We start from the raw sequence: 68,090 nt of genomic DNA, 5'->3' as shown, positions 1-68,090 counted from the left end.
AGTAAAGCTGACTTTTTAAGAACAACAAAGATTTCATTTTCCTTATAGTTTCTCAATGGGTACAAGGTTTTTACGACTCCATTTACAAATTCCTTGTCTCATGTTAAACTTACTATACTATAATAATGTTAATATCATCTGCCATATGAATAGCGAGACCTCAAACAATTTGAGTATAATCCTACATTAGATGAAAATATTTGTTTCCCTGCAAAACAATAATACATTTTACATGCTGCTGCCTACTGGCTTAATCTGATTTTCCCTTGATTTTTAAAATTCTTTTGAGTTTTATTTACGTAGGCAAATATTGGTCCTTTTATCATATATACAAAGGCTTAAAGATACTAAGTATTTATAAATCAAATAAACTTTGCCTTAAAAAAATGTAAACAAATGGAAACATTATTCTCCTCTCCCTTAAGGAGTAAGGGCAAAGAGCCTTATCACAATAACAAACAACCCAAAACCCAGTAGGTTGGCAACTATTATCTCTACAATGTTGGCACATTGTAAAGATAGCAACCATTGCCACCATCACTATACTGCTAACAACACAGGGGGAAAAAAGAAGAACTTAGAAAGAAGCAAGTGATCATGTCTTGATTTGTCTCGAAAACCACTTCTTACAAAATCTGGAAAGGCACCAAAGGGAAATAGTTAGGTACAAATATCAGTGTCCTATTTGTGAAGCACTTTCATGTTCATGATGAAATTCTAAAGTTAGAAACTCAAGAACAGCAGCACAAAAAGTATGTTCACAATTAGACAAGAAGAACATTATTAATGGATTTCCTGTATTCTTACCTGGTGCAATTGCTCATACTGTAGGCTTGGTTCCTTTGACCTCCCAAATGAATTGCCTTGGACTGCCTGCCCTGCTCTACCCACAGCTGTGTCCATAAGTTTGGGAGCATGTGGCCGAGTTCCTGGCAGCCGCATGCTTGGAAGTGAATGAAAAGGAGGAGTTCCTCTGAATGGAGGTCGAATAGGATCCATTGGTTGGCTGTAGAGGACATTGGTGTTGATCCTATTTTGGTTAGTCACCTGTCCACAAATTAAAGATACAAAGATTCCTAACTCATTTTAACCCTTTAAAACAAGTCCATAAGAATATAAGAAATGTCACAATTTCCCCAAACTCCTCCCCAATTCCATGCTGCCTGTCATTTTTCTAAGAGTGGCTCCAAAATCATTTTGGAGCAGAATATCAGTTAATAAACAAGCACTTATTAAAAACTTATTTTAGTGAGGTAGTTGGTTAAGTATCTGGAATACAAACACAGGGATGGAAGATGGTAGGGAGAGAGATAATGTCCAATGAAGCTAGACAGGTTGGTGCTGAATTGTGAAGGGTTTTAAAAGCTAAATAGAGAAGTTTGTATTTCATCTTAGAGGCAAAGGAAGCTATTTGAGTTTTCTGAGCTCCAGAATGTAAGAGTCCCTTCTATAGGAATATTTTATCCTGTCCATTAAGTCTTCATAACAATCAGCAATCTCATTTCTCATCCCCACCTCCAAATCTTCAACTTCCCTTATTAGCCCCCTTTCTACTTCAAACATTCTCAGTTTCTCCATCCTTAAAAATGTTCACTACACTCAATCTTTCCCTTAAGCTATCATCCTATATCTTTCTTCCTTTTCTTAGCCAAACACTTTGAAAAAGTTGTCTATGCTCTCTGTTCCCTTTCCCTGTCCTCTCACTCCTAACCCTAACCCTAACCCCCTTGCAGTCTAGTTTCCAACATTATTACTCAATTGAAATGGTTCAATGATCTAGAAAAAATAACAAAATTCACATGGAACAATAAAAAGTCGAGAATATCAAGGGAATTAATGAAAAAAAATCAAATGAAGGTGGCCTAGCTGTACCTAATCTAAAATTATATTATAAAGCAGCAGTCACCAAAACCATTTGGTATTAGCTAAGAAATAGATTGGTTGATCAGTGGAAAAGGTTAGGTTCACAAGACGGAATAATCAACTATAGCAATCTAGTGTTTGACAAACCCAAAGATCCTAACTTTTGGGATAAGAATTCATTATTTGATAAAAACTGCTGGGATAACTGGAAATTAGTATGGCAGAAATTAGGCATGGACCCACAATTAACACCATATACCAAGATAAGATCAAAATGGGTCCATGACCTAGGCATAAAGAACGAGATTATAAATAAACTAGAGGAACATAGGATAGTTTATCTCTCAGACTTGTAGAGGAGAAAGAAATTTGTGAGCAAAGATGAACTAGAGACCATTACTGATCACAAAATAGAAAAGTTTGATTATATCAAATTTAAAAACCTTTGAACAAACAAAACCAATGCAAACAAGATTAGAAGGGAAGCAACAAACTGGGAAAACATCTTCACAGTTGAAGGTTCTGATAAAGGCCTCATTTCCAAAATATATAGAGAACTGACTCTAATTTATAAGAAATCAAGCCATTCTCCAATTTGATAAATGGTCAAAGGATATAAACAGACAATTTTCAGATGATGAAATTGAAACTATTATCACTCATATGAAACAGTGTTCCAAATCACTATTGATCAGAGAAATGCAAATTAAGACAACTCTGAGATACCACTACACACCTGTCAGATTGGCTAAGATGACAGGAAAAAATAATGATGAATGTTGGAGGGGATACGGGAAAACTGGGACACTGATGCATTGTTGGTGGAGTTGTGAACGAATCCAACCATTCTGGAGAGCAAACTAGAATTATGCCCAAAAAGTTATCAAACTGTGCATATCCTTTGATCCAGCAGTGTTTCTATTGGGCTTATATCCCAAAGAAATATTAAAGAAGGGAAAGGGACCTATATGTGCCAAAATGTTTGTGGCAGCCCTGTTTGTAGTGGCTAGAAACTGGAAAATGAATGGATGCCCATCAATTGGAAAATGGCTGGGTAAATTGTGGTATATGAATGTTATGGAATATTATTGTTCTGTAAGAAATGACCAGCAGGATGAATACAGAGAGGTTTGGTGAGACTTACATGAACTGATGCTAAGTGAAATGAGCAGAACCAGGAGATCATTATATACCTCAACAATGATATTATATGAGGATGTATTCTGATGGAAGTGGATTTCTTTGACAAAGAGACCTAACTCAGTTTCAATTGATAAATGATGGACAGAAGCAGCTACATCCAAAGAAACAACACTGGGAAATGGATGTGAACTATTTGCATTTTTGTTTTTCTTCCCGGGTTATTTATACCTTCTGAATCCAATTCTCCCTGTGCAATAAGAGAACCGTTCGGTTCTGCAAACATATATTGTATTTAGGATATACTGCAACATATTTAACATATATAGGACTGCCTGCTATCTAGGGGTGGGGGTGGAGGGAGGGAGGGGAAAAATCAGAACAGAAGCAAGTGCAAGGGATAATGTAAAAAAATTACCCTGGCATGGATTCTGTCAATAAAAAGTTATTATAAAATAAAATAAAAATATAAAATTAAAAAAAAATTGAAATGGTTCTTTTTCAAGTTACCAACCATCTCTTAATTGTCAGCACTGTTGCTCTTTATTCAGTCCTCATCCTTCTTGACTCAGCTGACTTCTTAATTTATTCAACACTATTGAGCACCATCTCCTCAGGAGCATTCTTATCTCTCTGATTTTTCATTACACTGCTCTCTCCTCTTTCTCCTCTACTTCCATTGTTGATTCATCATCCATATCATGCCCCCTGCTAGAAAATCTTCCCCAAGGTTTTCTCCTGTCCCTCCTTTTTTCCTTTCACAAAATTTCTACAAAGCCTCAAAAAACAGTATTATTCAAAAAATCCTCTGTTAACAAACTGCTTCAACATTGAATCTAGTACTTGTTATTCATGAAAAAGTCTTGCAAAATATAATAAGGGTCTGTAGTTTGGGAAGAGTTTGAAAAAGCTTAAAAAATTCAGATTCCCATATTTTAAGAAAAGAAAAAAAAAAGAGAGAAGTAAGAACATAAGTAGTAAATAATTTGAACTTAAAAAGACAAAGCAATTTGCTGATTTCAGATTCCTGATACTCCTACTTTTTTTACTCCTAAGTATCAGCTACATGACACTAATAAATATGGTTAAGTTGGTAAAATATATAGGTGAAGCTAAAGAGAATTTTTAAATCCCTTAACAGAAGCCCACTCTTAAGTTATTTTCCCTGACATTTCTAACAACTGGGTTATTTATCTTTCCAGATGTAAATATCTCTTGTTATTCAGTTATGTCTCACTCTTTGTGGCCCAATTTTCTTTTGTTTTGTTTTTTTTTTTTTTTGGCAAAGACTCTAGCAAAGTTTTGCTATTTCCTTTTCCGGCTCATTTTATAGATGAGGAAATTGAGGCAACCAGGGTTAATTGATTTGCCCAAGGTCACAATGCTAATAAGTGTCCAAAGTCAGTTTTGAATTCTGGAAGATGAGCTTTCCTGATTCCAGATTGAATACTTTATCTCTACTTCACCACCTAGCTGTCCCAATATTAATTCTGGGCCTTTCTTTTATCTCAATACTTGCTACTTCCCACCCTAATTTCCCAATCCAAACATATCAAAGTGCAGTTCAAATTCACCCAATTCTTTAAAGGCTCACAGCCAGTCAGAACTATTACTAGGAAGATAGGACAAGTATCTATATTTTACAGATGAGAAAACAGGCTTTGAAAGATTACATGTTCTGCCCACCACAGAACTAGGGTTGGGATGTAAACCTAGATGTCCTTCTGACTACAAGCAAAATGCTCTTTTCATAGTTTAATAAGAATATAGTAAGAAAAAAAAATCTAAACAGCACTAAAAAGTTATTAAAAAATAAGTTCCATACATGCCATAGTATTTCATGTTACTACTATTAAACACACTCATATGAGTTAAAACATCATCTCCTGAAAGACCCTATTAAAAGTGTACAAGAAGCACATAATGGAATCTAATGAGACTTTAACTGATTGGTAGTCACCTAGCAAAGAACATGGTCCTGTGGAAATAAAGCACAGAACAAGTCAATGATTACAATTTCTGTTGTTTATGGGGGGTAGGTGAGGGCAAGAAAAGAAGAAAAAACATGAAGCCCAATAATAACCTGAGGATAGGTATCTGATCTTGGGGTAGGTATAGGGAAAATAAGAGGGACAACAGGGAACCTGGATAACTAAGAATGTGACAAATAGGAGGAATATTGGATAGATAAGTGATTAAAAGATATCAACAGTTCCCCTCAAATTGCAAACTTATTAACCATGTTAAAAAGTAGGGTAGCGTTTAGAACTGTGATTTTACTAGGGTAAGAACTCTTAGGTGGACAAAGTCTTCCCAATACAGGTGGGCCACCTCAATAACTTAAAGACTCTCTCAACATGAGTCAAGAGGCAGTACTAGAATTCAGGTTTTCTGCAATTTTCCAAGACCAGCTCTCTAATTAGTATACCACAATGCCTATCAAACTATCTGAAAGATTCTACCAATCAATTAATAAGCAAAATGTAAATTGAAATAAATCAGATTTCAAATGTCACACCCAATAAAATGACAAAGATGGGAATATTCAATGTTTGAGGAACTATAGGAAAAATCGTGATGCTGTGAATTAGTCCAACCATTCAAGAAAGCAATTATGTAATTATATTAATATAACTAAAATGACCATGCTTGAGAATACTGCTTATAGATGTATAATCCAAGAATGTCAAAGATAGAAATATTCCAGACACCAAAATGCTTATCATAGCAGCACTTTGTGTAGTGGCAAAGAAATGATAACAAAATATATATTCCTCAGGCTGGGAATGGCTGAAGAATCTATGGCATATTGCTTCAAGAGAATTCTATCATGCTTTAATGACTTATGACTAGGAAGGATTCTTAGAAATAAGAAGGCTTACATGAAATGATTCATACTGAAACAGCAGTAGGAAAGCAATAGTAAAACAATTAGTAATAAGGACAATAATAATGTAAGTAGAAAGAAGAGAAAAAAAACATCCTAAACATCATTTAATTATAATGATCAAGGCTGAGCGTAGGACATAGGAAGAACATTAAGATTAATTTGAATAAAAAATGTGCCTCCTTTTCTTTGCAGAGGGATACTATAGGTGGTGAAATTAGCTCAGTGTCAAGCTTGGTTGTGTTGCTTAGTTTCTCTTTTTTATTCTTTGTTACAAGAAATGGCTCACTGGGCAGGGGAGAGAGGAGAGTAATATTTGGAAATGGATTTGTTGTAAAAAACAAAAGACAGCAATAAAAATCTGGTGGGGTTTTTTTAAGTTCCCTAAAACAAACATTTATTTCCCAATTTTGACTTGGGCACAATCTTGCAAGAAAGCCTTTCAGATCCCTCAAAATTCCAGCTGTATTGAGCTTTGGATGATGTACATTTAAAAGTTTGGTTTGAAGACTCGGGGATTGAAATCCCTATTCCCCTTAGGCTACTTGTTCCTGTAGGAATCTGAGCAAATCAAAATCAAGGCTCTGAAGTTTGTACCTAAATTTCCTGATCTGTATAAGGAGCAAGAGGAAGTGGATGTAGTCTTGTAGCTCAAATATTTCTGAAGGAAGGCCCTATCCCAGGATTAGGTAAATCTCTTTCCCCTCCTCAAATCCTTGGTTTCCTCATCTGTAAAATGAGGTTGGTGGAAATTATTTCGAAGGCCCCTCCCCTCCCCCAACTCTCAAACTAAGGTCCTCTCTCGGATCTTGGTCAACAAGCTAACCGCTCCTGACCCGGGCTCAGGTCATGCCCTTCCCCGGGGGTCAGTGCCCCTCCTTTTGTCCCCCAGTCCTGTCTTCTCTTCGGCTTCTTTCCCTCAACCACCTCCATTCCCCTCACAGTCTTCTAGTCCTCGGGTCGCCCCCAGCAGGAACTCTTTCACCCCTTCGAAGCCCCTCTTTCTCTGGCTCTCATAGGTAGAGGGGAATGGGTGGGGGAGGGGAAGGCAGAAAAGGGGCCACGGGGATCGGAGCGGGAGACGGGAAGTCGCGTGACTCAGAGGTACATCGGCGGATGGGGTCTTCATGCTGGCGAGGAGATGGAGGAAGAAGGCCAGGGAGTCCCCCCCACCCCAAATCACCACGTGCTCGTGGAGGGATTCAATCCCCTCCCCCCCTCCCTTTTCTCTTCCCTCTTTCCCTCCTTCCCCCCCCCCTCCCCGCGTCCCAGTCCCGGGTGTCACCATCACCTCCCACACCTGCTGAGCTTCGCCAACACAAGCCGGATTCCCGGGGCCCTTAACTGGGCCGGGTAATGGCTAACCTGTACGGTAGAGAGCTTCGTGCTTCGAGCTCCCCACCGGCTCTCACTCCTTTTACCGAAGGAGCCGCTCCTCCTCCCACTCCACCCTCGACCCCTCCTTCTCTTTTCCTGAGCTAACGTTTGCAATCAGGACGCTAAATCCATTCATTGGTTTTGAGGCATGCCACTCACTTCTGCCGAGCCTCTCATTGGTTCCTCTTGGGGGGGGAAGAATGGGGGGAAAGCTATCTTTCTTTCCCACCTATCCCAGCGAGTTACCTGGGTTAGACCAAAAGGGTGTGAAGGCAGGGAAAAGATTTAGGGTTTGATTATAACTTTGAAACTCAGTACAGACTACAACACTTACATGTAATAGCTTTCGAAAACATAAACTCCTTTGTTGGAGGTGTCAGCAAAAGTCGCCCAAATATTGTTTAAGCTTCGCAGGCGTTTGTAAAAGTTGGTTAGCCCCGTCGGTAGGGGCGGGTGAGGTCGAGGAAATGGCCAAGAAGAGAGAGGGTCGTTGCAGAGAGTGTTAATAACCTGCAGAGGACTGAGTATGAGTGCTATGGTGGTGAGTGATGTGGGATTATGCGGCTCTTCCTCCCTGGCAAATAGAACCCATACCATTACAAGGCAACTCATAAACCCAATTTTATTGTAAGATTAAGGGCTCTTTAGTTATTAAAATCTTTCCTCCTTCTACATCCTGTAGCTCTCAGATTAATCCTGGCTGAGTCCTGGTTTTGGATTTAGGAGACCTGGATTAGAAATCTCGCTTTGACAACCATTCATTCCTTCAGTTGTCAACTCTTCATGCGTGAAACAGTAATATCATTATCTGCTACAAGAGTGGCTGCAAAGATTAAATGAAGTTAGGAAGAAAGTATAAATTTATTCCGGCATTCAAGGCTTTCTACAATCTGGGCAGCTTTTCAGCTTTCTCGATGGGTATTCCCCTTTTATATATTCTTTGTTCAGACAAACTCCATTATGACCTCTAAGTTTCATGCTTTCACTCATACTGTTCTTCCCCTCTCCCCCCCTTTAAATCAATTCTCCCACTCCGGATTTCTTTTTTTTCCTTCCATATAGGCCTAATTCTACAGCTAACTCCTCTTAAATCCTTCTGATCCTATCACTATTCATCCCTGTACTGCATCAACTGGAAATGATCTTTTCCTATTCCTCATTACACTCTGTCTGGACTCCTTCAGAATCATAGAATTTTAGCAAATGTCCAGTGTCATAATGCTTTTCCAATTCCAAACTACTTCTGGCTTGAATTTTGTTATGAGTTACTGTGCCCTTCTACCCCCACCTTTGGATTATCTCCCCCTGAATCCAGGAAAATTGAGGTGTTTCTTTTAATTCTAGCGTCACAAAGTGTTTTCTGAGGATTAAGAAGATACTACACAGGGGATCAAGTTGTAAGAATGTTACAGTAACGATGTACAAGTTTCCTGGGGCAAGACACATTTTCAGAAATGTGAGAGCCATATATTAGAGACAGCATCTGTCACATCATTATAACTAGGAAGTTTGGAATCTCAGGCAAGCTAGGCTGAGGGTAGGGAGTGGGCATGGTAGTGCCCTGTGAGTCCTCTTTCAACTTACCAAGCTTCACTTTCATTGTGCCATTCAAGTGGCTTTAATGGTAGACTACTTGCAGTTAGCACTTATAAAGAGATAAGCCTATTAGTCAGATGATAAAGACTTTATGAGAGGAAGCAGTGTAGCAGGTGGAGGAATAAGGAAGTGGTAGGAGTAGCCATGGACTTCTCCCTCAATACTGGGATATGATGAGAACCTGTGGCAGGTCCAGCAGAAGGATATTAGAAAAAGGGGTGGTGACACAAGACCTGCCTGGCAGAGAGGAGAATTTTGCACTTTGGTTGCAGAGGTGAGCACTATGATGCATAGGGACTATAAACCAAGATCTCTTGATGCTTTAAATTTCAGCATTGTGGGTCAATTGGATTGACTGAATTATAGCCTTCCTACCGCAATTACACCTCTGGCCTGAGCATCTATACCTTTGAATCTCCACTGTAGCAAAGAATTGAAAATAAAAATAAAGTCTTTCTATTCTGGCTAATTATTGCCTTGAAAAGATGGAAAATGAGAAAACAGAAGAGTAGAGTGGGTAGAAAGGATACATGGCAAGAGGTTTCAAAAATGAAAGCCAGAGAGGAAAACGGAATTGTGGAGGGAAATAAAGTTAAAAGAGAAAATGTCAAAAGGGAACTGGATATGAATAGAAGATATCTAGCTATATTTTTCCCAGTGTAGCATAACATTCTGCATATAGTATGCAAGTGATATATGTTGGAATGAATTAGAAAGAAAACTGCACTGACAGAATAGAAAACATCTCTGAGAAAAAGAAAAAAGGTAAGAAAACTATAGTGAAACAAAAAACATAAAAGTAGGATAGAAAAGTGCACAGTTAGATTCAAGTCAACTAAGTGTTTCTCAGCAAAGGGAAGATTAGAGAAGAAAGGAAGAAAAATAAAAAGTTAAAAATCAAGAAAAATGTAATCATTATTCTAAGATGGCAAATTAAGTTCTTCAGCACAATCTAAATTTTCAGCTGTCAGACAAGAACATACCACAAGGAAGTACCAAAAGTCTTAACTAATTTTGAGCTTCAATGGCTTATAATTCTAAGACTTTTAGGACACCTTGATTAAATTATATATAGTTAATCATCATAATACTAGCATTTATATAACATCCACTATGTGCCAGGCATTATGCAAAGTACCTAGTCCCATCATCATGGAATGAGAATATTGGGAAAAAATTCAAGAGTAATGATTCTTTTATGCCCCAAGGGCAATCAAATTGTGCATATCCTTTGATCCAGCAATACTAGGTCTGTATCCCAAAGAAATACACACATACACACACACACACACACACACACACACACACACACACACACACAAGCTACATGAGAAAAATATTTATAGCAGTTCTTTTTTGTGGTGGCAAATAATTGGAAATTGAGAAAATGCCCATCAGTTGGGGAATGGCTGAACAAGTTGTGGTATATGAATGTAACGAAATACTGTTTGCTATAAGAAATGATGTGCAGGCAGATTTCAGAAAACCCTGCAAAGATTTATATGAACTCATGGTGGGTGAAGTGCGTGGAAGTAGGAGAACAGTATGCACAATAACAGCAACATTTTTCAATGATCAACTATAACTGAATTATTTTTTCTCACCAATACAATGATTCAAGACAATTTCAAAAGATTCATGGTGGAAAATTATCCATGAGAGAAAGCACTCTGCATGCAGGTCTAAGCATACTATTTTCACATTCTTTTTAGTTTTTAGGAATATTTTTGGTGGTTCCCCCCCCCCTTTTGTTCTGTATCTTCTTTCACAATATGATAAATGTGGAAATAAATATGTTTAACATGATTGCACATAATTTATAGCTATATCATATTGTTTGCTTTCTAGAAGAGGGAAAAGAAGAGACAAATTTGGAACTCAAAATCTTATTTTTAAAAACGAATGTTGAAAATTATCATTATGTGTAATTAGACAAAATAAAATACTGTTTACAAAAAAAAAAAGGAGAGATTGGTAATCTTTTTGTGTGTATCATGGACCCCTTAGTAATCTGGTAAAGCCTATGAACATCTTCTCTAAATAATGTTTGAATGAATAAAGCATAAAATACAAATACATATGATTATAAATGGAACCAATTTTATCAAACTAGTTTTCAAAATATTTTTCACAAAACAAGTTTATAAAGGCCAGGTTAAGAATCTATGTAGTAGAGTTTACAAATATGTGCTCAGAATCTGTTGATTATTTTTACCCCTTACATTTCACAGGGCAAGCTAAGCAAATAGGGTGCCAGGCTCAAAGTGAGGAAGACCCAACTACAAATTTGGCCTTATGCAATTACTAGCTTTGTGACCCTGGTCAAATCCTAAGGGACCTCTTTGCTTCAGTTTCTTTATCTGGAAAATAAGGATAATAATAGCACCTACCTGTCAGTATTTTTGTAAGGATCATATTATTGCACAGTATTTAACACAGTGCCTGATATATAGTAAGGCACTGTGTTAAGTATTGTGCAATTATATGATATATATAACTACAAAATGTTAGTTATTTGTTGGAATCCTTACTAACTGCTAAGTAATTAGAGTTGATCTAATCTTACAAGAAGTTGTTTTGGCCAGAACCTGAAACAAGGTACTAAGTAGAACTAATCAAGACAAGGCTTGTGTTCCCACCTTTACTCATTGGAGTCCACAAGTATGCTAGCTTCACAAAGTACACTTTCTAACTTCAAGAGAGTCCACACCTTAAAGCTCTCTGGCCCAAAGAGCTTCAAGGGAGGTATGAACTCATTGAACTCCAATGAGTAAAGGTGTGAACACAAGCCTTGTATTAATTAGTTCTACTTAGTACCTTGTTTCAGGTTCTGCCCAAAACATCTTCTTGTAAGATTAGATCAACTCTAATTAGTTAACAGTTAGTAAGGATTCCAACAGTTATTATTATCATAGTTGAACATAGAACATGTTTATTTTCTTCTTTGATAAAATGGAAAAGCTGAGGTACATAATAAGTAACTGCCCAAAATCACAGAGCAAATCAGAGTTAAAACTAGAAAATAGATCCCAAATCCACTAAATCCACACTGAATATTTCTGGACTCTTGGCCCTGCTATTAAGAAGTTATCTCAGGGAGACCTCAGAAGCTATCTAATCCAACCCCATCTCATTTTAGAGAGGGAAGCTAACTGGTATAGCACCTAGAGCAAAGATCCTAAAAGATGGAAGTCTTTCTGATATATACTGCTTTCGTAACCATGGTCAAGTGACTTACCTGCTTCCTGCCTTGGTTTCCTTAACTGGGGATCATAATAGCCCTTATCTCACATGTCATTATGAGGATCAAATAAATTAATAATTATAAATTGCTTAGCAGAATAGTAATTATCAAGATAGTAAATTAGAAGAAGCAACCTCCCAACATTCCCTTCCAAACAACTTTAAAATAACTCCTCAAATAAAATTTTGGAGTGGCAGAGCCAAGAAAAGGTCGGGGTGACACATTTTTCTGGCCTAACACAACTTAGGAGATCTGGAGGAGAGGTCTATGTCACTCAAATGAATGCCAGCCCAGAGCTGGACAATAGCACCAGTAATGGGCTTTGAAAGCTGCTGCCGCAGCAACAAATTCAGGAACTCTCTGCCCAGAAATATTAAGTAGATTAGAAAACTGGTTAGAAATAGATTACAGGTGAACCTTTGCAGGTACTAGGTGTAGCTGACATTGATTGCAACTTTATTTGTCCAAAGCAATAATGGATTACAGTTCCAGGGTGGAGAAGAACACTTGTGTTTGGTCACAAGGAAGCAGGAAATCTGGTCAAAATTCCAGTGCCAAAAGGAATACTAGCATTTTCACCTTCTGAGAAGCTTTTTTTGATTTTTCATGTACAGACCAAAATGCAGCTCAGGAGGGCACCACAAACTTGCAGACCCCCAGAACTAGCTCTGAAAACAGCAGTGCAGAAAAAGCCTAAAGCTTGGGATGGTGTTTCCCCATATCTAGGTAAGCAAAGTCCAACTTTAACAAAAAAGATCAATATCAAGAAGTAGGCTGAACATGATCAAAAAGCAAAAAATTTAATCACAAAAAGCTATTATGGTGGCAAAGAAAATCAAGACATAAAATTAGAAGCAGACATGAAAATATTTATAACCAAAGCCTCAAAGAAAAATGCTAACTGGACCCAAACTCAACAAGAATTCCTGGAAATTTTAAAGAAAGCTATAAATGTAGTAACGAAAAAATTGGGAAACATAATGAGAGTGATATAAGAAAATTATGAAAAAAATAGTTTGGTAAAAGAAGTACAAAAAATACTGAAGAAAATAATATCTTAATAGAATTGGCCTAATGGTAAAAGAGGCACAAAAATTCACTGAAGAAAAAGACCCTTTAAAAATCAAAATAGGCTAAGTGGGAAAAGAGGTACAAAAGCTTCCTAAAAAAATAATTCATTAAAAATTAGAGACAAAGTAAGAAGGTAAAAAAAATGTAAAATATCTCACTAGAAAAACTGACCTAGGAAAGGGACCCATATGTGCAAAAATGTTTGTGGCAGCAAGAAACTGGAAACTGAGGATGGATGAATAAGTTATGGTATATGAATGTTGTGGAATATTATTGTTTCATAAGAAATGATCAGCAGGATGATTTCAGAGAGGCCTGGAGAGACTTACCTGAACTGATACTAAGTAAATGAGCAGAACCAGGAGATCATTGTATCCCGCTGGATGTGGCTCTTTCCAACAATGAGGTGATTCAGACCAGTTCCAATGATCTTGTAATGAAGAGAGCCTTCTACACCTAGAGAGAGAACTGTGGGAACTGAGTGTAGATCACAACATGGCATTTTTACTCTTTTTATTGTTGTTTGTTTGCATTTTATTTTCTTATTCATTTTCTTTACTTTTTCATCTGATTTTTCTTGTGCAACAAAATAATTGTATAAATACATATGCATATATTGGATTTAATATATATTTTTTACCATATTTAATATATATTGGATTGTCTGGGTGAGGGGGTGTGGGAAGGGGGGGAAATTGGAACACAAAGTTTTGCAAAGGTCGATGTTGAAAAATTGTCCATACATATGTTTTGAAAATAAAAAGCTTTAATAAAAAAAATAAACAATTGTCAAAAAAGAAAGAAAGAAAAACTGACCTAGGAACAGATCAAGGAGAAATTATTTATGAATTATTGAACTATCAGAAATCCATGATTTAAAAAAGAGTTTAGACATATTTTAAGAAATTATCAAGGAAAACTGCCCAATATCCTAGGAACCAGAGGTTAAAAAATCAATCACCTCCTGAAAGGATCCCAGAATGAAAACTCCCAGAAATATGATAGCTAAATTCCAGAGCTTCCAGGTCAAGAAGAAAATACTGCAAACAACTAAAAAGAAACAATTCAAATATGGAACCACAGCCAGTATCACAGAAGATTTAATTGATTCCAGATTAAAGGAGTGGAGGACTTGAATATGATATTCTGGAAGATAAAGGAGCTAAGATAACAACCAAGAATAATCCTGAAAAAAAAATGAATATATCCTTTAAGGGGGGAGGCAGGAGTGGATATTTAATGAAATAGAGCACTTTCAAGCATTTAAAAAATAGAACTGCAAAGAAAATTTTATACTCAAACATAAGACTCAAGAGAAGCATGAAAAGATCTTTTCTTTTCTTTTCTTTTTTTTTTTGCTGAGACAATTGGGATTAAGTGACTTGCCCAGGGTCACACAGCTAGGAAGCATTCCACGTCCGAGGTCAGATTTGAACTCAGGTCTTCTGACTTCAAGGCTGGTACTCTATCCACTGCACCATCTAGCTGACCCAAGAAGCATGAAAAGGTAAACAAGAAAGCAATATGACAAAAAAGACTCTAAAAGGTTAAGCTGTTTACATTCCTATAGGAAATGATTCATGTAATTTCCAAGAATTTTGTCATTATTTGGATAGTTTAAAAGTTACATAGTTACATAATTACATAGAGAATTACATAGACAGAAGGTATGGGTGTGAGTTGATTATATTGGAATGATGTCCAAAAAATTAGAGGTGAGAAAGAGGGATGTATTGGGAAAAGGGAAAAGAGAGAGATAGAATGGAGAAAATTTTGTCACATGACAGAGGCAAGGAAGAGGTTTCACAGTGGAGAGGGAAGAATATCTGCATATATATGTATGTACGTATGTATGCATGTGCATATCTGTAGAGGGCCAGAACTCTGAAAAGGTATACTTAAGCCTCCGTATGATTGATGAGATGATTCTCTAGCTATAAGTACATACTTAGTGTGATACTTAATGTGATATAATGATGTAATGTTCTACAGCTGACGCATGCTCAGTATGGTATAATGATGTAATCGTACTGAAGTATTTAAGGGTTGATGGAGGGACACAGAAGCCTCTCAGCCACAGACACAAGAGATGATGCCAGATTCCAGACTCCATCTTTGTTTTTTTGTTTGTTTGTTTGTTTTTGTTTTTTGCTGAGGCAAATGGGATTAAGTGACTTGCCCAGGGTCACACAGCTAGTAAGTGTTAAGTGTGTGAAGTCAGATTTGAACTCAGGTCCTTCTGACTTCAGGGCTAGTGCTCTATTCACTGCACCACCTAGCTGCCCCCAGACTCCATCTTTGACCAGCCACAGGGCCCCCCTGCCTCCTTCACTCCTCCACTAAGACCAAGGATTCAGGCTAATCCCGAGGTCCTCCAGAAAGCTAGTTCAGACTTTACATGTATCTATACTCATTCAGTTATATATTGAAATCTATTTTACCCACTAGTAATAGAAGGGAAAGGGGAATAAGACAAAGTGTGTGAGAATGATAAAAAGGAGAGCCAATTAAAAGAGGCAGTGGTTAGAAGCAAAACAACTTTTGAGGAGGGACAGGATAAAAAGAAAGAAGAATAAATGGGAAAAAATGAGCTGGAGAGGAAAACAGAACAATCATAACTGTGAATGTGAAAGCAATGAGCACACTATAAAACCAAATGGATTAGAAACAAGAATCTAACAATGTTATTTATAGGAGAGACACTTGAAACAGAAGGATAGCCAGAGTTAAGATAAAGGACTGGAATAGAACTGAATATGTTTTAGTTGAAGTGAAAAAGGCAAGGGAATAATCATGATCTCAGACAAAGCAAAAGCAAAAATGAACCCAAATAAGAAGGATAATTAAGAAAACTATTTTTTACTAAATGTTATCATAGACAATGAAGTAATAAAAAATATAGCAAGTTTCTCTGCTAAAGGCCTCATTTTTCAAATAGGTAAGAAATTATAAACAAATTTATAAAAAACAAAATTATAGTTCATTTCCCAATTAATAAATTGATAAAAGGATATGAACAAGCAGTTTTCAGAAGAAGAAATCAAAGTTCTCTATAGTCCATATGGAAAAAAATTCTCTAGCTCACTGTTGATTAGAGAAATGCACATTAAAACAACTCTAAGGTATCATCTCACCCCTATCAGAAACAATAAATGCTGGCAGAAATGAGGGAAAAGATATACTAATCAACTGTTAAATAGTGAACTGATCCAACCAATTTGCAGAACAATTTGGAACAAAGAACTGTAAAACTTCATATCCTTTGATGTAGTAATATCATATTAGTACTATATCTAAAAGTGATCAAAGAAAAGGGAAAAGAACTTAAATAGGCACAAATATTTTTATTAGCTGTTTATTAATAAAACATAAAATATGTTTTATTAGCTGTGTTTAACAAACACAAATATGTTTATTAGCTAGGTGGCAAAGAATTGGAAATTGAGGGAATGCTCTTCAATTAGGAAATAACTGAACAAGTTGTGGTATATAATTGTGATGAAGTACTATTGTTCTATAAGAAATTATGAGGGGTACATGGTAAATCATATATGAACTGAAGCAAAGTGAAACATTAAGAATTGGAACATCACTGTACATAGTAACAGCAATGTTGCAACTATGATAGACTTTGCTACTCTGAAAAATACAATAATCCTTGACAATTCCAAAGGACTTATTGTAAAAAAAAAAAATGCTATCCACTTCTAGAGAGAAATAATAAATGGAATGCAAATTAAAGTATAATTTTATCACTTCAAGTTTTTTTTTAATATGACTAATATTTGAAATGTTTTGCAAGATTTCATATGTACAATTACCTGATATCATATTGCTTGCTTTTTTAATGGATAGGAGAGATGGAAGAGGAAAGGAAAGAATTTGGAAGTCAAAATTTTTAAAGTAAAGAATGTTAAAAATGAATAATAAAATTAAGAAAACTCAAAAGTACAGGGGAATGGCATTAAATGTTGATTCATTACAGATCTTGTGTCCAATTTAAAGCAACATCATTGTTCTTGTTTTAAGAGAAGCCAGGAACTCCCAAGTGACCAGGAGAATAAAAGTTAAAAACTCTATCCACCAAAGTTCTGTCCTATGTCCTCTTCTCGTTTCACTTGTACACAAGTGAACCTGTGTGTGTGTGTGTGTGTGTGTGTGTGTGTGTGTGTGTGTATGTATGTAATAGATTTACCTCTTGGGAAGTCTGGTAAAAAGCCTATCACTTCCCTGATGTTATGGTCTTGTCACAGTCCTCTTTGAGAACAAGGGACAAACAATCCCTGTGAGTAGGAGTGGAAGGTGCCTCACTGGGAATCCAACTGGAACTGGCCAGTTGGGCAACCCAAGTTCTTTTCTTTTTCTTCTTTCCCTCTGTCCACATAGTATATTATACCTTTACCTGCAGGTGCTCTGCTGAAAGGAATATAATTTTGATCGCTGAAACCTCCCAAGCTATTTTAGGGTTTAAGGGCTAGCAACGTGCCCTAAGTCCAAATTAGTCTGGCTCTCATCGACCAACAATAGGTTTCAGATCAAGCCCCACTTAGCCAACATTTAGGCCAATATAGGCCCAGAGGAAATGTAAAAAATTGTTTGTTTTGACCAGAAAGCGAATTTTGTTGTTTTGCTTCATTGTATCTTGATTTCCTATAAAGTCATTAGCTTCTATTTGCTCAATTCTAATTTTTAAAGAATTATTTTCCTCAGCGAGCTTTTGTATATCCTTTCCCAACTGGCCAATTTTGCTTTTTAAGGCATTCTTTTCCTCTAGCTTTTTGTATTTCCTTTTCCACCATTCTCAATTCTCTTCCCAATTTTTTCCTCTATCTCTCTTGATTTTCAAAATCCCTTTTAAGCTTTTCCATGGCAAGAGCCCAATTCTTATTTTTCTTGGAGGTTTTGGATGTAGGAGTTTTGACTTTGTTATCTTCTGAGTATATTTTGATGGTCTTTGCCACCATAGTAATTTTTAATGGTCAGAAATCTTTTCTGTTGTCTGCTCATTTTTCTTGTCTACTAGACTAGTCTAGTTCTACTCAGTTTTTAACTCTTTGTTAAACTAGGGCTCTGTTTCCAGGGTGGAGAGTCCATCAGGAGTTTTCTGCAACTGTTTTCAGAGATCCTTCCAGGGTCCTTACAAGCCCTCTTTTCTGCCTTGGAATTGTTAAGAGTGTCTCTGCCCCATTGTAGCTGTAAGATCAAGTGTGCTAAAGCAAGAGCGAGTCCTGCTGGTGCCAGGACTGTGGTTGGGGGTCTATGAGAATGCCTGGAAGCTATATTACTTCTCTTGGTGATCTCATCAAATTCCAATGGAAAAAAAAAAAAGGAAAAAAAAAAGTGAAATGTGTCATTGGAAAAACAATTGACCTGGAAAATAGATCCAGAAGAGATAATTTAAAAATTATTGGTCTATCTAAAAGTCAAGATAAAAAAGCGCCTGGACATCATCTTTCAAGAAATTGTCAAGGAAAACTATACTGATATTCTAGAACTGGAGAATAAAATAGACATTGAAAGAATCCACCAATCACTTCCTGAAAGAGATCTTCCAGATGAGTGAAATGAAATCTCCCAGAAATATTACAAACAAATTCTGGAACTCCAAGATCAAGAAAAAATATTGCAAGCATCCAGAAATAATTCAAGTATAATGAGCTACAATAAGGATAACACAAGATTTAGCAATTTCTAGAATTATTAAAGGGCTTATAACATGATATTCTGGAGAGCAGTGGAGCTATTATAATAAAAAATCATCCATTCAGGTGCAAGAATGTTTGTGGAAGCCCTCTTTGTAGCAGCCAGAAACTGGAAACTGAGTGGATGCCCATCAATTGGAGAAAGGCTGAATACATTTTGATATATGAATATTATGGAATATTATTTTTCTATAAGAAAGGACCAACAGATTGATTTCAGAAAGGCTTGGAGAGACTTACATGAACTGATGCTGAGTGAAATGAGCAGGACCAGGAGATCATTATCTATTTCAACAACAATGTAACAACATATAATAATATGATGATCAATTCTGATGGACATGGCCCTTTTCAACAATGAGATGAATCAAATCAGTTCCAATAGAGCAGTAATGAATTGAACCAGCTACACCCAGTGAAAGAACTCTGGGAGATGATAATGAACCATTACATAGAATTCCCAATCCCTCTATTTTTGTTCGCCTACATTTTTGATTTCCTTCACAGGTTAATTGTACATTATTTCAAAGTCTGATTCTTCTTGTGCAGCAAAATAACTGTATGGACATGTATACATATATTGTATTTAACTTATACTTTAAAATATTTAACATGTATTGGTCTACCTGCCATCTGGGGGAGAGAATGAGGGGAATAAGGGGAAAAAGTGGAACAAGTGCAGTTGTCAATGCTGAAAAATTACCCATGTATATATTTTGTAAATAAAAAGCTATAATGAAAAAAAAAATCCATTCAGCAAAACTGAGGATATTCTTTCGGGGGGAAAAAGTGGTCATTCAATGAAATAGAGGATTTTCAAACATTCATGATGAAAAGACCACAGCTGAATGGAAAATTTGATTTTCAAATACAGAACAAATACAAATAGAGAAATATAAAAAGGTAATCATGAAAGTGATATCATAAGGGACTTAATTAGGCTTATCTATTTATATGCCTACATGGGAAGATACTGGTAACTCATCAGAACTTTCTCATTACTATGGAAGTTTGTAGAAATATATATAGAGGGCACAAGTATGAGTTGAATATGAAGGGATATTATCTTTAAAAAAATAATGAAATTAAAGGCTGAGAGAAAAATGTAATGGGAGAAAGGGAAAAGTGAAATGGTGTAAATTATCTAACATAAAAAAAGAGGCAAGGAAAAATTTTTACAGTAGAGGGGAAGAGCAGGAGAGGGTGAGTGAGTGAACCTTACTGGCTCAAAAAGGAAATAACATACACACTCAATATGGATATAGAAATCTATTTTATCTTACAGGAAAATAGGAGGAGAATGGGATATGGAAGATGATGAAGAGAGGACATATCAGGGAAGGGAATGGTCAGTAGCAAAACACTTTTGAGGACAAGTAGGTGAAAGGAGAGAATAGAATGGGGGGAAATATAGCTGTATAATAATTGTAAAAAGAATTTTGAAGCAAGTTTCTCTGATAAGGCCTTATTTTTCAAACATAGTGGGAAGTGGGTCAAATTTATAAAAAATTAAGTTATGCCCCAATTGATAAATGATCAAAAAATATGCTCTATGCCCAAAAAACTATAAATTTATGCATATTCTTTGGCCTAACAAACAGCACCATTACTAGATATGAGATTACCAAAAGAGATTTAAAGGAAAAGGACCTATATGTATGAAAATGTTAGTAGCTATTTTCTCAGGGGAAAAAATTTGGAAATTGAGGGGATGTCAATCAATTGGGGAATGGCTGAATAAATTGTGATATGTGATAGTCATGAAAAACTATTGGTATGTGGGAAATGAGCAGGATGCTCTCAGAAAAAAACCTGGAAAGTCCTCCAAGTACTCAAGCAAAGTGAAATGTACTATATACAAGGTTATAGCAATGTTCTGGGATGACCAACTATAAAATGACTGCTATTTTCAGCAGTATAGTGATCTATGACTACTCTAAAGAACGTATGATGAAAAATCCTATCCATACCCAGAGAAGAAACTGATTATGTTTGAATATAGATTGAAACATACTTTCTTCAATTTGGAACTATACTCAAGAAATTATCAAACTGAACACCAGCCCTGAAGTCAGGAGGACCCGAGTTCAAATCTGTCCTTGGACACTTAACGTTTCCTAGCTTTGTGATCCTGGGCAAGTCACTTAACCCCAACTGCCTCAACAACAACAACAACAAAAGAAATTATCAAACTGTGCACACATTTTAATCCAACAGTGCTTCTATGCAGCCTATATCCCAAAGAGATCTTAAAGGAAGAAAAGGGACCCACATGTACAAAAATGTTTGTGGCAATCCTCTTTGTAGTGGCAAGGAACTGAAAACTGAGTGGATGCTCATCAGTTTGCGAATGGCTGAAATAAAGCATGGTATATGGCTGATTTTAGAGAGATTTGGAGAGACTTAACAGGAACTGATGCTAAGTGAAATGAGCAGAACCAGGAGATCATTGTACATGGCAACAAGAAAATTGTACAATGATCAATTCTGATGGATGAGGCTCTTTGCAACAATGAGATGATTCAGGCCAGTTTCAATGCTCTTCTGATGAAAAGAGCCATCTACACCCAGAAAGAGGAGTGTGGGAACACTCTTTTTGTTGTTCACTTGCATTTTGTTTTCTTATTCATTTTCTTTACTTTTTTATCTGATTTTTCTTGTGCAGCAAGATAACTATCAATGTTTACACATATTGGATTTAACATATATTTTAACATGTATAATATATATTGGATTGCTTGCTATCTGGGGGACGGGATGGGGGAAGGAGAGGAAAATTTGGAACATAAGGCTTTGCAAGGATCAATGGTGAAAAAATTATCCATGCATATGTTTTGAAAATAAGCTTTAATAAAAAAGAAAAAAAGAAACATACTCTCTTTTTAAAAACTGTTTTCTTGAGCGTTTTTCTTAATTAGGATGGAAGATTTGTTTTGTCTTTCATAACATGAAATGTTTTATATAACTTCACAAGTAGTTTATTAACAGGAGTTGGGGTGGGAATAAGGGAGAGAATCTAGAACTCAAAAATTTTCAAAAACAAATGTTAAAAAATTGTTTTAAATGTAACTGAGAAAATATTAGATATTTTTTAAAAATTCAATGAATTATGCTCTCTATGTAAATGATTCCCTGATCTATATATTCAGCCTTCTTCTCTCAGCTGAGCTAGTCATCCCATCTCCACTTTGAAATGAACACCCTGTAGGCATTCTTCCCCTTTCCAGAAACTTCCAAATTACAGTTCAGAGTACCAACCCTCCATTCACCTAGTTTACAACTGTGGTGTGGTACTTGAATTCTCACTCTTCCTTACTCCACAGATCTGATCTATTGCCAAATCTTGTCATTTCTATCCTCACACTATCTCATGCCCTTTTTCTCCAATCTCAAATATTACAGATCTTTATCACCCTGCTCCTGTATTGTTATAGCTAACTGGTCTCCTTGCCTCCCTTTTCCTACATTGAGCTAATCACAATATCCCTCCTTTGCTCAATGAGCTTTAATGGACTCCTATTTCCAAAACAAACAAAAATAGCATCTTGCTTGGCATTGAAAACTCCTTATATAATGACTCTTTTCTGTTTTCAGTCTTATTATACCTTACCTCCAAGTACTTAAAGATCTAGCTATACTGACCTATTTGCAGTTCCTCAAACATCTTTTTCTGTCTTTGCAAAGCCTGTCCCCCCTGCCTAGAACACTTTACCCCCTTTTCTGTGCCTTTTGGGTTTCCTGGGTTCCTTCCTTTGAAGGTCAAAGCATATTTTCTTTAAGAGGCCTTCCCTGGTTTTCCTAGCTGCTAAACATCTTCCCCTTTCAGAGAGCCTTACATCAAAGAATGTCGTAGGGCCAATGGGCAGAAGTTGCAAATGTAAGCTTGACAGAAGGAAAAACAAATTGTACTTAATGGATTGTCTGACGACAATAGAAGACAATTGAGCTGAATGTTCAAATTACCAGAGATCAGAACTCATATATGGGCTGGACTCAACAGCTTCTAAAGGACTCTCAATCCTCACAGGTCAAGATATGTGATTATTATTCCTATTTCATGGATGAGGAAACCAAGTTTCAGGTTCTGACTTCCTCATTCTATAAAATGGCAGAACAAGAGCTCGTGTTCTGCACTCAGGATGTCAAGAACAATTAATGTTTTCTCCTTTACACCATGCTGTTTCCTATAGCAATGGTGTTAAACTCAAGTACAAAGCAGGTCACTAATTCCTACATAAGCCCTGTAGGCCACATTTAGTTTTAAAAGGTAATGTTATCCATGTCTTATTGTATCTTTATTTTGTGAACAATTTATTATATTTTAATCTAGTTCTATTGTACCACCTCTGGCCTATAGCACAGAGCTCAACCTTTTATCTTTGGTACCTTTCCCCATTTATTTTATGTTCTCTATTACTGATATTTGCTATATATTTGTGTGCAGGTGGATACTATGACAGGTGTTAAGTGAAATAATATTTACAAAAGATCTTGCTTCACAGAGATCTCTTCCTGGAGATGCTCCCCATAGAAAAGCTAAATGACCCCTTTCCTTATGATCTCTAGGATTTTCTATCTGTGTTTGCTATTAAACTCTGATATTATCCATCTATATACACTGATTCCTCATAGTTTTATGGATAAAGATCTAGTTACAAAGTAGATGTGGCAATCTGTTTTTGTGTAGTTTTCAAATAAAAATCTTGGCTGTGTTCACTTCACTTTACAAATTCCCTTCCCTTTGTATTTGAACTTGTAATGTTTTTATAAACTATATATACAAAGCTGCAATTAAATCCATACAGACTTTTATTCCATTAAATGCATGAAAGCAAGTGAGTCAAGATATTTGATCCAGATGCTCAGACTGGAAGGCAATCTTGCTTTCCCTCTTCTTTACCCTTGATGACATCTAATTTGTGGCTCAGGAGAATAGAGAGAACAGACTGATGCAGGAAGACTGATTTATCGTGACTCAAAACTTAAGATACACTGAAGGGAGCATGCTGAGCCATTTGACAAAAGATATAACTCTCACATTCCCACTTAGGAGTTTTAAAGGGTCAGGACCAGTGATGGCAAATCCTGGTGGGTACTTAACACCTTTGAATTTGGGTTTAAAATATCTTATTCTTCATCAAAAAGAGATCACTGAGTTTATCATTGAAAACCTTTGGCACAAAAAGTCATCAACAGTTCTCAAAGAGCAGCTGATAACAGCTGGCGTTTATGCAGTACTTATATTATCTCATTTTATCCTCTTAACAACCCTGGGAGGTAGATGCTGTAATTATCCCCATTTTACAGAGAAGGAAACTGAGGTTGAAAGAGGATCAATATCTTGCACAAGGTCACTTGGCTGATGTTAGGTTGGTTTTGAACTCAGGTCTTCCTGATTCCAGCTCAGTGTTCTGCTCACTGGGCCACCAACTGCTTGAAAACAAGAGCAATAATTGCGACCCAGAGAATTAGGATAAGTCAGGCTCACCGGCAATTTTTGTCTGCTGAGTTTCCCACTCAACTTATGGAAATCTTGTCCAACTGACAATGAACTTCCAAGGAAGCCTCTCCCCAGTCATCTAACTGGTCCCAATCTTTGATTTCACCGTACAGAGACTATACAAAGATAAATCTTTCTCTACATAGAACAACAACTGTTCTGCAACTTAATTCTGAGGAGAGGTTATGACTTACCTATGATATCACATAGCCATTAACTGCCAAAAGAAGGACCTGAACCTAGGACCTCCTGTCTCCAAGGCTAGTTTTCTAACCAAACTTTAGTTTTCTAAACTATTTTCCTATAATAAAGCAGAGATGCATGAACTTGCTAGTGATGGGAACAAATGGACAAAACAATGCCCAAATAGTCTATTAATCTTTGTAACCATTTACTGACCAAGAGGTTCATGGATGATAGGACCAGGGAAAGCCTCAACTATGACTGATGTGGCAGTATAACAGAATAAAGGTAAGCATTTGTTATATGAAACCAATTTCCTCACCAGGGCCACTTAGAAGCAGAGAAAGGATCATCTTTATGAAATCACACCCTACTGTGACCTCATTTCTATTCAACCAGCAGCTTAGTAAGCTCAGAACAAAGGACTTCTGGGACACAAGTTTCTTAGTATCAATGGAACTCTCTTCTCCTAAAGTTATACACTAAACTCTAACATCACTTCTATGGAAAGGGCCATTAATAACAGCCTACAGATGCAGTGCCAGATGCTACTTTGCACCTCAGATATATTTGTGCCAGCTATAATTGTGCCTTTGGAGATCATATGGCTAGAGAACAGAGTTTTAGACTAGATTTTTTCCCTCTATCAATCCAGAACTGCATCACTACACGTTCCTTGAACAATGCAATGCTTCAGGAACAACTTTAAGAAGAATATCTGAAAGTCTTGGTATTTCCTACTTCTTGAGGCATGTAGTGTGCATGATGGCATTGGGTCATCATTGTTTGTAGCTGAGGTTGGAAGAAACTCAGTACAACTGACAGATTCTACTAAGAAGGGAAAGGAGAGGCCAGCTTCTCCCCAAAGGGCTATCCCTTGGAGGGACCAAACGCCCAGTGATCCAGATTCAACCTGTATACTGAAGGCAGTAATACCATGGGCCTCCGAACATAAGAGCCAAACAAGGAAAGCCTGGCTGTGACTGTGATCCAAGAAGAGTAGGTATGTTTTATGGTGGTGGGAGAGAGGGGAATAGGAGAGTCTCTCTAGCTCAAGGCTTTTGGAATAGTATATTACATCAGGGTGAGGCTCCCTTTATAATGTCCATCACTTTTTTTTCTATCCAGGCTTATGTCAGCCTTTGACTAGGGTGGTGACAATACCTCAGGGCCAACACAATTATCCCCTTCTGAGGAAAACCTGGCTACTCTGGCAGAGAAAAAGTACTACAGCAGTTAGGCATGGGATAGGCCCCCCAAATCATTCAAGAGCACATGAAGATGAACAAACAGTGCATTGACAGAAGTTTCTCTATTCATGCCTTCCAAAAGAGCCTATACTTTAGCAAATGTTGGCTTAAGAGTCCATAGGAAAAAGGTATCCTACACAATTTGTATATCAGGACCTTTAAAATGGTAGATTTTCCTGTGTTTTCTGCTTCAGAGGAGTAAAGCTGGAGCCTATTCCCCTGAGAAACAGCTGACAAAGAAGGACTAGAGGAGGAGTTGGAGGTCGAAGAACAGGAAACACCTATACTTCCCTCCAGGAGATTCAAAAGAGGAAAACCAAAAGAAATAGTCTTATTTTCCATGACTCCATTTGGGTTTCGACTGCCCTTCAGCACATATGGATACAGTCAGTAGCAAAAGGGGGAGACATAAATATACAGTATAAATAGACTGGGCACAAGCCCATAAATACAGCAGCAGGCATGTGCTTATTATTTCCATTTTCTTCAAAGGCTATCAAGCCATTCATCACCACTTGGGAAGAAGTCCTTGAATCCCTGCAATCTCTGGATAACCAGCCATGATATTTATCAGAGACAAGAGTTGGAGGTTTGAATGGTCTTCTAGGTCCCAAAGGAATTCAGGAATGAAAATCCTAGGCAAAGAGAAAATGGCACTCCCTTCACTTTCAATTGGCTGGCTTTACCGCTGTTTGTGATCCAAGAGGGATTCGAAATCAGGGGAACACACAAGCTTGTGTTTCACATGGCCCAGCACTGTCAGATCACCTGTTCTGCTATCTCCAATGCCCACAGACACCAGCTCCTACAAGTGAAGAAAGAATAATCTTATTGCCACTTGGTCTCAGCCTTTCCTGAACCCCAACCAGTTTTGGGTTCTCTGCCTCAGCATCTGGCTCCAAGACCCCTTCCAAAGAACTTTACTCCATACACCCTTAAAAACTTATGCGTTTCTCCTTTCAAAAATTACCTGCAAAAAAGAGCAGGAAGTACCCACTGTTACATCCAGAGTAACTTTGCCCAGAAGCAGTTGCACCTTTCCCGATTTTCGGATAAGCAGTTTTCCCACTTGACCCTCTGTCAGGTCACTCAGTGTACACAGGTTCTCTGCCAGTTTAGCTTCCTATAGGTTAGATGACAAAGAAGAGAAGTTATTCTCAAGTGGGCCAAGGAAATGAGCTACCCTCTTCCCCAGAACCTCAAATTACTCCCAATAAACAATAGCGTGAGGGAGGGAATCAGAGGGACAGGGCTTGTGGCTCCTCAATGAACCCTCCTATTCTGAAATCCCGCAAATGAGTCAAGGAGTAGAAAATGAGTATTCCTGGCAAAAGTCAGGCTAGAATGCGAATGATACACACTGAGGGGCTTCCTCTGCCTGTGACCCTCAGCCCTCTCTTCCCTTAGTGGGTCCCAAGTTTGTTGCCTTTCTTATCTCCCCCACTTACACTCTTCATGATCATACCCGGTCTTTCTCTGGCTTCACAAGCACCATTTGCCCATCTTCTCCTTGAACCTCTGTCTTAATGGGTTTGATGTCCTGGGTGGGAGGTTGACCAGGAAGTGTGTCAGGAAGCTGCAAGAACAAAAGTTCTTCCTCCTTGGCAAAGCTCAGCTCCCTGAGTAAGTCTGCCACAGACACATCTTGAGGAAGTACAGGGACCACCCGGCCAGGCCTGGAGGGGGCAGCTGCTTTGGTCTCTTCCTCATCTTGGGGTTCCTCTTTCACTGCACCAGAGAAAACAAATGAAGGGATTTCCATGTGTGTGCCTGTGCAGAAGTTTGGAAATCTCTGAACTTAGGAAAAAAATTTACAAAACTCACTTTAAAAGTACTTAAGTATTTATAAAATTTCAATGTTTTAAAGATCTTATAGCAAATGACCCAGAAATATGCAAACTGGGAGATCCATATAGAGATCTGACCAAATGAACATTTAAAAAAGAAATTGCACACAGTCTCAAGAAGCCTCTATAAACACACTTTTTTGAGTTAGTAAGCATTCCATACTTCCCAGTGGAAGGACATAAAAAGAATGTATCACAACATATTGTAACATATGTTGCACCACATATGTAACATATGTCTCAAGACAGAGAAATATGTGTGTATCTATCCTTTGCAGACTTCTAATGCAAAGTGCCCCTTGAAGGGAAGTCAGAGTGCAGAGGATGAACTTTATTCTGGTGCATCCTGCACAGGCATGTCAGTGGGCTAGGAGCCAGATGGCAACAGAGAGCTGAAGTACCGGTGCTGGGCACAGTGTAGTACAGGGCGGCAACCTCCTGGCATGGAAGGTCCTAGTTCTCTTTAGCCAGCATAGCGAAACACTTGTAATTAATAGTCTTTGGAGGGAGAGATTCCCTGGAGAGAAAGTGAGGCAAGCTAGAGACAAGGAGTCAGGGGAGGAGGATACCTTTCAGTGCTGGCATATCCACCTCCATGCTCTCTTCCTTCCCTAGCCAGGGCTTCATATCAGGTTCCTCGTTCTCTTCTTTAAAAAGCCACCCCGAGTGGGCCAGAGGAAGCTGCACAGGTTTATTGCGGGTGTCATTCTTGAGCCCTGGGTCATCTATAAACTGTCGGAAGGAAGAATCAAAAGACTCTTAACTTGGCAAGAAGAAAGGCACCACCTTCAATGGGACCCAACACTGTCCCTCTCTCAGCAGGGAGCTGATGCCCCAAACCCCTAAGACTAGGTACTGGCCAGCTTTTGGAAGACCTACTGCCACCTCAGCCATGCTTTCCAAAACCCCGCCGCAGGCTCACATAGAAGCCCTCTTCTCCCTGGAATCCCTGATACTCACATCATCCTTCTCTAGCATTCGGAGAATTTGTTTTGTTTCCTCATCTGTTTCCCTCTTCTCCTTTTTAATGTTGATGATATGAGATGGGCCAAAGTCTGACACATCCACGGTCTTATCCCAGCTGCCTGCAGGGAACCATTCAGCTCATTTGAGATAAAGAAGAGTTCAAGAAGAAAAAGAGATCACCCAAGGACCATATGCTCTGACCCCTTCTTCTTCATGACAGGTCGGCTCCTCTAACCCCCCTGGGACTTAATTCAAGCCCACCATCCATTTCTGACCCCTGCTTTTGTCCTACCTTTCTTTTTCATCATTTCTGCAGGACCCTGTTCAAAGATGGAGTGAGACTGGATCACTTCTGGACGACCCCTCCCCCGACCATGCCCATCTCGTTGCCGGTCTCGGTCCCTCTCTCGTTTTTCTTTCTTGACTGATATTTCTTCTTTTGGCCTGGAGAAAAGAAAGTATCACTTTGCCTTAAGAGCAGCTGCACCGTATTTTCCCCATGCTCAAAGATATGGACCTTTTCTAATCTGGGGAACATCTCCTTAATTTTCGGGTTCAGAAATCACAGTACCTTATATTTCCATCCTAAGGGTAAAATGAGTCAGAACTCAAACTGGAGTCCATCTCCTATTCTTCCTCCACACAGGCCATTACAGCTTGATTCCCCCATTATTTTCAACCTTATTAACTAATAACTGCTGAAATATCCAACACAAGATATTTCAGAAACAAGCAGATGACTATAGAGATGTTAGAATGAAAAGGATTCTAAAAGGTTGGGTTTTTTGGGGGGCTTAAAAAGATCAAAGCTTGAGTTTGAGATACTTTAATAGCTCCAGAGACCTAAGATCCTAAAATGGTTAAATGAGAGAAAGCCTCACAAGAGGCCTAACCACTTACTCTTCCTTGATCTTCCGGCTAATGATGTTAGGAGTGAAGGTTTTCTGAAAGTAAAATAATACAAGTCATAAAAGTATAAAACAGCCCAACAAACATCAACTTTTTTTTTTTTTTTTGCCCATATAATATTCTGAACGAAAGAGAGATTCAAATTTTACAGAACTGGAACTGGCTTAGGAAAAAAAAAATTCTAATGACCCATGTCATATAGTAAGGTAGGAATATGAATGAAACTCCCAACTCTTCAGCCTCATTTGCTTTTATTTGTAGTTTTACTCTCACTTTTCCTGCCCCCTCCAAATCTGTAGCTTTATATCTATAGGGAAAAAGTTTATTCTTGATATAGCACAGATGTGACATTGACAGATTCATGCTGGCTATGTTTTATACTCGCATAAGGTCCAGCAAGGTACTTGCATCCTCCTCCCCCCTTCTCTGTACTGTTTACTCACTCCAAGTTGCAAACATGCTGGTAGATTTGGGGGCAGTGTGTGCTTTCTTAGAATGGGGTGGCCAAGTGTGACCACACTGCTACTATTTATGTTCTAAGGATACTAATGGTAACCTGGTGTGTGGGAGGCATACTCTTCTACTTCTGAATCCTTAAAGAAATACTTCCCATTTAAATGTCAAGTCACTGATGATATCATCAAATCTTAATCTTGAAACATCTGTTATCAAGAAGCTAAGCAATAATAATCATAACATATACTCAATAGAAGTCAAAAGCAGAAACAGTAAAATATAACAATCTACCACTAAACACTTCCACCAATATAGTGCCTATGAAGGAGAATAGGCACATACTTAAAAGAGAAATCTTTGATGAGGTAAATGATTAAGGAAGCTTATGCATAAGGCAATTCATGACTCTGGACTACATACTTGAATGTCATCAGTCTCTTTTAAGCAAGAATTCCCACCATGCATTATCTACTCTTTTCTAAATCTCTCTAGTCTCTTGATGTAGGAAACTACATTTCTATTTTTAGATTACTTAAGTAAAGTTACAGTTCTTTTACAAAAATTGTAGTATTATAGTCTGCATGAAGCAGTAATTTCTTTAAGTCTGAAATCTGCCAACCTAATCAGGTCTGCTCTCTTTTCTAAGGGTTATTGAGAGGGGTTCCCCTTCCCAAAAAGTAGACAGCAAATAGGACAATGCCAATGTTTCTCACTACTCTTTTTTTTTTTTAAATTTTTATCAAACCATGAGTTTTTATTCTAAAATGCAACTAAAAGGACAACAGAGGTAGTAAGACAATAAAGGACAGTTTTGATATTCATAAAACATTTTTATGCATTTGCAGCTTTGTGCTAGTATCTTATATTTCTGAAATAACCCCTTATTTTGAACTTGTTAGTAATTTGAAATATTCTCTCATATAAGAATAAGTTTTCTTTAATTAAGCTAATTTATTGAACCTCAATGTTGATTCACATAATTTTTTGGGAGGAGGATAAGTAAAGAAGTGTTAAAATTTCTTTTCTTTGAAATTATTTTTGTAGACATTTTTAAAGACCTCATATTCTTTTAAAATAATAGTAATAGTGATGGGGGTACAGCTTCTAGGGGAAACATAGCAGTTGAGGAGGTCCCCTGATGTTAGAGTGCTTCTTTTCTAACAATCTGTCAATGATTTTAAAGTCTTCTGGCTTTAGAATCAGTGATCCTGAGATCCCCCTACCTTAAAGGGCTAATATTCTAACAATCTGACTGTCAATAATTCTAAAGTTTTCTGGCCTTAGAATAGTCCTATAAACATTACAATCTGACTGTCATCATTTATTGGTAGGTTTTAACCAAATTTGTCTCACTACTCTTTAAACATCTAAGAATTGTTTTCTACAATCAGTTCTCAGCAAAGCAACATCTCTGGGAAGCACAGATTATAGCCACAGATACAACGGTCCTCTTTTCTTCTGGTTGGTTCTCTTTCTGGCCATAGACAGGATAGCAAACAACAACAGAGAAAGGCAGCTATTATTTCTTCATCTGCCTTTTTACCTTCTGTTTTTGCCTGGTCACTTCGATTTCTAAGGCTTCAAAACAGGGCCTCCCATAAAGAGTAATCCATTTCTAACTCAAACTCAAAACCCCCGGTTTATCAGGTATATAACAAGTAAAAAACATACAATTTTCCCATAGTTCCCCAACAATTCTCCAATTTATAATTCTTTAGACATATCCTTTAAGACCCTGAAAAGGATAATATATAAATGTTTATGGACAACAATGCCTTTATAACATCCTTATCTTTAATCAGTACTTGTGACTTTGAGTAGCTTTCAAACATGTCCCTTAGGTAATATTAGTATGAAAGACAGTTTACTCTCGGATTCTCAGAACTATCTTAAGTTGCTTTTCTCACAGAAATATCCTTTTATGCCTCTTATGATTAAAAAAAAAAAAGACCCTCTAAGAAAAGGGCAATATCTTATGCTCATCAAAATTCCATTACAAAATCAGATTCTGCTGACCATATCCATACAAAACAATATATCAAATTGAAGTGATTGTGCTGAGATACTTCTGTAGTGGAAATGGCTTGGAAAGAGGTCTCAGTCCTAGTTTGAGTACTGGAGCTAAAAATAATCTTAAATCTAAGCAGATATTTCCATTCCTATCCCATCTCTAACTCATCCTTCACAAGCTACCTATCATCTTCCTAATAATCTCAACAGTCTTCTACTTAAAAGCCTTTGCCTCTCAAATAAAGTCTAATCATTTTATTGATTTGGTATTTATGACCTTCCATAATCTTCTATTCTAACCTATCTTATACTTTAACATGTTTAACATTTATGGAACTGCCTGCCATCTAGGGGAGGGGGTGGAGGGAAGAAGTTAGAACAGAAGTTTTTGCAAGGATCAATGTTGAAAAATTACCCATGCATATGTTTTTTCAACAAAAAGCTATAATGATAAAAAAAAAAAATTCCCTACAAGTATTCTACTCTCCAAATAAATAAAATCAATCCTACAGCACAATGGGAAATACATTGGACCTGCTGTCAGGAGAGAGCTAGGTTTGCTATCGAACTCTCTGTGATTGTGAGGAAGTCAGGGTCACCTCAATTATAATATGGCAAAATGAGGATAATATTTGTACATGGCTGTTAGGAAGATTTAATGAGACAATGTATATAAAGTGACTTAAACTTAACAACCTTAAAACTCTAGATAAATATTTTGGGGTTTGTTTGGGGTGTGGCTTTTGGGAGGCAATGGGATTAAGTGATATGCCCAGGATCATACAGCTAGTAAGTCTCACGTGTTTCAGGCCACCTTTAAATTTAGGTCCTCCTGATTCCAGAGCTGATGTTCTATTCACTGTGCCACCTAATTGCTCCCTGATAAATGTCAATTATTATTTGTTGTTCCATCTTATGCTTTCTTCTTAACTCCTCTCTCCACATGTTAAAAATCATTTAATTGCCAAGCTTTTGGCTATGAGTGTGTTAACTGAGATTCACTGGCATGTATTGTGAACTTGACAAAATGCTATCTTCAGCACCATCCCTACTTTTGAGCCTTTGTCACAGGGAGACCAGTTGAGTGCACCATCTGCAGAAATGAGGACAGAACTAAGAAAGTTAAGTTTAAGGAGAAATGAATAGTTTTGGATGTATTGAGTTACAGGTTCCCATGAATCATACAAGTAAAGAATACCCCACAAACATTTGAAAATACAGATTGAAGCCCAAAGTATTTGGACCTTCCTGGAACCCAAACTTTCTGTTCTTTGGCTACCCCCAAAGAGTGGATATGGTGAAGACTTGCAGTGGCTGTCCTTCCCTTTCATTGCTAGCCATCACTTATATCATGCAAGGCACAGTTGAATGAGGAGCCATGCCATAGACTGAAGAACATGGAGTAAAGTTCACAGGGTATCCCTTTTGTTCCCTAAACTTATTTGCTTTTGATATTGGGTTAAAGGAAACTTTGGGGGAACTTTAAAGGGGAAAAGAAGTCATGTAAACAAATAGCTTGAGGGAAGTATCTGAAAACCTAGTTTTTCCAGATTAATCGTGGTGATGGGGAGACTTGCAGCCTGATAACTTATTAAAAATAAGCAAGTGATGGTTTTATTTTTAAATGGAAATAGAATGACTTATAAAAGCATCAGTGGTCTTAGTCATCAAGTCCACAAACAAATTAATTTCCAGAAAGTCTTATTAAGTACCTATTGTATGCATTCTACTGTGGCATACTTGAGAATATATAGATAGGTATACATAGGCAGTGAAATGGTATAATATGTAGAGTGTAAGACTTGGGATCCGGAATATTTGCGTTCAAATTCTGTCTCAGCTACTTCTTAGCTGTGTTATTGTGGGCAAGTTTTCCTTGCCTCAATTTTCTCCTCTATATACTTAAGATGATAATAGCACCTACCTCCCAGAATCAACAAAATGAACATTAACACCTAACTTTGTGTGAGGCACTATGCTAAACATTGGAGATACAAATATGACCAAGAAAGATGTAGTCCCTACTCTACAGGAGCTTACAGTTTAAGCAAATAAGGCAGTTCACAAAAGGAAGTTGAAATGCACTAGGAGAAAGGTGTCTATGTTGGAGAAGAGGTCATTGAAATCTAAAACTAGTGCAGCCAGATGGAAAATGAGGGCAGAGTGCTTTGTGAACCTTAAAGTGCTACATAAATACTTATTATCATTGAGATACAGATTCAAGATGGAAATAGGCTAGAAGGATAAAATGTGATAAAGGCAGAGAAGACTAAAGATATTATGAGAAATTTGAGATTTCATGTGGAAAGTTAGGGAGGGCTCAATGAAGGAATCTAAACTGGGTCTTCCAGAAAAGGAATGATTTCAGCATCAATTGCCAACCTTTCTGTTTTCACCACCACTACCACCACCACCAAGTATTCCATTTAGGGTTTTTCTTGTTACTATTCAGTCCTCCTGTCTGAGCAGTTTGCCATGTCCTTTTCCAACTGAGGCAGACAGGGTGAAATGGTTTGCCTAGAATCACACAACCTAATACATATCCAAGATCGTGTTTGAACTCAGGAAGATAAATCTTCCTGACTCCAGGCCCAGCATTTTATCCAGTTTATATTTAGTATTGACTTATCTATGTACGGGTGTGATTCCCTTCACACACAAGTACCAAAGGGACCCACCCTACTTAAGGACAGAGAGCCTCACCACTCACAGCAGCAAGGAGATTAAATTTTTCCACCAGACTTAGTGGCTAGGTTGTCAAACAGAAGTCTGAACTTTCAATGTGAGAACCCAAGATCAAATTTAGCCTCAGATGAAGCTTACTGGCTGTGTGACCCGGGGCAAATGATTTCACTTGTCTGCCTCAGTTTTCTCATCTATAAAATGGGGGTCATAACAGCACCTACCTCCCAGTATAGCTGCAAGGATCAAATGAATGGAATCTTTGTAAAAATTAAGATACTCGCTTGGCACAGTATCTGGCACTGGTTTGATTTGTCATTTTAAAATCTTTTTACTAAAGCCTTGGAAGGTTTAAGTGTCCAGGACTCAGACTGGAGATCTCGGGGGTTCCCCCACACGCTACGAGGACACAAACTCACGCCAATCCTGACAGCTCTTCGAGGGAGGAACCAGGATAAACGATATACACAGATATAGGATCTGAGCAGGATCAGAGGGGGTTTCGGCCTTGAGGGGCGCCACCCTAAGTGACCAAAGCGATCTAAGCATGATGAGTCCCCGAGGAGAACCGCCTGGCAAAGGCTCGGAGGCGGGGCACGAGAGTTAAGGCACCCAGAGGTGATACGAGGTCGGGGGGAGCGGACTACGAAGGAACGGAACTACACGGAATGTGTGCGAGAAGGCTGGGGCGAGTCGGGGCGGACGGCTGTCTCTTCCCTCCTTACCTTCTTGACGCCCCCGAGGGTGAGGTCTCTGGAACGAATAGAAGGGAGGCGGCCTGGGGTGAGGGGGGCCGCGGGCCGCCGCCCGATAAGCCCCCGGGCCCCGGCCAAGGAAGGTCGGCCCCCTCCGGCGGGGCCCGGCTCCCCTGCCGAGCCGCCTTCTGACATCTTGAGCCAGCAACCTAGAGCCACGTGGCTGAGAAACCACGGAGGGAAGGTACAGGGAACCGCTCACTGCAGCCTCCCCTCCACCGCCATTGCCGCAACTGCGCCGGAGAATGGGGCGGAACCTAGTGTGTAACTCCTGGGGCCGCCACTTTGAGGAAGGGCGGAAACTGGTCTAGCCCGCCGCTTCCGTCTCGTTTCCCTGCAGGTCATTGAGGGGCCACGGGGAGGGGCGGAAGTAGGACGCCAAATGGGGCGTCGCCATTTTAGTAGAGGGCAGAAGTGAAAATGCCAGTATCCTTTGCTTCTTTCTAGTATAGGGCCGTGTCTCGTCTCAGTACGAAGTTTGGATGTAGCCATCTTTTTAGATGGCGGAAGTACGGCTATTCTGCAGGGGCACTAGGGTGGAAGGACTCCGCTTTGCACGCGCATGCGCCTAATCGTTTCTTAACTTTCTATTTCTCGGGATAGAAGATTAAAGCGTAAACTGCTTGCAGTCTTGGGTACTCTTGTCACTTCTCAGGCATTACATGGGGTTAAGAACTTCAGAGCCAAACAACTCCCACCCCCCCAAAGACCTTATGCTATCAGTAAACAAGCATTTGTTTGTGTGTCAGGCACTGCATACACTAAATGCTGGGAAGAGTTAAAAAAAAAAAAAAAAAAAGCCAGACCGATTGTGCTCTCCTGGAGCTCCCAGGCTGAGGTGGGACACCATGTGCGAGTTGTGTACAAACAAGATATAGATGGGCTCAATTAGAGATAAACTTCAGAAGAAATGCCCTAGAAAGTGTGCCCAAAATGGGTGCGAAATGACATGAGCGTCGTTGCACTAGCCCAGTAGCCCTCATCCTCAAAAAACCCAAACCGAACCGGGAAAGGCTTAAAGCGGGAGGCAGTTGAGCTGATCCTTCAGCAGCTGCTAGGGGGCGCCATAGCGCAGGACCCGGAATTAAGAAGGCGACCTCAGACATTTGCTAGCTTTATGGCCCTGCGCAAGTCTCCTACCAGTCCGTAAAGTGCTCTGGAGGAGTTGGCGAGCTAGTCCAATATCTTTGCCAAGAAAACCCCCGATTGTCGTCATAAAGAGGAAAAGTGTGAGAAGACTGGCAAGGGCTGGATTGCAAAGAGCTTTAAATACCACTGGGTGTTTTATTTGATCCTGGAGATAATTAGGAAGCCTTTGGTAAATACAGAATAGCCAAAGAGGAGGAGGTCGATGGCTTGAGGGAAACAGAAGAATCTAGTGAAGGTATTTAAAGAATAAGCATTTTTTAAATCAGTAGAGAAAAAGAAAAAAAAACAAAAAAAATTAAAAAAAATAAATAAATCAGTAGAGAAAGATCCACTTGATGAGAAGAGGATGGTTTCCTTTGCTTCCTTCAGAATTCAGTTCGGGTTCTATGTCTACAGGAAGCTTTTTCTGATTCTTCCTCTATCTCCTCCACGTTTCCAGTCTTTTTTCTTCTCAAATTACTTTCCACTTTCTTTTATCAGTAAACATCTATTAGGTGCCTACTATGTATCAGGAACTGTGCTAAACTCTGGCAATACAAAAAAAAGAGACAAAAGCAATCTGATGGGAGAGACAAAAAGCAAATATGCATATAAAAAACAAAGTATGGAGGATAGGTAGGAAATAATTAAGAGAAGAAAGATATTAAAATTAAAAGATATCCTATAGAAGATGGGATTTCAGTGGGGACTTAAAAGAAGCCAACAAGTAGAGATGAGGAAGGAAAGCATTCAGACATGGAAGTCACAGAAAATGTCTAGAACCAGCAAGGTAATGTTTTCTTCGGAGATCAAGTATTCCTCTTTGCCTCCATAAAGATTTTGGAGAGAGACTTCTTTTAAGACATCAAGCCCACTGTCTTGAGTGAGTTGAATTTAGACATTATCACATACCCCACCTAAAGAACTTCTTCAATCTTGCATATTTTCTGGTAAATTTTAATCTGTATGGTTTTCTCTGATTCCTGTTTGCTCTTTTCCTGGATAAATGGATTTACTAGCTATTCATGATTTATGATGATCTTTTCTATAGCATTTGGTGGGAAGGAATCAAGCTAGTTTAGAGCTATCCTCCTTAAAAGTACCTAGGGAAATGGCTTTCCTTTTGAACCCTTAAAAATAATATTCTTAAAAGAGCAATAAATAGGGAAGCAGACAATTCGAATCTGGCATTATTCTTGGAGACTGGAGAAAAGAATAGTCTGCCTTGTGGTGCTCCTAGGACATTTCTGCTTGCTTCTCTGAACTAGTGTGCTGACAATGGTATATCCACTGCCTGAGCAGTTCTCTCCTTAGATCTATCACCCCCATGTACAGATGAAGAAATCAAGGGAGCCCAAAGTCAGAGAGCTAAGAAGTATCTGACACTGGATCTGAACTCATCTTTCTGATTTCAAGTCTAACACTCTAGCCATTTTCTACCACCTAGCTTGTTCTATGACTGGCCCATCTTTTTCATGGTCATACCTTTCTCTGATAATATTTTTTTTGCCACAGTTTATACATGACTCTTTATTTGTAATGTTACAGCTTGCTCAAATCCACCATATGCTTTTCCATTGCCCTTTGGGTGATCCCCAGCTTCAATTTTATAAAGGCTTGTAATTTTCCATGACTCATTGACCATATGGCATCACTGGAAGAATATTGGTGATAAAAAGATGAACCTTTACTTCAGTGAAAAATTTAGGATTGTTGGATTATAGCATGAAGAGGTTACTAGAACCTCTGATGATTTCCTGGGTGAGGGCCAGAAGATGGATATGTCCTCTGGTCCTTTGTTGAAGAATATGGTCCATATTAAAATGGTCTCTGTAACTAGTGAACTGTGTCGAAGATGAATTAAAAATTTCTGCCCCATCTGTGGACTACATTAAAAAAAAACTGGGGAGAAAGATTACTTCTCTATTTTGGATGCGTCTGATGTGTTCTATCCCTTGAAATTCAGCAAAGGGAAGATGGAAATTTCTCTTTGCTCCTCCCCAGTGGCAGTGGGTGATCCCAAATACAGGGCAAGGAGAACATATGCTTGCTCACATAAGCCTGATTCCAGGCCATTTGCTGCTGCTGCATTTGTTTCCCTCCTTGACCATAGGCCAGTGAAGAGCAGTTCTGAATAATGGAGATTTCCAGCCTAGAGGGATGACCCTAAAATCTGTGAAATTCAAGAACCAAGCCTGACTGCCAGGAGAATCTGAACTTTGTAAGTTCCTTGGATAATGCAAATGTGAGGTGAATGGGGAAATAATAGTCTTGAATTTTTGCAGAAATACAATGAAGTTGGTTTTTACCTCTTGACATAGTGTATTTTATGTCTTTTTTTTTGGTTTCTATATTTGTTATTTCCTTGGGCAATTAAGTGGCCAAGTAGATAAAGTGCCCATCTTGGAGCCAGAAAGATTTCTCTTTCCAAGCTCAGATCCAGTCTTAAGACACTAGCTGTGTGACTCTGGTCAAGTCACTTAACTCTGCCTACAATTTTTCATCTGTAAAATGAGCTTAAGAAGGAAATGGCAGACACTCTAGTATCTTTGCCAAGAAAATCCCAAGAGTCAAACCTCTGTTAATTTGTGCTTATGAGTTTCTCTGTGTCTTAAGAATTTTTTGTGGTTGAGAAAATAAACTGCTACCTCATACCTGATATTTATATTATAAATTGAGTCTATTTTCTAACAGGGACCCTTAGCCCATGCAAGGTACTGCCTCATTAGTAGAGCAAGAACATTTATTTAAGGAAAACCGATGAAAATAACACAGCCTGCCCCCACCCCCATCCCAGACTGTTCTGAGAACCAGGTAACTGTCCCTTAGATGAATGTCCTGAAGAGAGCTGTTTAAAGGCTAAGCAGAGATTGAGGAAATAATAGCTGCAGGATAGTGGGATTCATCAGCTCGTTTGCATGTGATTGTTTTTAGAGCTTCAGAGTTTGTAACTGACAACATTTCAATCAAGTCATTCTCTGGTAACTCTGGAGAGATTACTGGAGGAATGTTGGATTCATAGCAGAAAAAAATGGAGGATTTCTTGAGTTTTGTCTTATAAGGCAGCGATGAGTCAGTGACCACCCAGAGGTTCTCATTTGAGGCATTTAAGGCTGTAGAGAAGCCAGCAGGAGGACAAGCTTTGAGGAAAGGCTATAGGACTCCAGCTGAGACAGCTCACCCTTCGGCTGCTTTGCTGGGTATCTTCTGATTGGAAGAGAGGCTCTGTTTTGTTGATTAATTTGGAGGAAAGCTAGAACTGCTGCTGCAAGCTCATTGGATAAGAGATGAATCTTGCCACTGTGTGAAGAGCTATTGAGCTTATTGCTTCTGTAAGTGTCATAACCAGCAGAGAGAGGGGAAACCTCTCAGGAATGTCTCTGTTGCCCTCTTCTGCCCTTGGCTTAAGAGGGGAAATGAGGGGAGGGGGGGAAGATAGGCATTGAATAGGTTTTGCTCTGAGCCGTGCTTTGCTGTGAGAAGAGGCTTAGAGCTGATTGGACAAAGCCGAATCCCCTGCTATTTGCAGATCTTACAGGAGTAGCTTGCCAGTTCCCTAGCTTAAGGGAAATGCTTGTCATTGAAAGCATAACACTTTTGTTGGTTTCTGGGAGAAAAAAGAGCTTGTCTCTGTTTCATGGGCTCAAGAACAAAAGAGATAACTTTGTACCAAAGGAGAGTGGGGAGGACCTGAGAGGGAGCCACTAAACAGCTTCCCATGGTATAGATTTTTCCTGAAAGGACCAATAACATCAAGGCCTGCAGACAAGAGCTGCTCTGAGGGACAAAGGTTTCCTCATTCATGTGTCTGATGCTACGTTCCTATAGGTGCATATGTTTATACTCTCTCCCTCATGAGTATGATATGTATTGGTGGTGTATGGGTAGAAGAGTGTCATGATATGATTATTCCTGCCTTTGTCTTCTGTGGAGTGTTTTGATAATTTCTGCTTTTGCCTCCAGATGAATAATTATTCTTGCTTTACATTTATTGTTTATAGAAGCTATTTTATGTTAAAGAATTGATGGAATCTTGGATTCATATTGCATAAAGGGAACCACATTAGCAGGAGCTCAGGAACTCCAATGGTGAGCAAGAGGAATGTAAACCCCACCCCATCTCTTATCAGTATTATAACTAGAATCTTGACAACAGAATATTTTGAATTATAGCAGCATGACTGTTGCCCTAGCTTTGGAACCCGAGATCTGTCAGTGTAATAGGAGAGTTAGCCCAGAGAGCAAGGGGAAAATGCCATGTCTATACTACACCCATTTTGGAGAAGAACCTAGACATGTGCTATCATAGATAAGCTTTGTTTCAGAGATTCTCTTCGAGTCAGTCTCCGATGAGAGAAACAAGCCAACAGAGAAAGCCTGAGCTCCATTTTTTGGGAGTCAGGCATTCCTAGATTGAATTCAAATCCATTTGGGCTCTGAGTAGAGACCTCCTCAATAGGAGAGGGCTCCCTAAGTCACAGGTTACAAAAAAAAATTATGCAATTTCTCAAGGACGTAAGGTATTCTCTTCAACTCTGGGCTTAGATTATTGTTCATATATACTATACTTAGTTTTTACTGTATAATTAATTAGGTTAAAATCTGGTAATTACAGATGTCACTTAGGATTTTATGTATCATACTGGAGCTTAGTGCAATTGGCACAATGACATTCTAGAACCGGAGCCCAGAGAATCTTGCTATCTAAAGGGTATATTCGAGGTAACTAGATGGCACAGTGGATAGAGCACTAGTCCTAGAGTCAGGAGAACCTGAGTTCAAATCTAACCTCAGACACTTACTAGCTATGTGACCCTGGGCAAATTATCTAACCCTGATTGTTTATAAATAAAACAGTATCCCCTTTCCAATTTAGACTTTTCACTGGACATCCTTCATGATAGTGACAAATTACTTTGATGAATGTGACTTCATATTTTATTATAGTTCTATTATAGTATTCCAAATCCTATCAGTTGCCAAGCATTATTAGATTTATATCTTTTTGTCTTTAGCTTCTCCTCTCAACTCATTCCATGCTTCATCCTTCTTAACTCTGATAGCTGAAGACTTCCCCTTATATTTCATTGAGAAAATAGAACCCTTTCATTGTGAGCACCTTCTCCTCAATTTAGATTTACCCTTGATGACATCTTTCTCTATCTTTAATCCAGTGAAGAGGTGACCTTTTACTTTGGCAAGGCCAACCTCTCTCCATGGACCTTTGGATCCCATCCCCTTTCGTTTTCTGTAGAAGATTACCTCTACAGTCATTTCTTTTCTTTCTCATATTAAAATTCTACTATCTAGGGCTCCTTCCCTGCTGCTTAAATCTCCTTCACCCTGAAAAACCTGTCACTAGCTGCCACCCTCACCTAGAGCTATCATCTATATCCTTCCTTCTTTCACAGCCAAGCTCCTAGAAAAAACTTGCCTCCATTTCCTCCCCCTCACTCACTTTTTAGCTGTCTGCAGTCTATCTCTTCACTTAGCTGAAAACTGTTCTCTCCAAAATCACCAATGATCTTGGAAAAAAAATTCTCTTGATATCTTTTGTTTTTCCATTGCTTACATTTTCCCTTATATCTCTTCGCTCTTGACCTACAAAAAAACGTTACCCCTTATAGCAAAGATTTTTTTTAAGGAGGAAGAAGAAAAAATGTCAGCAAAACTAATCAATAAAAAAACCTTGATGTTATGCATAGTGTTCTATATTTGTGGATTTCCACCACTACAAAGGAGTTTGGCCGTACAATTCTGCAATATTGAGATTTGATTATTTCGTGTGGTTTGGTCTTTCCATTTACACAATATACTATACATTATTATTAGTATTGTTTCCCTGGTTCTACTTATTTCACTTTGCACTAGTTCATGTAAATATTTCCATGCTTTTCTGGATTTATATTCATTTTCTTGGTAGAGCAATGATATTCCCTTACATTAATGTACCAGATTTTATTTAATCATTTCCTAATTGCCGGGCATCTTATATTTGAGGGTTGGGACCATAAAATTTTTGTCTTTGTATCTCAGTGCCTAACCCAATGCTTAGCACATAGTAAGTACTTGATAAATGTTGATTGGTTAACCATCCTCTCTTCCTAAAGAATGTTTTTCTCTTTGGGTTTTTCCAGGATCTGCTCTCTCTGTTCTTCATCTACCTGTTTTGACAGCTGCTTTGAAAGATGGTAAAGACCTGAATTAAGGTTGTATGTATAGAGAGAACAGATTTGAGAGCTGTTGTAGAGACACAAATAGCTAAATCTGGCTACATGAGATGAGGAAGAGTGAGAAGGCTTGAATGATACTGAAGTTGTGAACCAGGTAATTGGAAGGATAGTGAGGATCTTGACAGAAACTGAGAAGTTCAGAAGAGAGCTGAGTTTTGTTTTGGATGTGTTGAATTTGAGGTATCTATGGTATATTCAATTTGAAGTGTCTAATAGGCATTTGGAAATGGAATGACAAGAGCTCAGAAGATCTAGGATTGGAAATTCCTACATGAATTGATAAAATTATCAAGTGGGTAGAGAGAAGAAAAGTGGGTATAAAAGAGATTCTAGCATATGTACAGTTAGAAGGTATGAGTGACTTAAAGAAAATAGGGAAGGACTAGAATAGTCTACGAAGAAAAGCAGAAGATGGAATCACTTGTGGAATCCTTTCAGTCCGGTCCGCTCTTCGTGACCTGTTTAGAGTTTTCTTGGCAGAGACACCAGAGGGATTTGCCATTTCCCTCTTCAGCTCATTTTGTAGATGAGGTAACTGAGATATGAGCAGGCTTAAGTGACTTGCCCAGAGTTGCCAGCAATAGTAAGTATCTGAGGCTGGATTTGAATTCGGGAAGATGGGCCTTCTTGCTTCCAAGCCCAGCACTGTACACGCCATGGCACCCCCTGGTGGCCCAGAGAGAATCATTTAGGGAAGAGTAAAAAAAAGACCCAATTGAAGGCCCTAAACTAAATAAGTTTATTGTGAACCCTGTTTAGCTCTCTTGCACAATTTTCTCTTCAGTACAGGGAGGAATGGAGGAGACAGATGGTGGGAATGATGTAGGGTGGGGGTTTGGCAAGGAATAAAGCATTGGTAGGATAAGGGTTTACCTCAGTCTCTCATCTGTAAAATGAACTGGAGAAGGAAATGGAAAACCACTGCAGTATCTTTGCCAAGAAAACCCCAAATGGGGTCACAAAGTCAGACACAGCTGAAAATGACTGAATAGAATAGGACAAAAGATTTAACAGCAGAGCTGTTTTACTCCAGAGCACAGATTGAGAGGGGAAAAAAGTGAAATGAGAACAGCTGAGATGGCCAGACACTACCTGGTGGCTGTCTGCCCCCATCAGAATGTGAACTTGAGAGCAGGAACTGCTTTTGCCTTGTGTGTGTGTGTGTGTGTGTGTGTGTGTGTGTGTGTGTGTGTATGTATCTGAAATGCTTAGCAGAGTATCTGACACACCTTATAGTTCAATCATTTTGTGTCTGATTCTTTGTGACGTGATTAAGGGTTTTCTTGACAAAAAAGGGAGTGGTTTGCCATTTCCTTTTCCAGTTCATTTTACAGATGAGAAACTAAGGCAATTTGGGTTAAGTGACTTGCTCAGCATCACACAGCTAGTGAATGACTGAAGCTGGATTTGAACTCAGAAAGATGAGGCTTTTTGACTCCAGGCCTGGTGCTCTACCCACTGTCTTACCTAGCTGTTCTTACTTATAGTAAGCTTTTAATAAATGCATATAGACTTATAGTAAGCTCTTAATAAATGCATTTCTTGAAAGAAATCAAAGAGAGGAAAAGGAACCATATGTAATACACATACACATACACATATACATAGCAGCTCTTTAAGTAATAACCTCAAACTAAAAGGGGTTCCCACCTACTGGGGAGTACATAAAATTATGGCATGTAAATGCAATGGAATTTTATTGTGCCATAAGAAATTTCTAAATAGACATTTTCAAGAAAACTGATAGAGGGAAGTGAACAGAATTAGGAGAACAATTTACATAATGACAAGCATATTATAAAGAAAGATTTAAGAACTCTGATAAGTGTAATGATAAACTATGAGTGTAGAGAACTGAAGATTATATATGTAACTGCTTCATGATAAGAGATGCAAAACTTCAAATACAAAATGAGATGTATATTTTTGGACAAGGACAATATGGAAATTTGTTTAGTGAAATATACTTATTTTTAATTAAGATTTTCTTTTTCTTTTTTTGTTGTTTAATAGAGAAGTGGCAGTGGCAGGAAAAATAATGTTTGTCAATGAAAGAATTAAAAACTGGGAAAACTAGAAACAGGCTGGCAGAGATTAGGCTTACAACAATATCATATGCCATATTTCATAATAAATTAAAAATGTGTAACATAAAAATTAAAGATTATGCCATAAAAATTAGAAGATGGGCAGCTATAGGTAGGAAATGAATTCTTAACCAAACACAAGATATAGTCAATTAAAAAAGATAAAATATTTGTGACATGAAATTGAAAAATTTTTGCACAAACAAAATTAATGCATCCAAGCTAAGAAGGGAAGTAATCAGGGGTGTGTGTGTGTGTGTGTGTGTGTGTGTGTGTGTGTGTGTGAGAGAGAGAGAGAGAGAGGGAGAGAAAGAAAGAGAGAGAGAGAGAGAGAGAAAGAAAGAAACAGAGAGAATAAGTTCAAATATCTTTGATAACTCTTTGCTATGCAAGTTAACTAGACAAGTAACAGAATATATAAGACAAAAAAGCCACTCTTCAGTAGATAAGTGGTCAAAGAATGTGAACAAGTAGTTCTAAAAAGAATAACTGCATAACAACCTTAGGAAAGAATATTCTGAATTACCACTACTAAAACAAATGAATCAAAACATTCTAGATTTCACCTCATGCCACAATGAATTGACAAAGATAATAAAAAATGAGAATAGTTAAATGTTGGAGAGGTTGTAAAAGACCCACTAAAGTATTTTTGGTAGAGTTGTGATCTTGTTTTAAAAAAATTTTGGAAAGCAATTTGGAATTATTCAAATAGAGTAGCTAAAATGTCCCTACTCTTTGACCTAAAGATTCCACAATTAAACAAATATTCCCAAGATCAAAAGGAAGGTTTCAAATACATCAAAATATTTAAAGCAGCATTTTTTTTGTGTGTGGTAGTGAAGAACTGAAAACAGTTGATGCTCATTGATTGAGGAATGATTAACAAATGGTGAAACATTCAATTAATGGTATAGTTCTTTGTTATAATAAACAAGAAACATAATGAATATAGGAAAATCTTAACATTAACTTTATATGAACTGATAAAAAGAGAAGTAAGCTGAGATGGGAAAATAATAGATTATAATAACTACAATGTAAATGGAAAAAACAACTAGAAAACAATACAAAATGAATGTTATAAAATGATAAAAAAAATCTTGACTCCAAAAAAGAGATATGAAAAGATACTTCTCCCTGTTCCTCTGAAGAGGTTGGGGTCCATGGGCATGAAATTTTATATTCATTAATGCATAACTTTTATGTTAGATTTTTTTGGATGTATTAATTGCTCTTGTTGAATTTTTTTTTCTCTTATTGGAATTTACTGAATAGAGGGATGACATGATCAGACCAATACTTTGGGAAAATCAGTCTGGAGGATGGCCTGGAGTAAGGAGAGATGTATATGGCAGGGAGACCAACCAGCAGGCTGTTATAATAGATCAGAGTGAAGTGATGATTAGGATATTCCCATCACATCTACGTGATATGTCATAGAGATTTGAAATCAGGAAGACCTAATAATCCTGCCTTAAACGCTTGCTAACTTTGTGACCTTGCCCAAGTCATGTAATCTCACAACTTTAATTTTTTTTTCTCTTAAGATGGGTCTAATAAGAACAGTTACCTCATAGGGCTATTTTGAGTATCAAATGAAATAATGTATGTAAATTTTAAAATACTCTACAAAACATTAGTTATTATTATCATGGATATCATTATCATCATCTCTGTTCTCCATCTATTTTTCTCTAATCCTTTTCTTATGCTGCTGGTTGAATGCTGGGTCCACTACAGATTTGTTATCTAATTTCAAACGGACCCTCACTACTACATGGTAATCAACAAACTCCTACTCAAATGTTTTACCATAATGTGGAGCTGATACTGAATAAATTCTCAAAAGCTTTGCAAGCCCAGTGTCTTTTCTGACTGGTGCTCCCCAACTGAAAAGGCTGTGAATATGGTTCAAGCAACAGATAAGAGTTTGCTTTCTGAGGGTAATGCTAAGAGGGACAAAAGGTGAAGTTTAATTTAATTGTTGATGCTCTATATGGATTCCTTGTACAGTGACTAATGAGGAGGTAATAATTAAATAACAAGTCTTTATTAAGTACTTTGATCAATAAATACACATTTATTAAGCATTTATTATGTGGTAGACACTATGCTAAGCTCTGGGAATTTATAAAAAGAGGCAAAAGACAGTTCCTGTTCTTGGGGACCTTCCAATTTAAAGGGGAAGACAACATGCAATATAAATATATATAAAACAAACTATATATACGATAAGTAGGGGATAACTAGCAGAGGAAATATACTAGAATTAAGAGGAGATGGGACAGGTTTCCTATAGAAAGTGGACACTTAAAGGAAGCCAGAAAGGTCTGAAGTCAGAGTGGAAGGGGGAAGAATGTTCCAGACATGGGAGATGGTCAGAGAAGAAGCCTGGAGTATTTTGTTTGTGGAACAGTCAGAAAGCCTGTATGCTTGGCAGGGAATAAAGACCAGAAAGGTAGGAGGAGGCTAGATTATGAAGGGCTTTGAATGCCAAACACAATATTTTGCATTTGATTCTGAAGGCAATCAGGGGATCACTAGGGTTTATTGAGGGGAAAAAAAGAGCAGTGATACCTGAAGACCTGTCATGCACTGTGCCATATACTAAGGATACATATCAAAGAAAATTAACTTTTTCAATGTTGACATTCTCATGATAAATGAGATGAGAAGAAAGAAATGTGACAGCTAAATGAAAAAAATAGTTCTTTGATTCTTCTTGGACAGGCAAATAAAGAATTGCCTGACCTTCTGCATGAATTTCCTCTATGTACCCTTAAGTTTTATGCAGCTGCTTTTGCATTGTCCTCTTTAGTACTGGAGCTGCCTCTTCTATACCACATCTTGGGTCATTTATGATTTTAGCATCCAAATATGATGGAATTTATTGTCTTTGATGGTAAAAAAGTTTGCTATGGAAATCTTTGTAGCTATTTTCCATTTTCCCTTTCTGTACTTTCATTTTCACCTTCAAATGCCCTTGGGGTGACTACTCAGTTGGATTTCTCACCAATTCTACTTTAAATTGATTTTACCCTATATGGCTTCTCTCTATTTTATCTCTAAAAATGGGAATAATAGCACCTATCTTCTAGCATTTTGTGACAATAAAATGAGAATATATAAAGTGCTTTGCCTTCTTAAAATATTATATAAATATATTTTTGTTGTAATATGAATGATTTTGTCCATTCTTCCATTATCCTTCTTTGTAAGAGTTTATAAATGAGTTTGTCTTTGATAAAACACAATTTTCTGATTAACAAGTTAGTCAAGTGTTTGCCAACAGTTGTTGGCATTGTGAATATTTTCACGCAGATAAATTATTGTCAATAGATAAGTAAAGAGAATTGTGGGAAGATGATACTATGTTAGGAACTAGGAAAGACCAAACCATTCACAAATACCCCAAAAAAGCTCTAAAAAGAAGCAACAGATTCAAGAGATGTACTGTAGAGTTGGAAAGGACATGAATTTATTAATTAGATGGCTACAAGCCTCTTGATCTTTTTACTGTAGTTCTATTGTGTGTTGAGTGTATAGTCAAAAAAGTTAACACCGCTACTACTACTCCATCCCTCAAAGATAAGATCAACTTATTCCTCCTCTTTCCTATCCTTGGGGAAATTTCTAGTCGTTCTTGAGAATCCTTGTCTGCTATGGTGAAATTATTTTTTTTTCATTCTCTCATCCTCAACTACACCCACCTTACCCTCTCAACAATTCAATAACTTCTTTTGCTTCCTTTCCTTTTTTTATATACCCTATGAAATCTGAGTCTATGGTTCACAAGTTGTCCTGCAGCTTAGATCTCTTTGCCTTACAATTATATTATATAGAGAGCAGAGCACCCCTTCTCGCCAGGCTCTCAGGTTTGCGACCTCAATCATCTTTGAGAGATAACTAGGCGATAATAGTGATGAAGTTCTGAATATGGAGTCAGAAAAACTGATCAAGCTTGAATCCTAAATCAGAGATGTGACCTGGGAACCTCTCTCTGCTTCGGTTTCTTCCTCGGTGGCAAAATGAAGAAAAGAAGACAGTGAATCTGTCAATAAACATTTATTGAGTGCCTGCTATGTGCCAGGCACTGTGCTAAGTGCCAGGCACTGTGCTAAATACCAGGGTTGGAAAAGAGGCAAAATTCAGGGAGCTTACAGTCTAGTGGGTTAGGGGAGGGGTGAAGCAAACCAACAAATAAATAACAAACAAGGACAAATGCAGGGTAAATAGGAAATAACTAAAAGAAGGCACTAGAATTAAGAATATCCTCCACAAAGTGGTTATGAGGATCAAATGAGAATATATAGAAAATGTTACATAAATCCTATCTGTTGTCTAGGAGAAGAAGAAGCAGGGGAGGGAAGGAGAAAAATTTGGAACACAAGGTTTTGCAAGGGTAAATGTTGAAAACTATCTTTGCTTGTATTTTGAAAAATAAAAAGCTATTATTATAAAAAAAAGTCCTAGCTGTTATTATTATCCCTTCTCCCTCATCTGTCATATCCAATCAGTTGCAGAATCTTGGCTATCTTACCATTGACATCTTGTCTCTGTACCTTCTCTCTATTTACACAGTCACCACCTTAACAAAGGCCTTCATTACTTCTTGCCTGGATTGTTGTGATAACTTCCTAATTGGACACATCACTTCCAATTTTTCACCACTCTAAGCCATCCTCCACCCAGCTAGATGCCAAATTAATACTACTAAGATACAAGTCTGAACATGACACTCCGCTCAAAAATCTTGTCAACATAGTGTCTAGGATAGGGGATCTTCATGGATTCACAGACTACAAGGAGCCCGTAATTTTATATGGGATATAATGGATTTTGGATAGGAAAATGCTATTTTTATTTTGGTATAATGAAGTTCTTTTACCTTGTGCCTTTTATTTTAAACATGAGATGTGGTTTATGATGCAAAAACAGGCTAAGATCTTTTGTTCTAAAATAAAATACAGTGGCTTCCTCATGAACATTAAATCTCTCCACTACCTGGACCCTACCTACCTTTGCAGACATATTTCATCTTACTCCCTTTTTCATTATTCTACTTCCCAGGCAAACAAATCTATTTAACTGTCTCCCAATACAATTATTCACCTTTGTCTCCATCCCTTTGCCCAAGTAAAGGAACTATTCCCTTCAGCTTTACTTAGAAAAATCACTGGTTTCTTTCAAGACTCAGCTTAGGTGCTCTCTTCTATAAGAATCCTTTCTGGTGAACCTAGCTGTTAGCATTCTCTAGATCACAAAATATCAATCTGGGACTTAACTTAAAGTGCCCTCCAAAGATAGTGTAAACATCCTGAGGTCGGGTATTATTTCATTCTTCTATATCCCAGAACCTAATGCATTAGTCATGAATGGGTGATTCATGAATAGTGTTAAATGTTTAACTTTATTTCTGTTTGGGTCAAAATATAAAAACTAGAAGCTAAGAGAAAAGGTATGGGTATATAATTAGGAGCTTTGTAAAATTTTCAGTTGAATAATTGATGCTGTGTTGGGGTTGGGGATGGAGGAAGGTAGGCTATCTGATGGTACAATTAGATGGAGGAACTGATTGAATTGTCTCAAAGAGTAGATATGAATGATGCAATGTTCATATTGGAAGAAGGTCTCCGTTGGAATATCCCAGGGATCTTTTTTGGCCCTATATCATTTAACATTTTTATCAACAACTTGAATACAAACAAGGATGACATGCTATGCATGATATACATTTTATACTATTATATGATATATAATATTTTACATATTATATAATATAATGATAATATTTGCAGATGATGCCAATTTGGAAGGAATAGCTGACACACTGGATGAGTTAGGATTTCAAAGGATCTTCATAGGCTGGAACATTGGGCTGAATAAAATAAAATTTAATAGGGATTAGTATAAAACCTTACGCTTAGTTTCAAGAAATTGTCTCCACAAGTTCAAATTGAGAGGTACATTACAGCAATTTGGCTGAAAAAAGACCTTGGTATTTTAGTGGAATGAAGTTGACAGTATGATTGTAGGATTTAAGAAAACTAAGGTGATCTCAGACCACATTAAGAGAGACAGCTTCCAGAATTACAAAGGTCCTATTCATGCTGCACTCTGCCCTGGTCAGGCCACATCTGGCCTATCAAGTTCAATTCTAGGAACCACAGTTTTTAGCAGTGACTCTCCAGAGAAGAGCAACCAGAGCTTTGAAGGAATCAGGTCAGTGACATATGAATATTAAATGAAGGATCTGAGGATATTTAGGCTGAAGAAGAGAAAACAGAAGGAAAGGGAGATTGCTATCTTTTAAAACTAACCAATTGGATTTGATCTGTTTGGCCCCCAGAAAGTGGAATCAGAAGCAATGAATGGAAATAATAAAGAGGAAGATTTTCTCTAAGGAAAAACTTCCTTAGTCTTAGGGCTATCCAAAGATTTAAAAAAGTAATCCAAAGGCTGACTGGGAAGGTAAGTGGTTTCCCTTTCATTGAAGCTCTTTAAGAAAAGGCTGGAGATCACCAGGTTCTGGAGGGTAGAGCCACCTAGGTCTCCCAGGAGCTCTTCTTCAGTGTAGATCCAACCAGTATCTCCTCTTCCCAAATGTTATGGATCTGGATCCAACTGGGGACCTGGCTACCAGGTACACATGGCTGATCATACCACTTCAATGAACAGAAATTCACCAATTATAATCCTTCCAGTAAGATAGAAGTCCAGCAGACCTTATCATATACCTCTATTGATGGTCCCACTACTAGGCACCTGGGTCTTACTACCTACCATGCTGTTACATCCTAAGGATCCCTGAGCACTAAATGGTACATGTCTGTAATCCCTAGTGCCAATTAGGTTAAAATTGGCAATCTCTCTTGAGCTTGTGAATTCTGAGCTTCAGTGGCCTAAGACTTCAATGGAAGGTGTCTGCACTATTTAGCATCACTACAGTGAGCGTGCAGCAGCTAGGAGGTCATCTGGTTTCCTAAGAGGGAAACTCATACAGAGTAGATCAGAGATACTGACCACATCAATAGTAAGATCAGATCTCTCAGTTTTCCCTAAATCTTCCTCTTTATCATTTCCACTCATTGCTTCTGGTCTACTTTCTGGGGGCCAAGCAGACCAAATCCAATTGGTTAGTCCTCATATAGTCATGTCTTCTGATAAAGGCCTCATTTCCAAAATATATAGAGAACTGACTCTAATTTATAAGAAATCAAGCCATTCTCCAATTGATAAATGGTCAAAGGATATGAATAGACAATTTTCAGAGGATGAAATTGAAATTATTACCATTCATATGAAAGAGTGTTCCAAATCACTATTGATCAGAGAAATGCAAATTAAGACAACTTTGAGATACCACTACACACCTGTCAGATTGGCTAAAATGACAGGAAAAAATAATGATGAATGTTGGAGGGGATGTGGGAAAACTGGGACACTGATGCATTGTTGGTGGAGTTGTGAACGAATCCAACCATTCTGGAGAGCAATCTGGAATTATGCCCAAAAAGTTATCAAATTGTGCATACCCTTTGATCCAGCAGTGCTACTACTGGGCTTATACCCCAAAGAGATACTAAAGAAGGGAAAGGGACCTGTATGTGCCAAAATGTTTGTGGCAGCCCTCTTTGTAGTGGCTAGAAACTGGAAATTGAATGGATGCCCATCAATTGGAGAATGGCTGGGTAAATTGTAGTATATGAATGTTATGGAATATTATTGTTCTGTAAGAAATGACCAGCAGGATGAATACAGAGAGGACTGGCGAGACTTACATGAACTGATGCTAAGTGAAATGAGCAGAATCAGGAGATCATTATATACCTCAACAACGATACTGTTTGAGGATGTATTCTGATGGAAGTGGATCTCTTCGATAAAGAGAGCTAACTCAGTTTCAATTGATCAAAGATGAGCAGAAGCAGCTACACCCAAAGAAAGAACACTAGGAAACGAATGTGAACTATTTGCATTTTTGTTTTTCTTTCCGAGTTGTTTTTACCTTTTGAATCCACTTCTCCCTGTGCAACAAGAGAACTGTTCGGTTCTGCACACATATATTGTATCTAGGATAGACTGCAACATATCTAACATATATAGGGCTGCTTGCCATCTAGGGGAGGGGGTGGAGGGAGGGAGGGGAAAAGTCGGAACAGAAACAAGTGCAAGGGATAATGTTGTAAAAAAATTACCCTGGCATGGATTCTGTCAATATAAAGTTATTATTAAAAAAAAAAAAAAGATAGCCATGACCTTCCCATTCTGTTTCCTCTACTTCAGCCTAAACATCCTCAGATCTTTCAGTCAAGATTCATATATTACTGACCTAAATCCTTCAAAGTTCTTGTTGCCCTTCTCTGGAGTGTTACTGCTTTGTTGCCATCAGCCTGGATGATAGAAGGAGACTTCTAACAAAGAAATCATTAGACCTATGTTGACTTGCTTTGACTTGCCAGGTACATTGTAATGATAATTCTTGTTTAGGAATGGGCTGAAAATATGACCACTGATGTTCCATTCAATTCTGAAATTCTGTGATTCTATGTCTCTGTGAATTAAAATACCCACTTTTAGAGGGTAGGAAGAAAGAAACCAAACAAGGTGATGAAAAAAGAATGATTAAACAGGTAGGAGGAGAACCAGTAGAGAACAGTATCACAGTAAGTGAAGAAGAAGATATAAGTAAGCAACAGTATATCAAACGCTGCAGAATAGGAAAGGGAGATGAGAACTGAGAAAAAGTTAGATTTTTGCAATTAAAGGGCCATTAAAATGTTGAGGCCAAAAGCCCGATGGCAGGGGATTGAGTGTGTGTGGTAAGTGCAGATTATTTTCTCTATCATTTTAGCAGTAAAGAGGGAGGAAATGTTAAGTTGTTAAGTTGAGTAGGTCCCTGGAAGCATTTTGTTTTGTTTTGTTTTAGGAGAAGAAAGACTTGAATTTGTTTGTAGGCAATGGGGAAGGAGGGAGAAAGATTGAAAGTAAGTAAATGGGAATGTGAGGGCAATTGAAATCATGGATATAAGTATATAAAAACATTCCCTTGGTATATAAAAGCATCACTTCACTCTCTGAGGCAGGATGGAAGGTGGATGAAGAAATAAAATTGAGGATTGAAAATAGCTTATGATAGTACTTACTCAGTAAAGGAGGAAGCAAATATCTTCTGAGAGATGGTATGTAGATACATTGTTGGGGCCTTGAAAAGAGAGGAGAAAGTTTGGAATAGGAAGGTTTATATAAGCAAGAATATAACTTCTAGAGGATGTATCACCTCTGTTTTCATCTAGTACTCCAACTATCAGCTCAGGGGACTACAAATGTGTAGTCAATTAATTCTTATTCATAATTGTTTACTATTCAGATCCTGTAGCTCAGTACCATTCCAAACCAGAAATATTCCTATACATCATGCACCAAGCATTTGTGGAAGGTCGAATGTAGGGATGGGTCAGAACCTGACCTTGCCTTTACAGAGGAGGAAACTAAATCAAATCTCATTTTTTCCCCCTCATATTGGTAATTGGTAATAGAAAAGGATTAAAAGCTAAATGTCTTTAATGTCTAATCGTGGGCTATATCCACAAGATTAGGTTGCTCCTTATCTTCTGTGTTTTGACATTTCAGTGTAGGTGTATGAGAGGAGGGGCCTAGTTCTTTGGCAGAGGGAGTCATTTATCCTGCTTTGCTCTACCATGCTGCATTCTGTGGTTCAGAATCTGACAAAACTTGCTCAGGTTCTCCACCCATTTAAGGCAAGGCTGATTCTTGTTTGTCTTGGACAAATGAACTCTTCTTCCCTTTCTACCCACACCTCCTTCCCCAGTCCTCTTACAACCTCTTTTCTATGGAGCCTGGAAAGTATCCCTCATTTTTTCTCTGTGAGTGTCCATTCTGTCTCGGCTAATTCCCTTTATCCCAGAGCAGACCACCAGCACCGACATCCTGAAGTATTTTGCCAAAAGCTCCCCTTGTTAGTCCTTCAGAACTTTATTAATTTGCTATTAACAACCTTGCTTTCTACCTGAGTCCCTACCAATACCCTCTCTCTTTCATGTTCCATTAGTACTCCATGAAACTGATGCTTCTTTCTTGATAAGTTCCATTTCCTCATCCAGCCCTTCCCTGATTATTCTAGGCTGACTGATTCTTCCTTTTGTCTAGCTTCTCCCCTCTCCGATCCATCCTTGACACAGCTGCCAAACTGATATTCCTAAAGCACAGATCAGATCTTGGCCTTCCTCTGCTCAAGAATCTTTGGGGGTCTGTATTGCTTCTAGGATAAAAATACAAATTCTTTTTGGCATTTAAAGCTCTTCACAGTTTGGCTCCAATCTGTCTTCCCTGGCCCTTCATGTATTTTTTGTTTCAAACAAATTGGCCAATTTAGTGTTCCCTGTATACAAGATTCTATCTCTTACCCTCATGCCTATGCACAAACCGAAAAGTGCTCATCCCTCACTTCCATCTCACATAATTCTGAGCCACTCCTCCAACAGGCCCTTTCTCACCTCTTCTTCTACCCCTTTAAATTTCTTTGCCTTTACTCAGGAACATCAGGCATACTAGATAGAATTCAGGGAGATTTGATTTCAAGTTCCAGGTTTGACATATGGTGACTCAAATAAGTACCTCTAAGGAGGGTGTCACCTTGCACTGGAAGAATTAACTTCATCTTTAGGAGTTCCCCAAGTCACTAAAATTACAGGTCCATCTCAAGAAAAATAAAACTTCATCCCTCCACCTCAGCAGAATGCAACCTTCTTAAGTGAAGAAACTTGATCATTTTGTCTTCACCTTTTAGCACTTAGCACACAATATCTCCCACTCCTCAATACTTAGCACACAGGATCTCCCCACTCAATATTTAGTATGCAGATTTTTCCCTCATCTCCAATACTTAGCACACAGTAAGTAAATGCTGGTTGAATTGAGTTAAATGAAACCAATTTCTCCCACTCCTTCTCAGTACTTAGCACACATACTTATCCCCCCCTCCCACTCAATATTTAGCACACAGAATGCCCCAACTCAACACTTAGTACTCAGAATTTTCCCTCATTTTGGTTGAATTGAGTTAAATGAAATCAATTGCTAAAGTCTCCGAATTCCTATTTTACTAAATATCTCAGTGGCAAGTTTTGTATATTATTATACAGTCTCTCATTTACTGTATCATGTGTATAATCCTAGGAGCAAAGCTATAACCTCCTTGAGGGTAGGGACTATATCTTATTTTATCCCTTTGTTATCCCCCACTGTATTAGGCAACATAATAGTTTCTCCATCAGTGCTTGTTGCTCGATTACAATCCCCTAAATCATTCTTTTTTCAAAGTATCACCTCACAGTCCTTATTTCTTAGCAAATAGAATGTTTTCTTGCAGGAGTGAGTATGCACACTGATGTCCAGTGCATAGGAGAATATGCTTAGCATGGACCCTGAGATTGACCTATGCTGATAATAAAGTTTTAACAGGGATGGGCACAGTTAAGTAATTGCTTGTTCTTCCACAACCCTGACATCCATTTACCTTCATGTGTATTTTCCACACCCTTCTGGCTCTACTGCTTCTCCCACTCCTTTCTTTCCCTAATAGATCCTTAATTTCTAGCTGACGCTCATCAACCAAGCCTAGTTCACTACCCCACCCCCTTCCTGCAGAAGGCCTTATTGCCTTTCACCTTACCTGGAGGGAAACTGAGCCATCCTTCGATGAAAAGTTCTGAGACCAGGCAAGAATCAGGCTGAGAAAAGAACGCAGATGTCTGTTGGTAACTTCCCTATGCAACAGAATCTCATCCCCAACCTACTTGTTTCTCTGTTTTTCTCAAATTTCCTCAATCAGAAACCTTGAGCTGGGGCTTCCTGGCCCATCAACTTTTAATTCCAGGGCCTTCTCTTAATTATTTCCTCCTTATCCTGTTTAGGCTCTTTGGTACATATTTGTTTGCTTCTCCATTAGATTGCAAGCTCTTTGAGAGTAGGGATTGCCTGTTGCTGCTTTTTGTATCCTCAGCACAAAGCACAATGCCTGGCACATGGCAGGCTCTTAATAAATGTTCACTGACCACACGGCATCCTCTCTGCCTACGGACCATCATTTTGAAGTTTGGGGGCCTCATTCAAGTCAGACGTTTAAAGAAGGAGGGTAACTTACTTCAGGAGGGAAGGGAGGGTGGGGGGAGAAGCATGTCACTCACCATCAAAAGCAACTCTGTTCGTTCCCTGGGAGACCCCCCTCCCTTGCCCTTTCCTCCTCCCACCCAGCCCCAGGGAGAGAGCAGGGACAGAGCTTCTTTTATCACCTGACGCTGTGCAGTCACGGATCCCATTGGTGGAGCCAGATTCAGTTGGTCTCTCTCTCTCTCTCTCTCTCTCTCTCTCTCTCTCTTTCTCCTTTTCCTCTCCCTCTCTCTCCTTCTCTTCTCTCCCCCTCTCTCCCCTTCACGTTGCCTTGATTTTTCTTTTTCCCCTCTCTGTGAGGCTAGGGGACGTTTCACTGGAGACAGCAGGCAGTGTGTGCCCCAGAGAGAGAGAAACAGGCGCTGCCGGAGGAAGAAGCCGCATGGAAGAAAGGTCCTCAGCTGCCAGGAGCCCAGCAAGCCAGTGCTGCCGCTTGTAAAGCCGGGAGCGCAGTGCCTTCCACCGGCCCCATCCCCTCACGGGAGCAGGTCCGGACAGCGGTCCCCGTCCTTGCCAGGTCTTCTGCTGCAGTACCTGGTGGAGACAGGTAAGGTGCTCTCCCTCCCAGGAGCAACCTGATGCCCCCCGGGGCATTATGACTGTTGGGATAATGGGAGAGGGGGGTAGTGAGGAGAGCCAGACTCTTGTGCCATCTCTCTGGACGCTCACCCCGGCATGTACGTAAGATAAATGGCAGCTCCCTCCCCCCTCCCCAGGGGGCTTCTGGTAAAAGTGCGGGCTGGACTGGGGCTCCGGGGCACAATACTGCTCAGTCACCTCGTGACCAGTCCTGCTGCAGTGAGCAGTGCCAATGGGGACGCAGCAGGTCGGGAGGAAAGGCTTCTGCTGGCATACGGGCTGCTTGTGGGTATGTGCGTGGCAGAAATGTGGGGGCCTGTGTGCGCAGCATGTATACATGGTGGGGGGGGTCTCTCCCTAGATGCACAGAGAAGTGCGAGTGCCCTGGGGGAGGATGGCAGTGCCTGGATCTGTGCTTGTGCCAAAATGTGTTTTAACCTGCGTGACCATGTGCGCCTGCTTCCAAGTTCCTGTGTCCATGTGGGGGTCCATGGGAAGAGCCAGGGAGCAGTTTCAGGGTGGAGGGCCACTTTGGCATGTGTTGGCGTGTGCACAGTGCGGTAAGATGGCAGGCCTGGCTAAGTGGCATGTATCATGTGTGCACATACAAGCGTGTGGGGTGCCCCCTCACCTGGGGGAGGAATGTGCTCCTGTCATCTCTCCATGTGGGGAGGTGTAGCTGTAGAGCAGGAACGTGATTGGTAGGTGGGAGAGAGGATCATGTTCCTGGGGGTGTCAGATGCAGGTTTCTGTGGGTGTATGATCTGCACAGGTTCGCCACAGCCTTGACACATGGACACTGTAAAAGCGTATTGGGAAGCAAGCTGGTCATTCCACCTTCATGGGCTTGTGTGCCGAGGGAGGGCACCGGGGACGCTGCCCAGGGCAACATGCATGCACACATGTTCTGGGCCCACTGCGTGCCCCTGCCCCTGCCCACAAGCTAACACACTCCCACCCTCGCGAGTGATGGTGTCCACAGATAGAACAGCCAGGTGGGGGATAAGCCCAGGGGACTGTGAAACTATGGAAGGTCACCATGGCCAATGGGAGCCTGAGGAGGCTGTCTGTGGAGCTGGCGTGGCATGTAGAAGCGTGTGAGTTGGTGTGGCAGGTTGCACACGGGGGTGGATGTTCATGGGCATGTGTGTGTGAGGGGCAGCGTCTCTGCGAATGTGCGGTGTGTGGGTGTGGGAATGTATGTCTCTGTGTGTGCGAACATGAGGTGTGGGAGCTCCTCTAGGGTGTTGTCTCAGCCCGGGCTCTCGCCCTGCCCTTCCCAACTTATCCGGACGGCTCCCTCTGTCCACAGCAGCTCTGGCTCGGTGGCCCTCCCGGCATCAGCCATCTTCCCCCTCCCAGGGCAGGCTGGGCAGGGGCTTCTCAGAGCCCAGATCCCAGAGAGAGCACTGAGCAGGATGGGGCAGTGGCCCAGGCCGGCGGCCGCCCTCTGCAGACCCCTCTTCCTCAGGCAGCAGCTGTTCCTTTTAGTAGAGCCTGAAGAGGTGTGGGCCCCGGCCTGGCACTCCTGCCCCCTCCACACAAGCTGGTGAGGGGTCTCTTGGGCATGTGAGCTGGGGCGCCATAGCCATGGCTGTGCACATGGAGGAGGCTCAGAGGGCCCCATCCCAGGGATCTCAGAGCTGGCTCATTCTCCCAGGGTTGCTCCTCCGGCAGCAGATTTTGTCCTGTGGCCCTGTGGTTTCTCCTGGGCGCTTATTTTCCAAAGGGTCGTGGCATCTACATATCCCTACCCGTGCTCATGAACAGCCTGTGTTCCTGTCACAGTTAGGGAGCATTTATCAAGCACCTACTGTGTGCCCAGAACTGTGTTAAGTGCCAGGTGTAGCTAATTGAGCGTCACAGGTGTCAAGGAAGTACCTTGGAGTTAAAGGACAACATGATACCATTGAAGACCCAGTCCTACCTCCAACCTTACACTTATATTGTGCCTGCTGCCTGAACAGCTCACAGTTAAATGTGGAGCTGCCAGGCTCTAAGCAGTTTTAACTGAAAAGGAAAGTATGAGCTGAACTGTTAGCTAAAAATAAAAGCACTTCTCCCAACAGGTACAAAGTAAATCCATCCCCTAAACTCAGCACAGCTCCCCTAACTCTTTGGAAACTGACAGAATAGACAAGGATATTACATGCAAGGGAAAGCCAGGGTTTCTGCAGAGACCTGGGTGGTATAAAGCAGAAAAGACAAATAAAAGAGGAAAGAAGAGAGAGAGAGAGAGAGAATGAAAGACTGAAAGTAAATCAGGAAGAATAATAAAAAAGTATATAGCACATTAAAATTCATCATACTTTTCAGTATACTTTTAACTCATTTGGTCCCCACAACAACTGTGCTCTGTAAGCATTATTTCCCCATTTCAGATGAGGAAACAGAGGTTCAGAGGTTAAGAGACTTGCCCATCATCCCATAGCTAGGAAATATCAAGGGTGGGATTTCAGCCTATGCCTTTCAGGCCCAGAACTCTTTCCATTACACCATGGGCAGATACTAGATAAAAAGGAAAAGAAAGAGAGAAAAGACGGAATGGGAAAGAAAACATAAGGTTATAAAAGAAATAGAAAAAAAGAGGAATGGGATTTCAGGGAACAGGGCCCCTCCAATCACTCATCTCCAGGCTTCCTCTTGTCTTGGTCCATTACAGAACAAGGAAAAGATCCCTTACTTACTACTTCAAGGGGAGTCCCTAAGTTGGCATCCCCATGCCTGAGGAAGTCACCCTAGTAGGATATCTTTGATACATGACTGAAAGAGTTTCCTTCTTTCTCCTGTGGCCCCTTCTAGTTAAAATCACCTGTGATGGTATTGGTGCTGGTGGACATAACTGCAACTGGATGGGAATAAAAAAAAAAAAAACATAACTTTCTTGCTGTAGAGGCAAGAAAAGTTGTGTCATAATGGATAGCACATTAGCTTTGAAGTCAATAGATCTCAGTTTTAATCTGAGGTCAAAAATCTGCCTCAGCTCCTTTCTCCCCAAGTCACCATTTCTTCACTCTCTAAGTTTTCTCTTCAGCTAAGTAGAGAGAACAATATTCATGCCACCTAAGTCACGCAGTTGTCTTCAGGAGATTGATTTGCAAGCCAAATTTAGATATGAATTATCATGCTTATCCTTTGACATCTCTCCTGTGAAGTCAGAAGGGTAGGGGAGATGTTGAGAGAAGGGGAAAATTAAACAAATGATGTTACAACCAAGCAGGCATTTATTGAGCACTTATTGATGGGACAGATAAGAGGATAAAAAAGATATTGTGATATGAGATACACAGAGATCCAGGGAGACAGGGGAGAGAAGAAAGGCAGAGAGATTACAGCATAGGAGGGGCCTGGGACATTAGGATATGAACTCCTATCCTATAGATGAACTCCTTCCATGTGCACCTGTTCTGCAGCTGTATATGCCTGTGCCACCTGAACGCGGTGGAATTGTTGATCTAAGTTATGAGAGTCTCTTTTTAAAAAGAGATAAAGGTGAAAATACCCACTTCTCTCCAATGTCTCTGTGACCATCAAATCTCTCTGAATCTGCTTCCTCTCTCTCCATTGCATTCCCTAAAAGTTACCTCTTTCTATCTTCCTTCATTTTGTTTTTCCCATCATCTCCTCCCCTCCCCCATGACTGTCCCTTTCTTTTTTTGATGTCTGCTAGCCCAGAGGCACCCCCCTTCCTCCCCAGCTCCATCTGCTCAGAATCTGTCCTGCCCTGTGCTTGCAACATTCTCATTGCCTCTGCCACCTGCCAGGTGCCGTCTGCTATGCCTTCCCCTCTGCAGAGAGCTGAGAACTGCAAGGGGGCTGCAGAATGGGAGAAGGCACCCTTCCCACATCCCAAACTGGGGGAAGAGAATTCTCCCACTCTACATAACCCTGGTTTTCCCTGAATGCTTCTCTCAGATCAGATCTGGGGAGACAGGGACACTGGCATGGCTGCAAAGAATGCCTTTCTGAACCCAGGTTTGCATATGTGTGAAAGTGGAGGACAGAGGGCTGGTGGGGAAGGTAATAGGAAGAAATGGTGCTGGGGAAATCACAGGGAAGTAGCACTGACTGCCCCCTACCATTCCCATAGGAACTGAGCCAGAGGAGAGCATGGAAATGCTGCTGTCCACCCCACACAGCATTGAGATCAATAACATCACCTGTGACTCCTTTCGCATCTCCTGGGCCATGGAGGGCAGTGACCTAGAGAGGGTCACACATTACTTCATTGACCTCAACAAGAAGGAGAATAAGAACTCCAACAAATTCAAGCATAGGGTGAGTAGGTGACATATTGGGGGACTGTCTCCTTACCCCCAGGAGTATTTAGAGAGTAAAAAGCCAAGATGAAATTTAGAAATAATATCACCCCACGCTGCACTGTAACCCAAACTTCTCCCAACAGTGCCCCTTGGATGGTTCTCGAGGCTTCAGGGCAGCCAGCAGGGACGGGGAGTAAGGCAGGGGATTGACACTCTCTCCACGAGGTGCGAGCCTCAAGCTCAAATCCAGCCCTAAGCTTAGGTTCTGGAACCCCTTGTGGGTGTTGGTTGGGGGGTCCCCATGGATGGGGGGCATTCTACCCGAGCTCTCAGTGACCCGGGGCAGGGGGCCTCAGCCTCCTAGTTTCTATCCCTGTACCTTCTCCGGCCATTGATCTGGGAAGATGTGAGTGTTTCCCACTGTTTCCTTCCCCTGCGAGGCTTCTCTTCCACAAAAGGAGACCCCTCCTGCACTCTGAGGAGAGTGGTGAGCATAGAGGGAAGGTTTCCACTTTCCCAAATTGGGGGGGAAGGAAGGGAGAAGAGGGAGGGGGGGAAAGAAGGAGTCCACATGATCATAAAACATCAAAACAGGTTACTCACCATCCCCCCTCTGGAAGTGTTTCCTTTGATCTGGCTGTCTTTTGGCAGGCCAGTTGCCACAGCAACTGAATGCTTAACATCACCACCACCACCACCACCGCCATCCCTCTACTCCCCCCAACATAAGTCATTTTTTCTTTCCTTCCTGGCTTCTTAGCATTTGCTGTTGCCGTGGAGACTAGCCCTGCAGTGCGGAGTGCTCTTGGAGAAGTCTTGCTCAAAAAAAAGGCCTCGCCGCCCCCAGCCTTAGGGCCCCTCCTCCACCAGGCTACCTTTTCTAGCTCCCAACAAAACTGGATTTCAGGAGGTTGGGGCTTAGAGGAAGCAGAGACAATCAGAGCCACACTCTTAATATCAGTGGGGAAATGGCCGTTAGTTCATGGGTGGTGGTGTGAGCCTTCCAAGCCTTAGGCCCTCATTATGTGAGACCCTTCCCCACAGGGGATGGCGGTATTCTAGGGAGTAGCAGGAAGGTTTCAGGTATGCTGGAGGCAGCAGAGCTACCAAGGCTGACATCCTGGTTTCTCATCTTCCAACCCTGCCCTGTAGGATGTGCCCACAAAACTGGTGGCAAAGGCAGTGCCTCTGCCCATGACCGTGAGAGGCCACTGGTTCCTGAGCCCCCGCACAGAGTACAGTGTAGCTGTGCAAACTGCAGTGAAGCAAAGTGATGGAGAATATCTGGTGTCTGGATGGAGCGAGACCGTTGAGTTCTGCACCGGAGGTAAGGAAAGGACCTTTATGACGTGAACAACTCTCGCTCCAGAACCTCTAGGCCCGAAGGCAAGGTTCCCCAACAGGCTCCTCAAATGAGCTTCCTTGACTCTCGCTTTCTGATTTGACCAAGGGGCCAATTCCCAGCTATCCCTTTCTCCCAGCCTTTCTGGGTGGCAAATAGTGGATTCAGCTCCCTTCTACCCAAACACAACAGTGGGATGAGTAGAGAATATTCAGACCTGGCACCCTCCCAGGCTTCTCCAACAAAATTCCCCCTTTCCACTATCAGAATTCAGTTACTAGTATGACTTGAAAGGTGTTAGAAGGATCCCCACCCCCAGAATGTTTCCCTATTGAGATATTTATTATTGTCCTGTTTCCTGAGGGTCTTTTTAGTTCAGTTATTCCCAGGAAGGGAAGCTCCCTAAGGTCTTCCCAGCTCAGGATCTCAGCACAGACCATTTGATCTGCTGCTCTTCTCAGGGACAGAAGAGAAGGGGAGATGAGGGGGAAAACACTGAAAAGAGAAAAAGAAAAGAGCGTTGTAAGGATGGGAATGTGTCCAAAGCCTAGGCCTCAGGGTTTGGCTGGGGGCTGGGGTCTGCCTCTTGCCTCTGTTAATGAACCTGCCTCAAATCCAGGACACAGCCAGTTGTCCTGGGGATTTGGTTGGTCATAATTAGGAGGGGTGGGGGGATTTGGAGAATAGGCTGGGTGGCAAAAGGCGGCATGGGCCCAAGCTGGCACAGCACTCAGGATCACTGGGGCTCCTTGTAGATTATGCCAAAGAGCACTTGGCTCAGCTGCAAGAGAAGGCAGAACAGATAGCCGGCCGTATGCTCCGATTCTCTGTCTTCTACCGGAACCAGCACAAGGAGTACTTCCAGCACGCCAGGTACAGTGTGGCTGGGCTCCCAGAGGTTTCCATATGGGATCACGCCTGTCTTGCCCCCTGGTTCTTCCCTCTCTTTTGGGTCAGCTTTTCCCTCCTCGTGTTCCTTTCTCTGGAGCCCTTATCCCCCTTGGTACCCAGCCCATCCCTGCCTTCCCATCACACCTGTGAGGAATTGTCTCAGCATTCTCAGCTGAGGAGGAAACTGGGGATATGTGGATCCTCAGTGTGCATGCACACGCGTGTGCGCGCACGCGCGCGCGCGTGTGTGTGTGTGTCTGCATCCACCCTGCTTAGCTCAGTGGGCAGAACATAGTGCTGCCAAGTTGGGGATGGATCCCTATGTGGGCTCTGTAACTTCACCCTCTTCCCCAATTTGACCCTTAATACTGAGTGGATCTGCTGTCTCCCCAGTTGACTTCCTTAATCAATGGGGAGAATCAGTGTTAATTCATCCCCACTACTAGAAAAAACTATTAAAAAGTGTTTGCCTTTGGACAGTGGTTTAGAAGGCAACATCTCTGTCCTGTGCTAAATGTTAAAACTCATCATCAGCTTCAGATAGGGACAGAGGGCTGAGAGAATATGGGATCGGAGTTCTCAGCAGGAAGGGATCTCAGAGGCTGTGGATCCAAACCCCTCATTTAACAAGTGAGGAAACTGAGGTCCAAAGTGATTAAGTGCTTAGTGCAAAGTCCCAGGAGTAGTCATCAGAAGTGGAATTTGAACCCGGAGCCAGAGCCCTTTCTGCTGTTGCCTCCTATGACCTTAAATCTGTTCCACTCAGTCAACAAGCATCATTAAGTGCCTACTATGTGCCAGGCTCTGCGCTGAGCCCAGCCCCCTTTGGAGGGGACCCCACTGGCGTTTTTTGAAGAAGGCAGGCAGGTGCAACAGACAGAGCTCAGGCTCTCCGGAAGCCTAGGGAGCCTGGCTGGGCGTCAGCCAGACCTTCCTGTACAAGATCAGACACTCAGCAGCCGTGCCCTCCCAGGCAAGCTGTGTAACCTTCCCCTAACTCCATTCCTAACTCAGCCCCCTAATGCAGTGACCCTAACCCTCCCCGAGCTTTCCTTGTGCTCACTTTGTGAAGCGAGGGGCCTGGCGTGGGAGGCCCCCAGGTGCTAGGCTTCCATGTGTCTGACCTGAGGGGACTAGTGATGGATGTTGGAACCTGGGAGCCGGACCCATAGTTCCGTGGTCGATTAGCCACAAGGCAGCCCTAGGCTGCTAACAGAGCCCCTTCTCTCCCCACCCCCTCCTGGCCCAGCAGGACTCACTGTGGGAACATGCTTCAGCCTTACCTGAAGGATAACAGCGGCAGCCACGGCTCCCCCACCAGTGGGATGCTCCACGGCGTCTTCTTCAGCTGCAACACGGAATTCAACACAGGCCAACCCCCTCAGGACTCCCCCTATGGCCGCTGGCGCTTCCAGATCCCGGCCCAGCGCCTCTTCAACCCCAGCACCAACCTCTACTTTGCGGACTTCTACTGTATGTACACAGCCTACCACTACGCCATTCTGGTCTTGGCCCCCAAGGGCTCCCAGGGTGACCGGTTCTGCCGGGACCGCCTCCCCCTCCTGGACATTGCCTGTAACAAATTCCTGACCTGCAGTGTGGAGGACGGGGAGCTGATCTTCCGCCACGCCCAGGACCTCATCCTGGAGCTCATCTACACCGAGCCCGTCGACCTGTCGCTCGGCACTCTGGGCGAGATCAGTGGACACCAGCTGATGAGCCTTTCCACTGCCGACGCCAAGAAGGACCCCAGCTGCAAGACCTGCAATATCAGTGTGGGCCGCTAGGGACTCCCGGGGGTGGGGGGAGGGGGTGGGGAGGGACCCAGGTGGAGAGGACAAGGGAGAAGTGGGAGGGAACCCTTGGCCTTGGCCCAGGGAGCTGGACTTCTCTCTTGTCTCCTTCTGACCCTCATCCCAGGCCATGCCGCCTCCGCCTCTCTCCCAGCACTAGCGGGTCAATGGGAGTCTGGGTGAGTGCAGCCCTTTTTCAGCCGGCACTGGCAACTTCTCACTCCCATTGGAAGCAAGTCATGCAAGTCTTTCCTCCTCCATAAGGGTCTGGCTAGTGCTTCCATAGGGGTGGCCCACCCTATGTGGATAGATTTGCCCAGGTGGGGGTGGGCTGGCTCTTCCTGAGGTTTCCTTTCTTTTCTAGTCCCTGTTCTGCTGTTCCCGACTGACTCTTGCCTGCCCCCAGGTAGTGATGTCCTAGTCCTGGACAGGACTACCGGGACTCAGTCCCAGTCCCAATCCCAGCCCCCAGGAAGACTCTCTAGGCTTCATCTTCCCAATGCTTGTCTCCCGGAAAGATGTGTAAGGAGGCTTGAGAAGCTCTCCTCAGCCCCAGGGTACTTTACTCAGAGCCAACCAAGAAATTCCCCCATGTCTTTTCTTGAGCCATGTACTCAAATACCTATTCTCTAAGCAGCTCCCCCATCCAGGCCCAGAACTCTTTCCCCTATAAATAGTTTCCTTCAATGTGACTCCTTGGCTGTCCCCTGCCCCAGCTCTATCCCTAGGAATGGCTACTCCTACCCTGCCCCAGAGTCTCCCCCTTCCCAGAATAGGGGCCTTCTTTCTTTTCTGTGCCATGTGGGCACTTAGCTGTTGTTTTTGTTTTTGTTTTCCTTTCTTTTCCTTCCAGGGAGCTGATGTGCCCTGAGGCACCTGCCCCTTTGTCCCAAAGCAGCAGAACTTAGACTTTAATTAATTGGGGTTGAAGATGGGGAGTAAGGGATAAGAAAGGCACTGGTACTCAGAAATGCCCTTTCTCCAGCCAGGAACGGACTCTTTACCCCAATCAGGGCCAGCATGGAGCTGGAGTGCCACAGACTTTCCTCCAGGGGCCCTGGCACCATGCCTAGCTAGGCTGCTTCTCTCTCTGTTTGCCATGGTGCTGTGCCTGTGTTGTACCTGTGCATTAGTCAGACTGTGGCTTCTCTCACAAACACCTTGCCCAGGCCTTTTCTTTTCACCTGGAGGAATCTGCCATAGTCTATCAGGCATTGCATTTTGCCAGAGCAGGTCCCAGTTGGGCGTGGTGTCCCTTTTCCCCTGAGATTACTTGAGACTCTCAGGGAAAACATGCCAAGGTTGGGGCTTCCCACTGATTTCACATAGTAGTTAATTAAATGTGATCACAGGTCAGAGAGTGGCCTCCCAGGAAGGGGTCTGACAGCAGGTGAATCCCTTCTTGAGACCTCGAGGTAATCGAGGGGAGGTCAGAGCTTAAGTTGGGCAAGATAAGGAAGTGACAGCAATTTTCAGAGATAAGGAGATTAGGGGGCCAAAGGAATAGCAGATACTTTTTTGATTACAAGACAACTGTACCCTCAGATGGAAGGATGAGTGGTTAAAGAACCCCCTGGGATGGGGCTGAAGGTAGTAGCTGGTATGAACGGGTTGGGCTCTGAGATGCTTGGAAGAGGAGAGGACACAGACACTTTTGGCCCTTCCTGATCCCTCTGCTTACTACAATGCCAGCAAGAGGTCCTTCCCCTCTGCCCCAGTCCATGTGTCTGACCTTTGCTGATGGCCTGCCTGTTCTGTGCTTACAATGTGCATCAATAAACCACTACCACCAGAGCCCCCACCTACTCCTTCCTTGGGGCAGGGTTGGGGATTGGGGTCTATATGCATTTTCTATCTAAAATGGAAAGCTGGAAGTATTCTCAGGGTCATTAGATTTATTCAGGAAAGGGATCTCAGAAATCTTGTTCCAAAGACAAAAGGAAGTAGGATTGAGGAACACTGTGTTGTAATCCCCCCTTCTTGGAAAAAGGAGTTAGAATGCTTCTCCAGGAAGCTGGTAAAGATCATCATTCTAGTCTAGTGCCTTAATTTGGGGGACAAGGAAACCAAGGCATAGAGCAGAGTAACTGCCTGTCTTAAGATCCTGCAGTTAGATACCAGTAGACCTGTGACCGGTCTCCT

At 40.5% G+C, this 68,090-nt stretch overlaps 2 protein-coding genes and 1 long non-coding RNA gene across 3 annotated transcripts; 1 reads left to right on the top strand and 2 right to left on the bottom strand.

Moving 5' to 3' along the window:
- Positions 1–20,134: 20,134 nt before the first annotated feature.
- POLR3D (RNA polymerase III subunit D) lies at positions 20,135–35,732 on the bottom strand. Its single transcript, XM_051975693.1, has 8 exons — positions 35,409–35,732; positions 29,527–29,570; positions 28,919–29,070; positions 28,621–28,745; positions 28,230–28,392; positions 27,279–27,541; positions 26,784–26,936; positions 20,135–26,618 (listed from the first exon to the last, which is right to left on the bottom strand). The coding sequence occupies exons 1-8, from the start codon at positions 35,571–35,573 to the stop codon at positions 26,496–26,498; spliced, it is 1,188 nt and encodes a 395-aa protein (XP_051831653.1). The 5' UTR covers positions 35,574–35,732; the 3' UTR covers positions 20,135–26,495.
- Positions 35,733–50,280: 14,548 nt separating this feature from the next.
- Positions 50,281–57,276, bottom strand: LOC127548324 (uncharacterized). Its single transcript, XR_007950358.1, has 4 exons — positions 57,204–57,276; positions 56,585–56,642; positions 54,036–54,094; positions 50,281–50,767 (listed from the first exon to the last, which is right to left on the bottom strand). It is a non-coding gene; the product is annotated as an uncharacterized LOC127548324 (long non-coding RNA).
- Positions 57,275–67,742, top strand: PHYHIP (phytanoyl-CoA 2-hydroxylase interacting protein). The gene is made up of 5 exons (XM_051975694.1): positions 57,275–57,628; positions 61,751–61,938; positions 63,075–63,249; positions 64,020–64,137; positions 65,408–67,742. The coding sequence occupies exons 2-5, from the start codon at positions 61,771–61,773 to the stop codon at positions 65,940–65,942; spliced, it is 996 nt and encodes a 331-aa protein (XP_051831654.1). The 5' UTR covers positions 57,275–57,628; positions 61,751–61,770; the 3' UTR covers positions 65,943–67,742.
- The last annotated feature ends 348 nt before the right edge of the window (positions 67,743–68,090 follow it).

This window comes from Antechinus flavipes, chromosome 2 (assembly GCF_016432865.1).
Source record: "Antechinus flavipes isolate AdamAnt ecotype Samford, QLD, Australia chromosome 2, AdamAnt_v2, whole genome shotgun sequence".
Classification (NCBI taxonomy): domain Eukaryota; kingdom Metazoa; phylum Chordata; class Mammalia; order Dasyuromorphia; family Dasyuridae; genus Antechinus; species Antechinus flavipes.
The sequence above is the reverse complement of the archived record's forward strand: the minus strand, read 5'-3'. Positions and strand labels throughout refer to the sequence as shown.

What these genes read in the sequence shown, in the direction of transcription:
- PHYHIP (XM_051975694.1), top strand. Translation starts at nt 61,771, where the DNA reads ATGGAAATGCTGCTGTCCACCCCACACAGCATTGAGATCAATAACATC. An exon ending in CCAACAAATTCAAGCATAGG is followed by an intron (nt 61,939 to 63,074) that starts GTGAGTAGGTGA and finishes CCTGCCCTGTAG; the next exon opens with GATGTGCCCACAAAACTGGT. An exon ending in CGTTGAGTTCTGCACCGGAG is followed by an intron (nt 63,250 to 64,019) that starts GTAAGGAAAGGA and finishes GGCTCCTTGTAG; the next exon opens with ATTATGCCAAAGAGCACTTG.
- POLR3D (XM_051975693.1), bottom strand. Translation starts at nt 35,573, where the DNA reads ATGTCAGAAGGCGGCTCGGCAGGGGAGCCGGGCCCCGCCGGAGGGGGC. An exon ending in CCCTCGGGGGCGTCAAGAAG is followed by an intron (nt 29,571 to 35,408) that starts GTAAGGAGGGAA and finishes TTTTACTTTCAG; the next exon opens with AAAACCTTCACTCCTAACAT. An exon ending in TGAAGCCAGAGAAAGACCGG is followed by an intron (nt 26,937 to 27,278) that starts GTATGATCATGA and finishes TCTAACCTATAG; the next exon opens with GAAGCTAAACTGGCAGAGAA.